This window comes from Protopterus annectens, chromosome 2.part1, assembly GCF_019279795.1.
Source record: "Protopterus annectens isolate FY-2018-M chromosome 2.part1, PAN1.0, whole genome shotgun sequence".
NCBI classification, from domain to species: domain Eukaryota; kingdom Metazoa; phylum Chordata; order Ceratodontiformes; family Protopteridae; genus Protopterus; species Protopterus annectens.
The window spans coordinates 1897805075-1897877163 of NC_056729.1; positions in this window are offsets into that span (position 1 = coordinate 1897805075).

The following is a 72089-nucleotide window of genomic DNA, read 5'->3' on the forward strand; positions in this document are numbered from 1 at the left end:
AAAGGGGCACAATTACCTCTCTTGATCTAGATGTGAAACCCTTCGTGATGAGGTGGGCTATGTAGAAGGTCTTTCTAACCACTTTGGCAATGTGGTTTTCAAAGGAGAGATTGCTATCAACTTGGGTCCTCAGGTCCCTCATAACTTTCTCTGTACTTAATGGGTTTCCGCCTATGTGGTAATTTGTGGGCACATTGTTTTTGCCAAAGGGTATGACTATACATTTTTTGGCATTTAGCTTTAAACCATGGCGCTGACACCAGTTATCTGTCTCTGTGAGATCTTTTTGAAGGATGTTTGTGTCAGCTGGAGAGTTGATTATGGCGCCCAGTTTGCAGTCATTTGCGAACTTGGTGAGCCATAGTCCTCCCACATGTGCCTGTACCTCGGAAAAGTATATACCGAACAAGAGTGGTCCCAGAACAGAACCCTGTGGGACGCCACTTGTGACCGGTTTTGAGTCTGACATGGCTCCAGCAACTCTCACTCTGTGGGTTCTGTCTTTGAGCCAGTTTGCAACCCATCTTGTGACATAGGGGTTTATATTTAAGCTGGATAGCTTATCTATGATGCCCGAGTGGGGTATTGTGTCAAATGCCTTTGCAAGGTCCAGATAGGCTGTGTGGACTACCTTCCCTTCATCTATGGCTTTGGTGACTGTTTCAAAGAAGTCAACCAGGTTCAAAAGGCAGGATCTGCCCTTGACAAAGCCGAACTGGGTAGGATCTAGTGTTTGTAGGTCCCCGATGTCTTTGTTTATGAGCTCCATGATGATCCTCTTCATAGCCTTGTAGACTAAGCTTGTCAGGCTTATGGGGCAATAGTTTCCAGGGTCTGTAGAGACTCCACCTTTGTGGAGTGGGACCAGTGTTGCTGTACGCCATTCTGTGGGCACATATCCTGTAGTGAGGCTGAGATTGTATAGCTGTTTTATTTGAGGGATTAGTTCCTCTTGGAGTTCATGTAGGACGCAACCTGGGATGCCATCTGGACCCATGGAAGCAGTGTTTTTTGCTTTGGAGAGGGCAGCCTTCACCTGAGCATCAGAGATGTTTGGGAGGCAGCCCTCTGCTGGGATAGATACTTGCTCTTTTGGGGGGGGGGGGGTTTGCACTGAACCTGTCTGCCAGGATATTGGCGATGTCTGTGGGTTCAGTGTATTTTTTGTCATTTAGAATCAACTCAGAACAAGTCTGGGAGTTGCATCCCAGGTTTCTAACATAACTGAAAAAGCCTTATGATTGTCTTTGGTGTCCTGTGCAATTTTTCTCTCGAAGCTGGCCTTGAAGGATTTTATGAGGGATCGTAATTTTTTGCTAGTACTGATCAGAGATGCCTTCCCTATTAGGGATTTTGCTCTATCATGTAGTAGCTTCCTCCTTCTGTTGTACAGTTTATTTATGGCAGGGGTCCACCAGACTGGACGCCTGCCTTTGGATGATTGGGTCTTGGTTTTGTTTGGGATAGCATGATCCATGCATTCCTGGAGATGTCCGTAGAATGTGTTTATACAGGATTCTGCAGTTTGGGCCGTAGTTTCCACTGGCCCTGGGGCCTTGAAGGATTCCACTTCGGTTTTGAGAAGTGAGAAGTTCGCTTTTGAGAAGTTTTTCAGTGTGGTTTTCTGGGCTGGGGGTGGGGTCGGGATGTGGACATCCAGTGAAATTAATTTATGGTCTGATCTTACCAATGAGGGATATACTTCTGGTGTGGAGCATAGAGTCCCCATGTTGGTAATGATCAGGTCTAGTATGTTGTCCCCTCTTGTGGGAGTGGTGACTAGTTGTTCCATAGCATTTCAGTTTATAATTTCCAGGAACCTTTGGGCTAAGGTGCTGGAGCTTGAGTAGTGCTCCCAGTCAATGTTTGGGTAGTTGAAGTCACCCAATATAATGGTGTTCGGAGAGATCTTCATGTTCTCCAATGTTTTCAGGAAAGCCGAGTGGGATTCCTGACTTTGAGAGGGTGGTCTGTAGGATGCTATAAACTGAAAAGCAGTCTTGCCCACTGTTAGTTGCACATGGATGGTCTCCGATACTTCGTGCAATGCCACTAACCTGGAGGTGTGGATATCCTTGATAAATATGGAAACTCCCCCTCCTTTTGTGGTTCGGTCCGGGTTTTGTGGTCGAAAAGCATGATATGAGGTATAGCCTGGTAGTGCTGGGGTGCTCTCTGGAGCCTTGAACCAGGTTGCTGTCACTGCACAGATATCGATGTTCTCCATACTGAGGAGAGCTTCAAGTGCGTGCATCTTGAGGTTAAGACTTCTGGCGTTTAGCAGCATTACCCTTAGTTTCTTGTTCCTTGTGCTGTCTATGGGGGTGGGTTTGACTTTTGAGCCTTGTCTAAAAAAGGCACTATGGGGGTGGCAAGAGCCTTTGCCAATATCCGAAAGCCCAGTGGTGACAGGTGCAAGCCGTCCCTAGCGAAGCAACGTGGCTTGTCGAGCATGTCATCCAAGGCTGACAGACACTGGATCCCCTTTGAATGACACCAACATTTTAGCCAATTGTTAAAATCAATCATTTTGTCTTTGTACTGTGGCATCATTCTAGGTGAGGGTAAGATGCTGCTCAAGGTCAGGGTCATACCAGCCTGGGCTACATGATCAGAGAGCTCCTCTATGTCTCTTTTCATGTAGTCAAGGGAGGTACGTCTCAGGTCATTCACACCAGCATGTACAATGACTGAGTCATATTTGTATTTGCTTTGGAGTGACCTGAGTGCTTGCGTTATGTGGTGGATCCTAGCACCCGACAGGCAGCTCACTGTGACCTTCTCTTTATTCAGCCTGGTAAGCAGGAAGTCAGTGTGTCTGACAATAGAGTCACCTATTACAAGAGTATCAGGTGTGTTATCCAGCCTTAAGGGCTGTGGCTGCTTGGCACATTGACTTTGTGGGCTATGTGTTGTGCGTGTTTTGTTTTGAGGTAGCGTTTGCTTGGATGTCTGCTTTGGAGGTCTCTGTTGCTTAGGTAGATTTTTATTTAGAGCCTCCAAGTATGTTTTTGTGTATTTATGTGTTTGGTTCACTGATGTGGTGGGACTATGTGATACTGGAATTGTGTTGTGTGAGGTTACCTTCTCCTCCTGACTGGTTACACCAGTTTTGAGATGAGAGAGCTCAGCCTCCAGTTTGGCTAAATAATTGCATCTCTCACATATATTTGAACCTGTTTGGAGGAGGAGAGGGTTGTTCGTGTACATGAGACAGCTGTAACATTGCCTCAAAATTCCAAGATTCACCAGCTGGACTGGAGAGGAAACCATTGACTGACCTTTGGACATGCTAGAGTAATATAGGGAAAATGAATTTAAGACGGACCAATAGAGGACAGGGCAATCGTAGAGAGTATAAGAGTAAGTAGTGCTTATGGTTTAATAGTGCTAACTTGTAGGATTACTTAATTGGACCAGTGAAGGGCCTTAGAATGAGAATATGGTGTTTAAATTGAGATATAGAGCAGTTCTAAGGGAAAAAGTGAAGAGCAGACTTTGTGGAGCCAGGAATAGTTTAAACCCAATTAGGCGAGCTGCCTGCTGTTGCGCTATGCACAAAAACGCGCAAAAACGCGCAAAAGAGGGTTTTAAGAGAAGAAGATGAAGGAGTTTTAGAATTGACCCAAAATGGCCAATAAAACTACAGTTTCAAGTCAGTAACCACTCCCACAGGGGCAGGCAGGCTGCTCAATGTTTTTCACTGCCACTGATCAACAGGGAGACTTCCCTTTAGCCCAAGCAAAAAATGGCCTCACAGAAACTTACAAACAGTTCAAGAACAGCAAGCCTGTAACTGAACTTTTTTAAATCTCAGAAAAGTGGAAAAAAAGCAAGATTTTTTTGTTTTTTTTTTGTTTTTTGCAGAGATAGCAGAGGTTCACAAGTATCAACAAGTTATAACAGTGCAGTAAATGACCCCACACAAGAGTGCTAGGCCAAAGACAGATAAAATTAAAGTTTTGAGAAAAAAACTATTTTAAAAATAAGTGCAAACAGGAAATTCAGTAAACAGCTCTAGGTTGTGCTCTAAATACAGTTACTAATGCAGAAATCAAGTTTAACAAGCCAGAAAATGCTCAAAATAGGCGGCTATGCAGAAAAACTTAGCAAATAAACAGAGGAAAAATACTTAAAATCTCAAAAGTGGCTCCTTTCTTCTCTCAGCGTTTTCTCCTCTTGGTGGGTGCTTCACCAACAGCCAACAAGCCTGAAAAGACACCAAAACCACGAGGCAACCAGGTTTTAAGAGAGGAAGATGAAGGAGTTTTGGAATTGACCCAAAATGGCCAATAAAACTACAGTTTCAAGTCAGTAACCACTCCCACAGGGGCAGGCAGGCTGCTCAATGTTTTCACTGCCACTGATCAACAGAGTGACTTCCCTTTAGCCCAAGCAAAAAATGGCCTCACAGAAACTTACAAACAGTTCAAGAACAGCAAGCCTGTAACTGAACTTTTTTAAATCTCAGAAAAGTGGGAAAAAAGCAAGATTTTTTTTGTTTTTGTTTTTTCAGAGATAGCAGAGGTTCACAAGTATCAACAAGTTATAACAGTGCAGTAAATGACCCCACACAAGAGTGCTAGGCCAAAGACAGATAAAATGCAAGTTTTGAGAAAAAAACAATTTTAAAAATAAGTGCAAACAGGAAATTCAGTAAACAGCTGCAGGTTGTGCTCTAAATACAGTTACTAATGCAGAAATCAAGTTTAACAAGCCAGAAAATGCTCAAAATAGGTGGCTATGCAGAAAAACTTAGCAAATAAACAGAGGAAAAATACTTAAAATCTCAAAAGTGGCTCCTTTCTTCTCTCAGCATTTTTTCCTCTTGGTGGGTGCTTTACCAACAGCCAACAAGCCTGAAAAGATGCCAAAACCACGGACAAAATTACGTACTCCAGGACAGACACTAAATTGTTTCACTAACTTTGAAAGCACTTGCATATAACAAGGAGAAAAGTGTTGCCCAGATGACAATGGTGTGTAATTCATCTGGATATGATATCACTCCTAACAATATGGTACCTAACAAGGACTTTCCATTGAGCCTTTTGGGATCTGAGACTGTACCCTTAATATTATCCTTTCAAAACTCTGGAAACCAACTAGTGGTTAGTGCTGTCAGGAAGGCTAAAGAATCTTGCCAAGTGCCAGAAGGGGGATACAGATTGTGGTAAGAGCTTTATTTATAAGCCATTCTTAAAGTAAAATGTGGCTGGCAGTTGAAATGGACTAATGTCTGTCTGGGACAGTTAGGCTAAGGTAGGATATCTTAAAGAAATGCAGGATGCATAGTAGGATTTCCTGGTGCTTGATGCCCCAGAGCTGGATAATTGGTTGAACAACAGTCCTCTCCAGTTAACCAAATCTCTGGTGGAACCAGTGGTACTGGTGCTGCTAAATGTTGTGTTTCCAGAGCCAGTTCCCAAAATCTGGAAGTCTGAAAACATGACAGAATATCATCACCAATGTTGAATTTACCTAACATGTACCTAGCAAGTAAAAATGACAATAATTTGCAAACTTAACAAACCAAACACCTCAAAAGTGACTAGAATGGGAAGAACTTTTCAACAAAGTTTTAACCACAGCCGGATTGTCCAATAACCTTAATATTACTGAAGTGTTCTCTCTTATCCAAGGTAGCAATCAAAGCAGGCAAGTTCTATAGGATTATTATAATTTGTTTCCTGTCCTCTGATCAAGAGGAAAGGAAGGCTGCAGAAATCAACCTGCCATGTAAATGTGTGCCCATATATGATCCTGGAGCTGAATGTATAAACAACTGCAGATTCAAAGGTCACCCAGGGACTTTGCCAGATGGCCACCATCTTGGATTTTGCTAGAAAAATGTTCCATAAATGGAAGTATTTGATTCTGGATGTAACCTGTAGCCAGTGATGCCTGGCTCTACCTCTCTTCAACAAGTTTGAAATGTCCTAATGAATGTCCTCTCCTGTGAGACTGTGCAACATGCAAATTTGAGGAGCCCATGTAATTGCATAACTTACTCACCCTGACTTTTTTACATTCAGAAAACCTCCAGCTGAAGCCTTCAGACATTGTAACTTGTCCCAAGGCAGCCTGAAAGCTGAGGCCAAAACATCAGTATCCAGTCTCAAAAATGTGATGATCTGGAGAGCTCCTCTACCTTATTAGAAGCCAAAGGGATGCCCAGGTCTTGAAATAAACTGGTGAAGATTTCCATTCCTTCTCTGGTTCCCTATGCCCTTTTCTCCTGTGTAGGAGAATCATCCAGCTAATGAAAGCTTGCTTGGTTGGGGGCTCTGTGCACTAATGGAGAGCTTTGTTGAAAGTTTCAAAAATGGCTCAGGCAGTGGAGTACTCCATTGGCATCACCTTGTCACAGTAGTATTTCTCCTGAAAATAAAATCCTAAGAGGTCAGTCTTGTTTCCAAACTGGAATGAAGTCTAAATGCTTCCTGAATATCTACCTTTTCAACAAAGCCAATCATCAGATAATTCCCTAATAACGTGTTGCCTCTTCCATATTTCCTCCTTATTAATATTATCACTGACTGATGACCTCACTAGAAAGGATGAATGATGATGAAGGTGATATTCATCGTCCCTCTTTTTCAGGTCCAACCCAATTTGAAGAATTCTGAAGGATGCCTAGGAAGGATAATTTAGAGGGGCTACTAACTTCCCATCAGCTTGGTCAGCAAAAATGAGCTGGTTTATTGCTTCCTCCATCTCTTGCATAGAATGTAAATTCCTAACACACTTAGAATCAGTATGGGCAGTTGGCCCAACATGGAATCCCATCACAAATCACTGTAATCGAAATGATGCTGCTTGCATATTAGGGTAAGCTCTGAGTTCCCATTTCAAAAGTGACCCTAATCAAGGAAAGAGAGCAAATACGTTTGTGGTTTCCTACAAAAGGTACTACGTATTTTGCAACTCTTCCTTTATTAGAAAATCTTCTGTTTTTGAGAGGAAGCTCTCACAGAAATGGCCTGATTAGGGCAAAAGGATTGCTGTTCATTCTTATCCCAACATTTATAGCTGAATAATTCTTGCTATGATATGAAAAAAAAATATGAGTGGAAGGGAAAACTTGTCAAGTTTACTTGCTGCTGTTAAAGGCCTAGCAAAATGATTTTTTAATTGGTTCCCTTCAGCTAGGGTATCACTGTCTGACCTAAGTTTATCTAACATAATGCTGAGCCAAGTATCTGACTGGCATTCTTCCCAGCACAAAGACTTATCCATTGCTCTTAATTTCTGAAAGAGCTGGTCATACCAAGCCCATGCTATTTGTCCTAGAATGTCGTATGCTTCTTGGATGGTTAAAAAGTATGACAAAGCAGGCAGGGCTTGTTTTCTTTATTCACCACTAATACAGCTATATACACTGCAAACCCTGCCACCCAATTATCCAAGTTCTTGATGTTTGTTTTTTAAGAAGACTTTTTCCCCAGTGCAGTCAGGGCAGCTGACGAGTCTTTGAACCCAGTGTTATCTGCCTCCCCGAGTCCTGCAACAAATCAAAGAGCTCATTGTAATCACCTGAAATAATCTCATCTGTAATGGTAGAAGGAACACGAGCTATGAAGTCTGATACCCAGAGTGATGACACCCTTGGGTCCAGGAATATTGCTATTAGCACCTGTGCCAGTGGGGGTTAAAAATTACACCAACCTTGGCTTGAGTTGTTGGCCTACTGTCCCTTGAGAAGAATGCCTATTACCTGTAAGTGGCTTGGCTTATTGATTGCTCATTAGAATAATTTGCCCTAAATCCTTTCTCAAGAACAAGGTGAAAAATGTTTACACTGCCTTCATTGGGGCGTGATTCTAAAAATTCTTCTAAGTACTCCTCAGCTGATCAACTCACTAAGTTACTGACCCCCCATTAGATCCACGATCTCATTGCATTTCTCTTCAGACCCCCACTGTATGAATATTAAAAAAATCTTTATGTTAAACTATATTCCAATAAAATTAATATTCTACACATTACATCTAATTAGCTATCCTTGTATTTCTTCAATAAAAGTGTTCATTAAATATATGGTATAAGATCATACCAGTAAACTGTAATTTAAAATTGTTCCTACTCTACCTAATACAAAAATCCAAACTTAGGATTGTAATGAGTTCAAGTATTTAGAGCAATCCCTTCAACTAGATTATGTTATTTCTAAAAAAAATAAATAAATCCAGTTTCAAATCCTCCTCCTTCAAAAGAGAAACTGACTACAGATCATTCCTTTCATAGATTTTATTGAGATAAGTGCTTTTGTTCGTGTAGACTTGGATACAGTTTTAAATGCATATTTATCATGAAGAAGCGTGTAATAATTCTATTCTTGTTTGTCTCCTGTTCATCTTTATGACATTAAGTAAAAGGCACCCATCAGTGGTCAGGATGGCCTATCTTAGAGGAAAATCCTGAAATGCTAAATTAGGTACTGCAGGTAAATGGGAAAATCTGTTGTTGTTCAGCTTGTGCTGTACTAGGGGATCTCTTACAATAACTTGTGTAAACTATATTGTCCAGTATTTATTGATATAGTCTACTGTGTTGTCTGATAAATTAAATAAAAAGGATACGGTTTGCTATTAGTTCACTTTCAGTGTTACTGTGAATTCATTAATGGATATATTTCAGTGCTTATAATATTATGCTTCTTGTTCATCATTTTTTTCATGTTACATGTTTTATGTCACTAATTATAGATTTCTGAATTGTTGCAGATGGCTTAATTTTCTTTCATAAAACATACCTCATATGGTGTTATACAGTGCTTTTTTTTAATTACAGTAATCTTGTTATGCCTCAAATATATATTTGTGTAATTGGTAAATAAGAATGCTGTGCATTTGCTTCGCTGTATTAAAATGTAATTCCTGATTATGCAATATTTTTTCTTAGCTTGCCTGTGATAACTTTATATATATTACAAATGTTATACCATTATTTGGTCTTTATATACCATGTACTGACAAGTTTTGTCTTAATTCTATATGCTTCTTCATGCTTTCTGTTTTTCACAAATTAATATAATATTGTCACCCCATTTATTCTATTTTTATGAATTATACAGTCTGGTATGTTAATGCCAGCAACTGAAATGCTTTCCTTTAGGTTCCTGTTGGGGTATATTGTATATATGTTGTGATACTGTTTTGCACAGTTCTAGAGTCATTTTGAAAACTTCTGTACATTGCATGTCTGTTTGTTCCTACCTTTATAAAGTCCTAAATCAAATGATAGCCAGAAAGACATTGATGTGTAACAGTTGTGTCGCACTCCTGTTATGTAGGTATTTTTAGTTCCTCAAAAGACTCTGACATAACTGGTTATATAGGTGTTACATCTGATGTTACCACAAATTACACCTTTATTCACATATAGATTAAAGGCTATCAGTATAAGTAGATGACATTCAACCTGCCAAGACCTGATACTTGTCCTCCTGTACCCCTTTATATGCCCCCACACCCTCCAAACTTATATACACTTACTCCATGGTCACACCACCTCAAAGAATGGAGAAACTACCCCCAAAAAGGGCATCTCTACTAGTATAATTCACCAATGATGATTTGAAATGGAGACTCCGATCCTTGATGTGATGAACCTCAGGCAAACAATGCTCTAGAATTCAATACATGTCCACCAGCAGAGTAATGAGATTAAAGTCTCGCTGCATGCATTTAAAAGAAAGTGTTGCTGCATGGACCAGAGGTTGTAACATTTTGGATTTAATGCTTTTATACAAATTTTTTCAAGTTTTCTCTAAGAGTGCTGTATGTGTTAAAGTGACATAAGTTCCATTAAGTAAGCAGATGCAATGGCTGGATTCATAAATACGAATAGTGTAGCAGTGCAGCATGACAAGTGAAATCACACCTGTAATAGAGAAGTGGAGTGCAATGCTGAGCGACCTTTGTTATGATCTACAGAGTAGGGCTCCTACCACATTATCCCATAGGGCAGCGCAAGTCTCCCATTATTCCAAATGGCAAAGAAACATGAACTGCTTGTCAAGGTGTGGTAGCATACTGCCAGCTGAGATGTCACTGTACATCGTGTACAGAGATATCAGCGACCGAAAGATAGGAACAGTGAGGCAGTGTACCTGGGTCTACAAACTATATTACATCATCGAACGCACAAGAGTTCGAACGCAGTAATGTCGACCCAGGAAGTTAGAAATGCAAGAAGTATGACAACACAGAACAGCGATTTTTTTCTCAGGTACAAAAACAAAAAAAAAAACACGCACACTTTAAACTTATACTAATGTGGGTGGCTTCTCCCCCCCACACCCCCCTACTTAAATATACCAACTCAGAGATCACACAACAGTGCAAGAAATAGCAAAGCTGCAAAAACGTCCCACCGCTTTTTTTTCACTGGGAAAAAATCAGTGTTCTGCGGCTTCGTTATTTTCACATTTCAAACATATGGGTTTGATATTACAATGTTCAGACTCCTGTGCACTTGACATAGTAATATAGACCCATGTACCTGGTAGAGCAGACCTCATAGCATTCTGTGTGACATAGTGGCATGTAACACTTATGAAGAGCAGTGCAAGAGAGACAACATATTCCACTTATGAAGAGTGTAAGAAAAAGCAGCACATACCACTTATGAAGAGGAGTATATGACAGAGCAGCATGTACCACTTATGAAGGGGAATATTTGAAAGAGTGATGACCATTTGACATAACGGTTCAGGCCTTTGCTTTCAATGCACAAGTTACAAGGTTCTGTCCTAACTTCTGACCAGTAACTGTTTGTCGTTTGCATGTTTTCTCTGTAGAGTTCCTCCCATTATGAAAAACATTCTTAGTTTTCCAACAGAACAGACTATAGATGGTGCTCTGTAGGGGAAACAGTTTTATAGACCTACCACTTTGGGTATCTGTTGTGGTGCACAATATCCTTAAGACAGGAGAACATGGATCACAGACTGCATACAGTGACAGGGCTAACCCCCCAATGGTGTAAACATACCGCTCCAGGCAACTCAATCATACTGAGCAATTTTGTCAAACAGGCATGGGAATGGTTATTTGTTGGTTAAGGACCCAACATAATCTGACCTATGCCACTGACCCATGCTAACAGTGGGAGGAGTGTAAGTGCCTCTTTTGGCCAGTGTGTGCCCACCATAAATCCCAGCATCCTTGGGTCAGTAAGGTACTGGCCAGCTGGTGACCAGTTACCCAAGTTGGGTTACCTGGGATAGCTCATCTGAGTGAAAGTTGGACATAAAGCCAATCCACCTGCCACCCGATGTAGGTTAACTGGCAGGATGGAGCATGGAAGTGGATGGCATTAGGGTAAGAATGAGGATGGACATCCTATGCATCCAGGAGACAAGATGGAAAGGCAGTGCAGCAAAGCCACTTGCCTTGGGAACCAGAGTCTACTATTCAGCAGGCAGCCAGGCTAGAAATGGTGCGGGAATTGTGGTGAGGGAGTGGCTTCAAAGGACAACAGAGGATGTCATTATAATCGGAGACAGACACATGGCAATCAGACTCCAGTGTAAGGATAGTGCAGTATTCATAATATCAGCCAATAACCCACGGTAAGGTTGTGATAGTGAGGAAAAGAGTGCATTCAGGCAGCAGTTACAAGAACTACTGTTTAAAGCAGGACAACATGATTTGGTGTTGATAATGAGGGACCAGAATGCACATATTGGGACAAACAGAACTAGATATGAGGACTGCCTGGGTCCTCATGGGTGGGGCCATAGGAACAAAGGAAGAGAGGCCATTGTGAACTTCTGTCTGGCAAATGGCCTGATGGTGGTCAACACATGTCTCAGAAAAAGAGACAGCCACAAGATCGCATACAAGAGAGGCCAGCATGCAGGAGCGGCCTTTGGTCAACTGGTGCCCTAGGCAAAAGGGCTCCAAAGCACCCCCTACTACAACATCTGGTGCCCCCATCCTGGTCTACCTACACCAAATAAGCACCCCTGCTGCAGCGGTGCCGTAGGCCGCCTAGTTGGCCTATGCCTAAGGCCGGCTATGCCAGCATGTAAATCAGGTAGACTTCCTCCTTGTAAGGAAAGGGCACTGGGGTAGAGCCAGCAATTGCAAAGTCATCCCCAGTGAAACAATCAGCCTACAGCATAAGCCACTGGTTCATAGGTTCATAGGTGTTCACTAGGCTAATGACCACAGGGGTCATTTTAAGCCTAGCCACTCATCCCAAATTTCATACAAGTTCTGATACCCTTGATAATTGCAAGCAGTGGCTTGGAAGATGAAACATTTACAAGCAGGGTCCTGGGAGATGAATCACTAGCAGGCTGCATGTGTCCATTAGAGAGCTAGGGTGCCAAACCAGAGATATATTTCCTGTTCCCCATTCAATTGTCCAAGTTACATTTGAATTGGGCTAGGGAGGAACTCTGCTTCACATGGATGGGAAGCCTGTTCCATAGCAGGGGTAGACTATGGGATACATACCTGTCTCTCCAGCAGGTTTTATTTATTTCACAGGCAAGCTATAAGTCTTTTGAATTTCTTGGCATTTATTTTTATTCCATGGCTCTGACAGCAGTTGTTTGTCTGTGTCAGCCCTTCCTGGAGAACATTTGTTTCAGTGGAGAATTCAGTGACAGCTCCTAATTTGTAATCATCTGCAACTTTAGTCAGCCAAAGGTCATTGACATTGGCCTTGATTTCTGGGAAATAAATGCCAAAAATGAACGGTCCCAGGACTGATCCCTGAGGGACTCCGCTTGTGACTAGCCTCTTTGTAGAGGTGGACTCCTCAATTCTAACTTCCTGGCTCTTGTTCGTGTGCCTGTTGGCTATGAACCAGGTGACATAAGGGTTTGTAACTAAGCTCATGAGTTTGTCAACAATACCCAGGTGGGGTATTCTGTCAAATCCCGTGGTCAGGTCAAAGTAGGCAGTATGAACAATTTTGCCTTCATTGTTTGCTTTGGTGCCCTTTTCAAGAACTCCATCAGGTTGAGAAGGCATGACCTGCCCTTAACAAAACCTAAATGGGCTGTGTCCAGAGTCTGGAGGGTTTTTTATGTCATTATTGATCAATTCCATGGTAATTTTTTTCCTAGCTTTGCATATGAAACTAGTGAAATGTATGGGTCTGTAGTTTCCAGGGTCTGCATTTGGGTAACCTTTGTGCAGAGGGATGACTGTTACGTTTCTCCATTCATGAGGCACAAAACCTGTTTGGAAGCTACAGTTAAACAGCAATTCTAGAGAGCCTGATAGGTCATGCTTGATGCTATTTAGAAGGCATCCTGGAATATTGTCTTGGCCCATTGATGCAGTCTTCTTGGTCTTAGAGAGTGGATTAAGGACCTGTTCCCTAGTGAAGGCAGGGGAGTTATACTTGATATTTCCTGAGGGAAGGTTGAGGGGGGAGGGGGTAAAGGTGGAGCTGAATTTGCAGCTAGTAGGTTTTCTGTATCTTCAGGCTCAGTATAGGTGGATTCATTTACAGTGAGATTTGCACACAATTGTATATAGCCTTTGAGGTTGCTGACATAGCTAAAGAATGCCTTGTGGTTGGCCTTGGCCTGGGAGGCCAAATGTACCTCAAATTTGGCTATGGTAGACATTATTTGTTATCTAAGTTGTTTGTTAGTTTGATGAGAATGATTTTATCCTGCTGAGTTCTGCACCTACTAATTCTTGCCATGATGTTCTTCCTTCCATTATACAGCCTATTGATGCTGTGATTCCACTAGGCTGACTTGTGTTTTGAGTAAGGTCTGCATTATTGGGTACAGCTCCCTCTACACAGCTATTAGCATGCTTGTGGAGCATTTCTGTTAACAGATCTGCACAGGCAGCAGTGTTCTCAGGGTATATGGGAGCTTGAAATCAGCCAGGTCATCAAGTTAGCCTTAGAGAGGTTGCTGAATATCCCAAGATTAGCTGGGGTTCCAGGTTTTATTTTTACTTCAAAGGACACAGTTTTGTAGTCTGACCTTACCAGAGAATACATTTTATTTTTAACTCAGAAATATTCACTATTGTCTATTAACTGGAACTTTCCAAATATCCTCCCCTTACAAGATGCTGTAAATGAATTCAGTACAACTTTTTTCTGAATATCCTAAATAGCCTTCCAATTCCTTGAAGGAAGACACTAAAAACAGCAAATGCATTTTGTCTCTCCAAAAAGAGTAACATGCTAGTGCAGCACACAGAAAAAGCAGGGGAAGAACGGCAAAAATATAAAATATCGCAATATCTTGAAAACTTTAGAATGCATTGCAATCGTACTAAATAAATGAAGACAAAAATCTATACTATAACAACTTCCAGAATAATACTAAACACAATCCTAAAAAATGTTGCATGCCCATTAAAGAAATCTTACATCCTGGCCACAAACTCAACCCAAACCCTTCCCAATAACTCACCATTTGAAAGTTTATTACAGCTCAACTCTTACTTAACAGATTGTATAGCATCTCTAACCAAAAGTTTCCTCAACATCTAATCCTAATCCTTCCTAACAGCCACATATCACCACATCCACTTTCACCTTCAGACCTGTGCCCACATCCTTAATAAAACTACTCTTAAACAAACTTAAACTGTGCTTCTCTTCAGCTGATGATGTTCCAAGCAAGTACTTAAAATTACCACCCAATAACATTTCTTATCCTGTCTCAATCCTTATATATAGGTCAATCCATGAGTCTCACATGATGTCTCTGTGGAAAAAGTCATACATTATCCCTCTGCACCAAGAAGGAAATTCAACAGAAATTAATAACTTTACACCTATAGTAATTGTATCGTCTCTCAACAAAATACTTGAAAACTTTATTCAAAACAATTGCTACACTATCTCCTGTGGGAAGAGCTGCTATCCCCTACACAATATGGCTTCCATCCTTCCTGTAGTACTAGCATTGCCCTTCTAACCTATATAGATACTGTCAATAAAGATAAGAGATAAAGGCAAACTAGTCTCTTCTTTATTTCTAGACTTGTCAGCCTTCAACACAGATTGTCACAGCAAACCTCTACTTCAAATGTCCTCACTAGGTCTCGCCCAGCCCACCCTTCTGTGTTTCAAAAGCTACCTGTCCAATAGGTATTGGTCAGTAAAATGGCACTCCACACCCGAAATTCCACAAGGCTCTATCCTTGGTCCCCTCCTTTTTAACAATTTCACCAACACCCTCTATATGTTCATAGAACAGGCCACCCTAATACAATACACAGATGATTCAACTCTTATTTGCACATCTGGCAACATGGTATATCTCCAAAAATTACTCGGGAAACTTTAACAGCCAGTCAAACATGGCTTCATAAATCACAGTTCATGCTCAACCCAAAAAAGACCAAACTACAGATCTGTTTTCCCAAATCACTCTCTTATGGAAAAAAAATAAAGTCCTCTTTCTTGATAATACAATCATTGAAGTCACCTCTCATAGCAAATTATTAGGGGTGATAGTGGATGATTAGCTTACTTTCAATGTGCATATAGAAATTTGGATCGGAAAAATCATCAAAAACTAGGGATGCCTTGCAGAACCAAAAACTTTCTCACCAATGCAACTAAAACTACACTTGCCACTACTTGTCTCCTCCTCACACATTTTAAAGGTGCTCCCATCCTTACTAACCTCCAGGCTTCACAAAAATTACAACTTGAACAATTCTATAACAGAGTTGCTAAATTTGCAGCAAATACCCCTTTCAGAACCCACCACTGTATACCACTGAAAAGCCGAAACTAGTTAGAAATAACCCATCATCTAACATATACACAGCTTTTTACCACTTATAAAATTATTCAACATCCATCTACCTGTCCAGCACTAAAAAACATTCGCCACAACTATTTTTCCAGTTGGTCATTGTGATCCAGTGACCAAAAACTCCTGTCTGTCTACAAACTATCAAATCTGCTGAGCATTGTCTGTACTTGTACAAGATTATTGCTAAGGCCTGGAGCTCTTTACCTGTATCCATCAGGTCAATACCCTTCCTCCCATCTTTCAAAACAATTCTGAAAGACTTCCTAGCTAATATTTGGCTCTGTTCTTGCTCAAAACCAGGATAAATAATATAACTGTTAACAAGTACTTTTTCATTCATTATGCCTGCTTACTCTCCCTTCTTCATGTACTTCCTTACTTCTATCAAATTCTCTTCCCTGACTATCTCTGTAAATATAGCATGTCTGTGTTTTCCCTCATTACATTTTGTAATTCCTGTTTGCATTAGACTAACTTAACTTTAATTTCTCTACAAACTGTCTAAACTTTCTCTAAATATTAAATGATTGTCATATAACTTGTATCGATTCTTGACCAATATTTATTATCACTGATTTGTTTTAATTACAGCATTTAAACTGCAGATGTTTTTGTTTTATCTTTGAAAATTGTATAATTATTGTTCTTAGAGTGCTCTGTAATAATATGGAACTTTTCTCTCCAGGCCTACGCTGAAAATGGGCTTCTACACAGTTGGACTTTCCCGGTAATCAAATGTTAATAAATAAATAAATATGATTGTCCGTTAACAGTGGAGTAATTAAAGTTGCTCATGAATATGGTATTGGGTTGGATGGTGAGCATTTACTATAAGTTAAAACACATGGGATGTGTTTCCTGGGTCATAGAGGGGGACCTATAGCTTGCAAGGAAGTGGAATTGGATTTTGCCTATGGAGATTTGAATATGGAGAAGCTCGAGTGCATTGTCCTGTTTGACCAGCCATGAGGTATATTTATTTTTGATGTAAACTGAGACACCTCAGCCTTTCTCCCCTGTCTGTTTAGTAGCTGGTCTAAATGTGTGGAAAGCATTACAATCAAGTAATGTCAGTGTGCTATCTAGAGCTTTAACCCATGTCTCAGTGTCCGTAGACACATCAGTATTCTTTAGACTATAGACATCTTTTAGGGAGCTGAGTTTTTTTTTTGTTTGTTTGTTTAGACTGCTAGCATTGAGCAGTAACACCTTTAGATTTTCTTGGTTTTGATTTGCTGTGTTACAAGTACTTTAAGTTTGGCATTGCCTAAAAAAAGCACTATGGGGGAGGACAATGCTTTTAACTATTATTCAAAAACCTAGAAGGGAAGAGGTGCAGACCATCCCTGGCAAAGCAGCATGGTCTGTTGACCATCGTTTTCCATGCTCACTAATATTGCACCCCTTATAATGACACCAGAGACTAAGACAATTATTAAAGTCAATCATCATTAGTTCAAATTATGACATCATCCTTGGAAAAGGTAAAATGCTGCTCATTGCTAGGCTCATACCAGCCTGGGACACATATTCCAAGAGCTCCATGATGTCTCCCTTCATATAGTGCAGGGAGGTACATCTCAAGTCATTTACACCCACATGGACTACCAATAAGTCATACCAGTCCTTGTGGTCCAATGACCTGAGTGCATGTGTAATGTGGAAGAACCTAGCCCCTGATAAGTAACTGACCATGACTGTTTCCTTACTTAGCCTAGTAAGAGGGACATCAGTGTGTCCTACAATGGAGTCTCCAATGAGTGCTGGATCGTGTGGTGTATTGCCTTATGGGCTTAGAAGTAGAAGCTGGATGAGTTGTGAGTTTTGGTTTGAGGGAGTGCTTTCGAGGATGCTGAGGGTTTTGGTTATGTTTACTTCATCTAGGAGGTCTTTGGTGTTTAGGAAGGTTACATTTAAGTGCCTCAGTATATGTGGGTCTGTACCCTTATGAAGAGGGGTATATGTGAGAGCAGCATATACTACTTCTAAAGGCAAAATAGCATGTACCACTGATGAAGAGGAGGGTAAGACAGAGCAGTATGTACCACTTATGAAGAGGAGGGTAAGACAGAGCAGCATGTACCACTTATGAAGAGGAGGGTAAGACAGAGCAGCATGTACCACTTATGAAGAGGAGGGTAAGGCACAGCAGCATGTACCACTGATGAAGAAGAGGGTAAAGCAAGCAGCATGTACCACTGATGAAGAGGAGGGTAAGGCAGAGCAGCATGTACCACTTATGAAGAGGAGGATAAGGCAGAGCAGCATGTACCACTAATGAAGAAGAGGGTAAGACAGAACAGCATGTACCACTGATGAAGAGAAGGGTAAGACAGAGCAGCGTGTACCAATGATGAAGAGTAGGGTAAGGCAGAGATGCATGTACCGCTTATGAAGAGTAGGGTAAGGTAGAGCAGCATGTACCACTGATGAAGAGAAGGGTGAGACAGAGCAGCATGTACCACTGATGAAGAGGAGGGTAAGACAGAGCAGCATGTACCAATGATGAAGAGGAGGGTAAGGCAGAGCTGCATGTACCACTGATGAAGAGGAGGGTAAGTCAGAACAGCATGTACCACTTATGAAGAGGAGGGTAAGGCAGAGCAGCATGTACCACTTATGAAGAGGAGGGTAAGGCAGAGCTGCATGTACCACTGATGAAGAGGAGGGTAAGTCTCAGAACAGCATGTACCTATAATGAAAAGAAGAGTATGGAAAAGCAGCATGTGCCCCTCTGTTCATAGAAAGCTGCTGCTTGCCCAGTGATTATTTTAATTCAGTCATGAAAATAGTTTTCATCTACATTTAGCTGTTGACTCAAATAGATTCCGTTCTCACAGCTGTCTGCAATAACTGTATCTTCTTTCTAAACAGAACAGCAATTTGATTTGTACATATTACACTCAGTTTAATATCACTCTGGTTTTCTTACCTTAAATTCTGCTGACCTATGCAGGTTTGCCAGAACTGCACACATGCAGGCTGACTCATATAGGGAAACAAAAGTGTGAATAGTGTTTTCCTTCTAGCCTGTAATAATAAGACCAAAGCAGTGTATGTACATTTCCGCAGCTAGGCAATTATCCTGTTGTTCACTTAGAGGTAGCTCAACAGTTTTAATTTGGTGACATTTCTCATCTGTAACATTAAGCATTATTCTACATCACTGTTAATGCAGTAGAGTACATAAATTTTAGTTCTGAAAGTATGTGTCTACTTTCTTGGATAACACCATCAAAGATAAAGATAGTGATAACTTGGTTTCTTCCCTGTTTTTAGATGTCCTTTCTTTAAGTCGGTCTTCTCTCACTCCAAACTACTCTCTAAAATGCCTGCATTTTGTTTGTCTAAGGCAATACTGTGCTGATTCTCTAGCTACATTTCTCATCACAAATAGTCTGTAAAATGGCACTCTCCATGATCCTCTTTTCTCCCAGTTAATACTTGTGTGCCCTAAATCTCTGTCTTTGGACCTCTTCTCTTTAACACTTTATTAACAACCTACATACATCCAACAGGCTTTCCTCATCCAGTAACCTGATGACTCCAGTCTCATCTGATCATCAAGCATTCTTCCCCGTTTATACTCCATTGCTCAAAATGCCTTCAGCTCTATTTAACACTGACTCTGTGAAAAGCAACTCTTCCTATACTCCAATAAAACCAAGCTATTGCTATTTCTCACCAACTTTCTAGCACCTCTCAAAAATAGCTTCAAAATAACTTCTTTCAATTACACAGATATAGAATTCATATGTCATACCAAGTTGCAAGGCATCGCAATGGATGATCAAATGAAATTTGAACCTTATATACAAAATTGTATAAAAAACAAATCAAAAACTCTGTATGCTTTACAGATCCATAACATTCCGAATCGACCCCACCGGAGTCATACTGACAAACATACCTTCTAACATCTCTACTGTATGCTTCACCAACTCTTTTCTATATTCAAATGTCCCTCATCACAAAACTAGAACTATGTTATAACAAGACAGCTGGATTTGCAACCAGTCTGTCATATTAAAGTCATCCCTGCTCTGCTTTGAAATCCTTAAATTAGCTTGAGTTGCCTAATTACCTCAAGCGCATTCGACTTCTTTTTGCCTGCAAAATGATATCTAACCCTTCCCAAAGTCCATCCATCACTGTTCACTTTGATCACCTGAGAATCATCTTCTTGAAACCCATAAACCTAAAAAATAATATAAAAAAATAGGACATAGTTTACATCCAGCATAGCATATGGAACAAGATTGTTATGGACATTAGATGAACACCTACAAGTCCCATTTTTAAGCTTAACTTAAAAGCGTACCTTCTTAACTCCAAGCTCTGCACTTGTCTTTCTCCAGGTTAAATGGACCCTTTTGTTTTTTCCTTCATAAATTCTTTCTCTTGCACACACACTCTGTCATCCCTTCCTCTTTCATACTTCTTCCTCCTTGTAATCTATGATACACCCACTATCTCTCTTACTGCTCATAGTGCCTATCATTACTTCTCTTATTTCTTTCTATCACTATCCTTAAATCTTCTTTTACCCTCTTCTAATCCATCAACCTTTGACCTTTTAAAACATATAATATTTTCCTTATTGTCGTGGCAAAAGGGCTACTGCCAGCACAGCTAGCTGGAATTTTGTAAATCATTGCATGCCATTTGTGAATATCAAACTAATTTATATAAGATGCTTGTGATACAAATGTATTAGAACTGCATGTCATGCAATATGTCAAACTGCTTTGTACAGATGTTTGTGTTGAAAAGGTATTTGGAAAGTGCTTGTTTAAAATGTGTCCACAGTGTGCCCTACCGAAAGAGAACAGAAATGTGCTTGCACTATTGTAATTGTTTAAATATTTATGTTAACAGAGGAAACTGGATGATTAACCTCAGTCCAGCAAACCGTAGAAAAATATCTAAAATTAAATTACTTTATAGGCTAGGCCATAAAGATGCTTCAATCAAGCCAGACAAAAAGTCTGTACTAGGAAGCTTTCTGTATTGTATTTGGGCTGAACTAATTGCTACTTTGGAAGCATGAAGGAATGTAATTGTTCTGTGAATTCCAGCACCTGCCAAAGATCTAAGTAAAAATCCCTTGTCCGGGTATTTTTGTAGGTAAATGCTAAATGCTGCCAGCTTCTAGCAGTGGGGGTTTTGCCTGAGAACTAGAAGTCAGATGACAATAAGTGATGTAATTCTGCAAGCTATCCCAGCAGTAATGTTTTAGGTATTATTTTGAGAAGTCTTTTAGTGAGACAGAGCATTCTACATTCTGTCTTTGGACCTGACAACAAGAAGAAGAACCATTCACTACATCTGCCTTGCTCTACATAAGTTATTAGGATATAGTAACTCTCTTAGATACAGTCAGGAATATAGCAAAGCTTAGTTTAGATTTTGTTTTTCTTTATTTGTGTGAGCCTGTCTGCAATGTTATTTTAAATATTTCCTCTGGTTTTGAACTCTGATGTCACTGTGAATATATGTTTAGTATTGTCTTGTTCTTTTATTATTTATTATTAAATATATTTAAACCGTTCATTGTGGCTGATCTGTGTAGAAATATTTAAGTTCAGAGAGTACTTGCATATTTATTTGGTGATACTGTGTGGGCCACTCCTAATTTCCTTGCTCTTGGTCAAGCTGCCATTTGTATTAGTATTAATATTATACAGTAAGATTGGACACCCTTTAAGGGACTTAAAGTAGCTGATAAGGAGTGACTGGTTGCAGTGGTAACTATGTTATGGTCTGGGAAGAAGGGGGCATAGCTAGTAAACCTGTGGCAGCCTTTCCCAAGTGTGTGTGTATGAAAATCAAACCTCAGAGTGTGTGCCAGCTAATTGGGCAGGCACTTGAAGTACTGTTTGGACAGAAAGGGTGCTGAAGGTCTTGGCTTGGTCACTCATCTGAGATGCCAACTCTATAGCTGTGCCAGTGGGGAGTCTTATTGGGGATCTGGAGAAAGAGTGAGAAACCAGCCCCGGACTGACTGTGGTCTCTGTGTGCTCTTAAGGGAAATTGCATTTGATGCAGAGAGCTGCATCTGGAAATGCTGCTAGTGTGTATGTGTGTGTACCTGTTATCCTCCCAGTGAAGGTCCCCCCACAGGTGCCAGTGGTGAGGATTGAGTCTCCATGATTACTGGTCCAGTGGAAGGTCATCAAACTTATTACTTCTTTTTTCTCCATTAAATTCAAGCATACTTAGATAATTATATATGCATATATATGTTTTTGGCTGTCTCTGATGTAATCTTGTTTTTTTTTCCTCTGTTGATCTCATTTGTATAATTTTATTGTAATTTCTTTTACTACTTGCAAGTTTCCAAGATCATATGTATGCAATTTGTCTTATGGAGCTTTTCTCCCCACGCTTCTGCTGAAAATGGGATTTATGCCCAGTCAGACTTTCACGGTAATCAAATAAAAAATAATTAAGTAAATAAATAATGAAATGTATGGTCTTACAATTTGCTATTATACCTCACAAGAATAGGTTATGAACACATTGTCTACATCTATATTTCAGTCTATATTACATATACTGCTAAACTTACCCTTTTCAACACAGAAATGCACGTCTGAACTATTTATAACCTATGACAGCCCTGCTGACTTGTAGCTGGGAAAGACTGTTAATGGTGGAAATATTTGGCCATTTAGCACAGAGGCGAGACTATGGGTGACATAAGTATATCATATAGCAGTTCTGGATTTGATTTACATAACTTTCATTTATTACTGTGCGGCAATAAACAAGTTCCTGAAAGTGCATTGGTCAGTTTCTGAATCATTGTTATTTTACAATTAATTTCATTTGCAGTTATACTCAATGTGTATAGATTGCAGATGATTTTGCAAAAGCAAAAATTACACGTAGTTGTTTGATTTTGTAGTCTCACTGTATACCCAGTTTTTCTGTATAACTGCAACCACATAATGATGCCATGCTAGGGACTGGACAATGATATACAAACAATTGCAAATCATTCTTATTAAGCAAAATGAACAAAATTTTTAAAAGGGCAGCTTCTTACTTTGCGGTTTCACTACTACACCATCACATGTTTATTTGCAATGTATGATGTTTCACCTGCAAGGCCTAGTTGACAACTTGTCCTCCTAGGAAGAAGAAACTCCTGCTGATGCATTTAATATGAAAATAAAGAAGTCTGTACATTAACTAGGTAATGAAGCATTGTGGGTTTAGTTTTCATGTTTGGATGGCTAGGATTTTCAGCTCTTAGGGCCATGCTTACTGATAAACTAAAATGCAAAAGCATCACACTTTTTTTGCAACAAAACTGCATAATTTGTTATGGTATATGATAAGGAGTTTATATATTCAGCTTCAAGGATTTGTTAATAACGCTTCAGAACATAACTAGTACACTTTAAATATAGAGTGTTTCTGAGCTGAGCCTAAATGTGTTCATGAGGCTCAATACTTTACCCCAGTTAGCATCTACCTTAACCATTGCCTTAACCATTAGCAGTAGTGGACAAAGAGGTAAAAGGTATAACTGCTAGCTCTTTCTGTCAACTCTGGAAGCCAAAGTAGCTCATTATTATCATATCTGTAATATGAACAACTTTCTAGATGTGGTATCTTCTGTGGTCACATTACAGAGGTATTCGGCCATGGCTACCATATGAGGAGATGTTTCTGTGCTAGTGTCGCATTCAGCCAACTGCCTGGCTACAATCCCCTTCACTTTTGACAGCTCTGACATTCATATCCAATCATATCAGTCATAAACACCTTCATTCTTTTCAAACCATTACTAAAATACTTCCTGTCTGCCTCCTGGCTTTGTCCCTGCTCCTCATACAGGACATAGCTTCTCCTAAAACCCCTCATTCCCTTCTTATAGCAATGAATCCCTTAATATTCTTATCTTCTTCTCATATTTCACTTTACTGTGCTTTGTATACTGCTGTACCTACTTCTAATTATTTTTATGTTTTTATCATTTTGTTGACTGGGAAAGTCCGACTAGGACAAAGCCTATTTTCAGCAGAGGCCCAGGGAGAAACACTCCAGAGACATGTTTTTGGATTGTGGGATGTAACCCATACGAATGCAGGGAGAACATGCAAACTCTGCACAGAAGGCACCCCAGCTGAAAATCAAACCAGAGAACCTCTTGCTGTGAGGCAGCAACATTAACCGCTGCACCACTGTGCCACCCGTTCTTAATTAGCACAACAAAATTACTATTCTATCATTATTTGTCTGTTAAAACATATACTTGTTTATACCCTCTAATACCTGCTTGTATTGTATTTCTTAAACTACACCTGCCTATGTTATACACCAATCTTCTTAAAAAATAAAGAAAAAGGAAAAAAGATGGGAATGACATTAGTGAGGCTGCATACAGAAACATTCATAAGGAGGAAGTCAAGTATGTTGTCACATATGGTAGGAACTTGGACAACTTGCCCTAAAAAGTTAGCATGGATAAAAACAAGGAACTGATGGGCACATTTATTATTTGTTGCATAAGATGTACAGTTAATGGTTAGGTAGCTTAATCACCAAAGATTAGTATATTGAGATTAATATAGAATGCAACATCTGAAGGCAGTTATCATGTTCAGGAGACATTGGGGGTGGCTATAGCAAGCAATAATACAAAAACTAGCTCTGTTTAGTGGGATTAAAATATGCTGGAGATCCAAATCAGTATCATGATGAATTTGGAGTGAGATAATGGAGGAGTGAATAAATATAGATACTCCCCACTGCTCCCAAGTTGTCTGAGTGAATGATAGTCATAGCATTCTGGTATGTGTTAATGTAAAAAGAAGTCTGTATACAAAGTCATGATGCAGTGAGCATATTTATTCATGAACAGGATACAGCAGCATCTTAAGAAACACAAAAATGCAAACCAAAACATATCTAATTTTTAAGTGTCATTTAAAAAATGACTAGTTAGCCAGAAATTAAACCTAGAATTTTTTGCTAAGCATAATCTTAATATTTTACTTCACAATTACTGCAAGCATTAAAAAACATTACACCCTTTGCTGTCTGAGCCATACAACAGCTCAAAATCATATACCTGTTCTGATCTTAAATTTAGCCAGAAAATTCTTATTATTGTGACCTTCTGTTTCCCCAGCCACTGTTGACTTTTCTGAAGTAAAACACAACAGCAGATGGAATCTGGAATGATGGCAACTTCCTAGCCTAATGTCTGCATTATGTGTCAGACTAACCCTTAGTTAACCTTTTGTTACACAGAGATGAGAGAATCTTTTCTTGAGCACTGCACGTAGTTACCTTTTGTATGGTTCTGGAGATATGCATGTCTCCTCTTCTTATTATCCCTCAACTTTATGAAAGTATATTGAAAAAATGGTTGTGCCTATTACCATATATGCATGCACTCAAGTCACTACACCACAGGTACCAGTATGATTCTATCATAGTCCATGTGGACATTAACATCCTGAGACATCCTTCCCTGAACCATATGAAGACAGACATTTGCAGTCTCTGAATATGTATCTCAGGCAGGTATGTGTCTTGTATTGTGCAGCTTTCTACCTTCAACAAAGATAACACCACCCCCTTCACGCCTTTTTAGGAAAAGCCACACTGACAAACCTACAGGCATAGCAAATAAAACCCAAAGGAACCTAAAACTGTTACTGCTCAATGCCAGGAGACTAAACAAGAAACTCCACACCATAAAAGCTTTCCTCGCTGTGGAGACTATAAATATCTGTGCCATTACCAAGATGTAGTTTAAATTTGCAGAAAGTATTCCAGCAGTACAAGGCTTCAGTGATCTCCACACATTTAAGCTATCACCTGCACAAGAGAGGGACAAAAGGTGGAGGACTCTCATCTTATATTAGCAACAAGCATAACTCTATGTTGTTTAAACAGGATGATGCCCTGAAATTTATGCATGTGCAAATCACCATAGGCAAATTCCCATGACATATCACAGCAAGCTATAGGTTACCCTCTATGTGCCTAGAATCACATAGCTCATACCTAGAACTACTAGAGATGCACATCATTAAAGCAAATACCCTGATCATGGGAGACTTTAACTACCCCTCTATAACGTACGAAATATACGCTGCCTCATATTCACAGGCACAACAATTCCTAAATTTTATAACACAAATACCTATGACCAGATAGTACATAGTTCCACCAGAGGTTCAAACATACTAAACCTGGTTTTCACCAATATGGGTGAGCAATGCACCAACCTCCCCACCCCCACTGTTGAGGCTAGATCACCAAGACGTCTCCTTTAAAATAAATTCAACTTGGTAATCCATCATACCTTGCAAGAGTTAAGAACTAGTATAAAGCAAATTACATCATATTATTCAATAGTTTATCAAATGTTAATGCCCCTCCCATCCCCATGTTCACAGCAACCTACGTACAATTCTTCACAAAGAAGTGAACAACCATGTGAGTGGCTATATAGAGTCTGCTGTATGTACTAAAAGTACACCCAAAACAAACTTTAAAAACAAACCAACCGGTGGAATCCTAACCTTTATTGTGTCATAGGGTATATAACAAAATGAAAAACTCAGTGTTAAAATCAGGATAAACAACTTGTATATTGATATAATGATAGGAGTTCTATAATTAAACAGGAAACTAAGAGGACCAATTAAGTCCAGCAAGGCCAATTATGAGGTCAAGATAGCATCACCGGCTAAAAACAACTGCAAGGCCTTCTACAGCTGTATATGAGACCTCAAAGGCAGCAAACATCAGTGTGCCGAACTGATGGTCAATGACGGCACCTTCAGTGATCAGCTTGACATAGTGAATTTGCTGGCTGACAAATTCAGTTCAAACATGACACCCACCCCACCCCCCGCCTCTCCATGTAATACCTACTAGTATAACCCCCCAACTATTAACAGGGAGCAGGTCCTAATTGGTGCTCACTAAGGTCAAAAACACAGCCTCAATGGTCCCTAAAAATATCCTGTGGTGCATTCTAAATAACTTGAAACATGACTACCAGGACCACTTGAGACACGTTTCAACAATAGCTTCAAAACAGGCTTTATAACATGAGAATGAATGACTGTAACAATTATCCCATTTCACAAGTGGACTGTCAACCAACCCCAGAAATATGAGACCCTATTAAGCTAAGCCATGGAATGAATTATCATGGAAATGATAAGGAAAGACATGGGCAACATTCAGACACTGAGCTCAGCCCAGTCTGGTTTTGTCAAGGGAAGGTCATGCCTACTAAACAGGGTAGACTTCCTTTAGAAGGTCAGCAAGACAATCCATGAGGGGAAAAGTATGCATAATGACTACCTGGACTTCACTAAGGTATTTGATTCAATATCCCACTCAGGTATAGTTGGCAAACACAGCAAACTTGGCATAAACTGCTATATAACTCATTGGATTGACAGCTGACTCACAGACTGGAGGCAAGAAGTTGGGACTGGTGATACCACCTCCACTAAGGCAATGGTCATCATTGGGATACCTCAGGGATCCATGCTGGGACTGCTCCTATTTAGAATCTACTTCTTGAAGGTAAAGTCTAATGTCAAGGGCCTTTGACTGACCAAGATCACAGATGACTGAAAATTAAAAGATAGCATAGATTCCCCCCATGACACGGACATCTTACAACAGTGTTTAACAGCAACAAATGACTAGTGTCAATGTCACAGACTAAAACTCAATGCCAAGTAATACATTGCAGTGCTTTTTTGGGAAAAATGACATTCAGGCTAATTACTCCATTGATAAGACAGCACTAAAAGTTGAACCAGCGGCTAGGTGTCTGGGAATATATGTAGACAACAATCTAACCAACATGTGGCCAAGGTAGTAAGAAAATAATTCTATGCTGCCCAACTTATAAGTAAGAGCATGGCATCCAGGTGCAAGAAAGCTATACTGCCACTTTATTTGGCCCTTAGCAGATTTATTATTGAGTATAATACCCCTTCAGCATGTACCTGACCAGAAATATGCAGCAGTTGGAACACAAACAACGGGTCCTTACCAGGAGTATCCAGGGTATAAACACATTGTCCTGTTTGCAATACTTTAAAGCCCTATTTCTGTAATCTGTTTCCTATGAGTTACTGAGAGGTATTCTATGCCTGGCATACAAGGCATCCCTGGATCCAGCTCTGATCGACCTTTTGGCCATCTACAAAATGAACAGCATCAGAACCACTATATCCAAAGATTTAAATTTTACCTGTGACATAAATAAGATGTTGGCAAAACAGATATGTGTCTCAGAGAATCTCCATGCTCTGAAATAGGCTCCCTATCCATGTGAAGCAGACTCCATCCCTGATCTCATTTAAGCGTAACCTTGACCAATGGATAGAAAACCAGAAATTCACCCCGTCTGGTCCTCATGTCTCTGATAGACAGAGGCAGACAATAATGCCCAAACTAACATATCCCCCCACACACACACATGACCTCTAGAACTTTCCAAACATGGGTCCTCCTAATAAATGCCCAGGATACACAGGGACACAACTAGGCTGGATTGCATGGCTAGGCTTATAAAGGACCTGGTGGCAATTAGCCTAATATATATCTATGAACCTATATGCAGACCTGCCTTTCCCAAAATTCTGATTAATTAAATAGACTACTACTTAATTCACCTATGATAGCCACCTTCACAGTAATAGGAAAACTGTGGGTTCATTCAAATTAGATATTGTGAAAATTAAACTCATTTGAATTTGGGGACTTATTTGTATAACTTGCTGATTCCAGTTGAAGACTAATCTTTTAAAATCTAGTCTGATAAATTGATACACAGGATGTATTCATCACTCAAAGTAAACATTAGTGTACTTTGCACCTACATGTATCTCTACAGCTAATGACGTTTTCAAGTAGCTTCATATTAAGCATTCTGTATCTATCTCAGTTAAACTGTCTTACAAAATCTCAGTTTACTCATAAGCAACCCATAACTTAATAAATTCATTTCCATAGTAAAAAATGCAGTATGTGAGAATCATACCTTTATAAAAAATGAAAATATTAGAACGCTCTCAATTTTACCTTTGGTGGATATGCAGTAAATAACTTGAAAATAATGTTCACACACACACACACACACACACACACACACACACACATATATATATATATATATATATATATATATATATATATATATATATATATATATGGGTTACCATTAGTACATTGAAAGCCCACTACATCGACTTCCATTTCTCCGACACGGCAGAACATCGACAAATGAAGAGCCGACGTTTGCCTCACTTTGTTACCATTTGGCCATCCACCTGAACTTTGCCCCGTACCCTCGCGGTAGTGCCTTCTTGGAGTTGGAATATTAAGTTGGGGGGTATGGGGGGTGTAGTCCCCCACATTTGTGTAGTCAGTTTAATGTCAGTTTTTTCATTTCTGGATGGCGAAACGGTAACTTACCGTGCAGGAAAGTCCGGCTCTTCATTTGTCAATGTTCTGCCATGTCGGTGTAGTGGAATTCGATGTAATGGGCTGTTGATGGACTGAAGGTAACCCATATATATATATATATATATAGAGAGAGAGAGAGAGAGAGAGAGAGAGTCTTTAGATGCACAAAAAATGCAATTAAGTCCTGGGTTCAAACTCTATAAAAGAACACATTTGTGCAGGGTACTGTGTAATTACAAATGCACATTTTTTTCATGAACCATCATAAAGAATTGCCATATGAAATTTGCATTAAGAGGTGCTGTCTGAAACTTGCATTATTCATTGCAGTAAATGCCTGTATCAAGTTGTAAACTTCAGATGTCACTTGTGAAACAAGCCTAATCACCCCTTACAGGACAACATTCAATAGTTTCATGACTGTGAGTATGGTGGTTTGTGAGGGAGGAGTATGCACTAATGTGCAACTTCTAATTTCTAATACTTTTTTATCTTAAATTTTATTTATTGTAGCCATGGAAAAAGAACAATTTACAATGGCAAAATGAAAACTTGTGTGCAAAGAACAAAATGTAAAACACCCCAGCAATTAACAACCCCCCAGTAGCTATATATATTATTTACATGCTCATCTTAGTAGACTCAATGTCGTCTGCCTCGTGGCACTTGAAAAGCATAAGATATCAATCAATCAGTGAAGTTTCATTCAGACAGTGAACTTAAAAAAGAAAGCAATGAAGTAATTGTTACCATTCTGTAGGGATCACACTATTAAAGAGGGCATCTTTAAAAGCATAATACTCTATGATTGGTGTGAAAATGAATTACATCCTATACCTCTGCCATGATAAGGATAGTCCTAGACCTCCACTGTTTAGTGCACAGCAATTTAATCACAATAGACAGTGCCTAATATACTTTTAAAACGTTTGCCTATGTTGTATCCCCCTGGGTGCAACCCCAAATATCCAAAACATCAATCTGAGGAAATTAAAAATAGCCCTGATGCTCCTAGCTACACACTCCCAATACAGTTTAACAATATTGTAATGCCAGAACATATGTAAATTATCAGCTTCCAGTTGATTACAATTTCAACATAACCCTAAAAAGCTCCTAATTAGGCTAGTACATCTGAGTTGTATAAGATACCACCAAAAATTGATCATATATGCTGACTCTATACTTGTGCCAGCTTTTCAAGTATTTCAGCTCTTCCCAAACATTTTCCTATAGCTCAAGCATTAATCTCACCTTCTCCTGAAGATGCCAACATCTTATCAGAAGCTTCAACCTGGTCCTTGCTTGACCTTTCCAGAGGTCTTTGTAAAGGAAGAGTGACCTTCTGTTCTCTGTTCTTTTCCATTTCCACCAGGGCAGTACTTTTTATCTATTATTTCTGGGTAAATATTACTAGACCAAATGTAACCAATCTGCGCATAATTTAGACAGTCCTGTTCTTTGAGATTATATCTCACCCGTAAGCCTTGGGTCTGGATAACTGATGCCTCTTCCCATTTCCCTAACCGTACCCCAATTCTCAGTCCCCATAGTGAAATGCCTGCACTTCACTGGTCCATTGATACTCTTCAGAATCACTGGGTGTTCTCAGAACATTTCCTCAGGTCCTCTACAAAGTGAATCTATCCACTCCTCTGGTAAAACTGTGTGGGGATGGTCAAACTTATCTTCATACCATACCCTTACCCCTCACTCAAATTCATCTTTCCTTCTTATTTTAAAAGCTTTAAATACATAGCCAAATATGACCCCCCCCCATAACATTTAGGTATGTATTCCATCTGGGCTCCAGATCTCCATCCTGAGGTTCCCAAAGCATGCAAGTTCAATAGTTCCTAAAACTTCATTATGGCCAGGTGCTTAGCAGGAAATGGGACATTATGTATAATGCATACATTTGTTGATCGGGAAAGTCCACTTGGTCAGGAACCCATTTTTAGTGGAGGCCCGGGGTGAAAAGCTCTACTACTAAAAGCTATACATAGTTAAGGCATTAAACAATTTTAACAAAAGTAAGTTGATAAAATTGACAGAGTTGTTATATACATATACATATGTCAACAATTGAAGGCATTGCATATACATATAATACATAGGCACAAGGTGTCAAAATTACATGATTTAACAAGGTATGTTCAAAAGAAAGTTTTGAATTGATAGTGGAGATAGGAGCAGTTGAATTGTAAATGTTTGAGAGAAGGAGGAGGGAGGTAGTACTGCAATAGTAAACAAGAAAAGAAAAATTAAGGGGATATTAAGGAATAAAGGTATTAGATGTTAAAGGTAATAGAAGGTAAAATATAAAAAGGAAAAGTGGTATGGAAAAAAGTTATAATAGCTAAGTGGCTGAAGAGTGAAGAGAGAAGGAGAGGAAGTATATTATTTAGTGATGAGGTTGGTAAGAGGGCAGAGAGCAAGAAACATGGGGGGAATAGGAAGAAAAAAAAACATATATGATAATTTATGGTGGTCTATAGTTTTTGGTCCAGAAACAGATCTGATTGCTGAGGAGGTATTTCTTCAGACATAGTCTGAATGCTTTTAATGAGCCTAGGAGGGTGATTTCTGGGGGAAGGGCATTCCATATCTGAGCTGTAACATCAGAGTAAATGTTCTGACCGGTTCTTTTGTTAGGTTTGATAGTGGTTAAAAGTTGTTTATTAGTGGGTCGCATATTATGGGATGGGGATTATGGTTGTAGAATGTGCTTTAGGGCATGTCAGCTATCTGGCTTGTAAATTACTTTATGAGCTAGAGTTAGTTGAGTGGAATTGAGGTAGTGTTGGAATTCAAGCCATTTTAATTCCTTAAGGGCTTGACAGTGGTGTGATTAGTAAGTTAAGACAGTTGCAATTTTGGCAGTTTTATGGTAGCATGATTGTAGTTTATTTTTAAGAGACTGGTGGAGGTTGGTAAAAATAAGGGCCCCGTATAACAGAGATGGGAGCAGGAGGGTATTAGCAAGTGTCTTTTTGGTGGGCTTATCCATGTAAAGTTTGTGTCTTTAGAGTCTGCCAAGTTTAACATCTGCTTGTTTTTTTTATTGTATTAAGTATGTGTTTCAAAGGTACATTTGTTGTCTATAGCAATGCCTAATAGTTTGGTATGTGTTACTGTTTCAATTCTTGTGTTGTCTTGTGAATATATGTTGACGTATTGTAAGACTGGTTTAGTTGAGAATAGCAATAGCTTAGATTTTGTAGGATTAAATAAAAGTTGTGCTTCATTTAACCAGTTTTCTATGGATGTAAAGGCATTTTGTGCTATACTTAGTAGGTTCTGGAGATTATTGGAAGAGGAAATGATGGTGGAATCGTCTGCATACTGGATGATTGTACTGTGAAGGGAGGCAGTATGCAGATTGTTTATGAAAATATTAAAAAGGAAAGGCTCGAGAATTGCCCCTTGAGGAACTCCTTTTTTATTAACCAGATAGTCAGACCAGCTACCTTGCCATCTGATACACTGCTGTGTATCAGCCAAGTAGTTAGAGAACCATTTCAGGACATATTGATAGCATCCTGCTATGGATAGTTGCTGATGTAACTTAAGATGTGACACTGTGTCAAAAGCCTTAGGTAGGACTAGTAGAATTACTGATGTTAGCAGGCCAGAATCCAAGGCTTTGTTCACAGTGTCTGTGAATGAGAGAAGAGCAGTGGTGGTACTATGTGCCAGATGGAAACCATGTTGTGTTGGTGCAAGGAGGTTGTTTTCAGTGAGATATTTTAATAGTTTAGTGTGTGACATTTCTCCTATAGTTTAGATAGAGGAGAGAGGTCAGAGATGGATCGGTAGCTGGTTAGGCAATTTGTTTTGCCACCATTAAGTAACAGAGTTATTAGGGATTTTTTCCAGCATTTGGAAATATCGGATTCTATGATGAATCTATGAATGTTGATGCTGACAGTGTAGGCTATTGCATCAGCAGCAAGTTTGAGATATTCCGAGTGAAGACTATTGGGGGATAAGGAGCAAGGTTTTCATTTTTTAAGACGTTTATGCACTAGTAAGGTGAGCACTACATGTAGAGAGAAAGAGGAGTCTGCAGGATTGTTTATTGAAATTACTTTAGGAGTGGAGTTGTTTGTATGGACTTGAGCTACTTCTATAGGATGTAGATTACCTGCGATGTTGGAGACGGTATTAGGTGGAGAGCAATTTTTGAGATTTAGAATACTGTTGATAAAGTGGGACAAACATTTGAACTATTTCATGTGGTTCTTTGTCTTGGGCTGGTGATGGTTTGTTGGCTTTGTTTCTATTTTTGAGCCATTCTTTCCAGGCTCGGTCTGTGGTGTTTATATTTGAGTTTGTCGGTTTTATTTTTATTTTTGAGCCATTCTTTCCAGGCTCGGTCTGTGGTGTTTATATTTGAGTTTGTCGGCTTTATTTTTATTTTTGAGCCATTCTTTCCAGGCTCGGTCTGTGGAGAGTAGTAGTTGTTTGGTGGCATTAGTTAACCAAGGGTCATGGTTTAGCTTAGTCCTTTTGATTCAGATGGGGTCAAGGCTGTTAAGGGTATCTAGGAAGACTATTAAACTGATTAACTGCTTCTTCCAAAGGTAATGTTTTTAGTGGGGTACAGTTTAAGGATTTTATTATATTATTAAATATTTGTTGGTCAAAGTTAGCTAGATTTCTGTATGTTTTGTAAGTATGAGGTCATAATGAAAGGAGGCTCTAGAGTTATATATTGGTGAATGATCACTTAGGATGTTAGGGAGGGTACCACTGTTTGAATATTTATGGGGGTCTGAAACTAGGATCCAGTGTATGGTTGAGCAACATTGGTTATTTTGCATTCGTGTAGGGCAGGATATAATTTGTGTGTAACTGTGCAGATTTATGCTATTAATAGGGGAGTCAGAGATCAGATCTAACCAGTTAATGTTAGTATCACCTAGAATGATAATTTCATTTGTTAGATTTTGGGTTGTCCAATAAAGAAAGTCTTCCAATATAAGGATGTTTTGGCCTGGTGGAACATACAGAGTTACAATGCTTAATTGTTTGGAGTTATTTATTTGTAAGTTTGCTATGATTAGTTCAGTGTTTTGAAAAGATGGGACAGATTTAAGAGTAAAGTTTATTGTTAAATGGTTATGGTAGATTAAGGCTATGCCATTGCCTTTTCTAGGTGTTCTTTTCATATTACTATTGTACCTTTTACCTTGGGGGATGAATGTTGGTATCTAGTATATAAGGTTTTAAACAGGTTTCAATTACAGCTATTATATCAGGGGAGTATTGTGAAAGCCATGCATGAAATTCAGCAACTTTGTTGCAGATACTACATATGTTTAATGCCATAAATAGTATTTTTTGTTGACGTTGATTGGAGGGATGTCCTTATATATAGCTGATATGCAGAAAAATCATTGTCCTAGCAGCCTGCACTTTCACTGACAACATTCCAGATATATTAAGGGTGAGTCCTAATGATTTAATCATCTCAGTTATCCTCTCCAAGTTACCGAAAATAATTGGTTCCCAAGTATTCTTAATCATCAGCCCTGGCACACAAGAATTAGACATATGAGGAATTGCATCAGTACCCCCCCTCCCAAGTGATCTCACTATATCTAATGATAACTTCCAATAGCTGCATTTCACTCCCAATACCTCAACAAATATGCTGAACATATTTAGTACCCCTCAGGACCCTAAGAATATCTATGTGTAAAAGAGCACAATTATCATCAAACATCAAAAGCATGAATATATCCTCTTGCACCAACTTGTTCCTGAAAACAGCTGTATCACTAGTTCTTCCATAACCAAAATAAAGACCTAGGTGGGAAGGAAAAAAAGCAATACAAAATTAGTACATTTTGAATTATTAAGTACATATGGATATTGTTATTTTCATAATTATTAACAAACAACTAATATCTCAAGTATAGTGTGATATAAATGGGCATTGACAATTAAATTTCCTACTGTAGTATTAAATATCATGCTCCTCGATAGCATATTGATTTCTCAGCTGTGAAAATATGAATGATAAGTGGCTATCCATGATTCATTTCTCTACGGCAAGACATTTTGTGACTAATTCACTTCCCTTTCTAATACAGCTTGTTATTAGCTGGTAAGTCTCTTAGTTGAAGAAGCTAAACCCATAAAAGATTTGGACACCATTAAGGGCTATAGTAGTTAATTGCAAGTATATAAAAAAGTGCTATAGGTTTGAATGAGGTAAAATAACTTTCACTCAATGTGTTTCAGCTTGGTTTCACACAAATACATAGTTGCTCACCTGCTCCTCAGCACATCCACTGCAAAGGCACCTACTGTCCATATATGGATGCTGCCAGGAAAAAAATAAAAAACACACAATGTATTTGTACTCCATTTTACAGAAATGCAGTTTCTAGCCCACCTCATAAGTACTTCTCCTATAACATCATTCAGTGCTCACATTTGTTTGATTGCCAGGATAAAATAATTGCACATAATATATTTCAACTCTGCTTTGCACAAATAAACACACAAGTATTTGTCAGCTCTCTGCAGTATAACTGTCCTCCTCTCTGCTCAAAAATCAGGGACACAGCCAAAAATAATGTGGATCAAATTCCCAAAATCAGGGAGAATCTTAAATATTGTTTTTTTTTTTTTTTTTTAACATTAAAAAGTTAATAGAATTTTGGGTATTGCGTTAGCATGAATTTTCATTCTGAAAGATACAAAGTTTAACATTATTTAGAAACTACAGTTCTTGTCAATTTATTAGAAAAAAACACACATTTAATGAGGACTCAAAATATAAGCCAAAATCAGGGACAGTTGATAGGAATGCCCTATAGTGCTCATCCTGCAAAGCTGTTCACTGTTAATAGCTGTTTGCCTGTGATGACAGAATTTAGGAAAAAAAGAAAATGAAAAATGTCTCATGGTACTATGTTCACCGTAGCTTCTCTTTTGCACTCATCTAAGAACTCCCTTTACCATTTAATATTTGCAGATTTCTGCAAACTCCACAGGAAACTAAGCATACTGACTTGTCTTTTCCTTGCTTATACAGCACTACAGCTACAGCCACTTTGAGAACAGGTATTGTAATTTCTTCACTTTTTATATATTTACTGGTTGCCGTTGTCACTCCCCTGTCTGCTGCATGATAGAGCATGACTGTTATCAGCAAGGAGGAGGGACTACTAATGAATGAACTGAGAAAAGTGTTATTTTAAGCTCCGTCCATGTTTGAGAGTCAGTGAGCGAGACGCTTAGCAGAGGAAACAAATTACTCATGCTTTACCTCCTTGCTTGAATAAAGGATTCCTTTCTAGCTTCTACCCTTGAAAACGGATTATTGATCTCATATTGTGTGATTGTGACTGATTCATTTACTTCAGGCCACATTAAATTGTTAAAAGAAGAAGAGATGGAACTAATGAATGGACTGGTCTTCAAATCAGGGATAGGCAAGCCAAGGGAAGGCACTCTGACAACAACAATGTAGACATCCTGCTTTGTTTGCATCAACAGCAGCAGGCACCAAAGATTATTAGTGTATTAAAAGTTAAAAAAAATGTTCTTGTGGTGGGAAGCCCCAGTGTCCTTTGAGATGAGTACAAGCCTGCAAAACACCAAACTATGCATGTGTATATTAATTCCAAAAATCGCACAAATTCAGCACAAAATTTTAATGAGAATGAGTGAACTTTCAAAATGTCAGCTATCAAATAGCTGACACCAAAACAGTGAATAGTGAAGGGTTGAACATTTTCAGTGTGCAGTCATTCCAAGTATAGTAATATACATATACAAATATGGAAGACCATACCTCTAGCCACATGCGTAAGTAAGAGACACCAACCATGCGATCACACAGCTGCATATTAAATGCACTAATCTTTAGAAAAAAACTTAAGCAAACTAGCAGTGCTGAAAAGACTCTCCTTGCATGGAACAATTTGTAACTAAAGAGTTCTACTATGAAACATCAGCTTCTTGAAAGTCTGTGTTAAAAGAGAATAAAAAAAATTCAAAGGGTAAAAAACTCCTTTTTTTCTTTTGCAAGGGGCAAGCCTCCCTGCACCCACAATGTGATGGCAACCCCCCCCCCCTACATTCCCAGAAATTATATATACCAACTCCACAGGTGAATTAACGCAAAGAAGGGAGAAATCTCCCTAAAGAAGTGAATCAGTCCTGGAACAGAATTAGAAATCAGACCAGCAATGGTTTCCAATGCGGAAAAGCATTTGGTTTTGTCTTTTTTTTCCCTGCAGCCTACTGATGCGGTTGCATTGTTGGGGTGGGGAAATGGCAGGATGGCCACGGTGGTGCAGCGGTTAGCATTGTCACCTGACAGTAAGAGGTTCACTGGTTCAATTCTCAGCTGGGATGCCTTTTGTGCAGAGTCTGCATGTTCTCCCTGTGGTCACATGGGTTTCTGCTGGGTGCTCTGGTTTCCCCCTACATTCCAAAGACATGCAGCAGGTGGATTGGACACTATAAATTAGCCATAGTTGAGTGTGTGTGCAAAATAATTAACACAGCAGGGCTAGCCACCTGGTGGTGTAAACCTTGGCTTGGGATGATTGTCACTGCAGAAGTGACACCCCGACCCCATGTGCAAAATGGGAAAAGGGGTTGAGGATGGACTGATGTTGTTGCAATTTTACCTTGAGCATGTGTAGGGAAACCATGACTAAAGTACATATGCATATATATATATATATATATATATATATATATATATATATATATATATATATATACACACACACACACACACACACACACACATATATATATATAGATATATATATATATATATATATATATATATATATATATATATATATATATATATATATATATATATATATATATATATGGGTCTAGGACATTTTACTGAATGCACATTTCACTGAAAGTTAAATTAGTGTGCACTTTTCACTGAAAGCTCAATTCACTGAAAAGTCAATTCACTGAAACACATTTCACTGAAAATTATATATGGCCTTTTCCCCTCTGTAGTGTGACTCTGGAGTTAGTATATATAGTAAGGGGTGTATGGGGGGCACTGGCCCCCACATTGTGGGGTGTGGGGGGGCATAGTTCCCCACATATTTTAAATATTTTGAACTATATACATGGATACTTGCAATTCCAATATATTACTCTTTTCCAAAAATAATATATACTTACTTTACTACATATACTAACTCCAGGGTCGCACTACAGTGGGGAAAAGGCCATATATAACTTTCAGCGAAATGTGTTTCAGGCCAGTCAGAAACAGTAGAGATGACTAGCAAGTCTTTCCTCAGCTTAGAATTTCCACATACTGGCTAACACCTTTCTGCCCTCAGAGCTCTTTTTTAAAGAAAATTCCATTTTTTAGTTATTCCAATGTATTAAACTCTTAGCCAACTTACATTAAGGTGGCAAAGCTCAATGCTAAGCGTTTGAAAAAAGATTACCTGAGCTTGAGGATTTCCTAATACTCCAACTCATGCATATATAGATGTGTAGTTATCAAAACTGGCTTTTGGTGTACTGACAACACTCCCTCCATACTGTAAAAGGAATTTCTTAGAATTCTTAAAATGGGTTTCTTGGACAGAATTATATTAGACGTTATACTGCTTACACCTCTGTGCAAGTAAAGACAGGAAAGACCAACTGTCTTCTGCAACTCAACATATTGTTTGACAGTGAGAGTCATGTGATATTATGCAGCACAGAAAAATACGCAGCTAAGAGATGAGGAATTTTTCCGAATAGCAAAAAAACCTTCAACATGAGTAATGTGCTTCACGCACTAATTGGCTGACAAGAAACAATTTATATTCATCACGGGTGAGGAACCTTTGTTAACTAATATAAGAAGAATAGTTTTCATTCATCGTAGATGAAGAGCTTTTATCCACTGGATATGAATTAGATAATTTATATTGATTACAGATGCAGACATTGTAATAACTGATCATATTGAAAGACAAAAGATAACAACTTAGAAAAGTATAGGACACTGTTCCAAAACATCTACCAGCCCTAATAGATACGTTGCCGATATGTGTTTTTTTTGTTATTTATGTATGTATAAAAAAAGTCATAGCCTACTGCTGTTTATATTTGCTTTTCTGGTGTTTCTCAAGATACTATTGTATCATCTTCATGAATAAATATGGTTAGTCCAATACGACATTGTGTCCAAAAGCCTTAATTCATTTTGATATCTTTTACCTTTATCCTTTAACATCTTAACACCTCCGCTGAAAAGAGTTTCTTGCTAGACTATCCCAGTAAACAAAGGCAAAATAAATGAATAAAGCATTAGGGAGCCATTATGATCACATGACCTGGTGGATAGCATGGCTGGATGGAAATGGATAGGGAGATTTTGTTGGAGCATGGAACAGCTAAAACTGATGATTTAAAAGTTACATCCATACTCACCAAGACAGAACAAAATGTTCAAAGATACCCCTCTACACAACACCAATGACAGAGCCATGTAAGAGGGTAACTTGAAGCAGCTGACTTTTACTTATGACAGCTGTTTTATTTTTCTTCAGGAAGAAGAAATATGAGAAAATGTTATCCTTCACAGTTTTTTCTTTCTGGCTGTAATTTTAATTTGTTCTTATAATGCATATTTGCAATGGAATATATTGCATTTATGCAAAATGTTTAAACATGGGGCTTCCCTGAATTCAAGGTAATGTTATTGCTTTTCAGGGTTAGGCAGCATTAATAACATAAACAGTGAAGTCAGCATATGCATAGTTAAGTTATTGAAGCAATGATAAAAGTGAATGTATAAGAGAGGTATACTATTCAAAGCAAGATGTTTTTTACTTGAACATATCCTTTGAGAAGAGACAACATGTATACCTTTCTTTAGGATGCTGATTTCAGTGTTTACAAGACTTATGGCGTAGATAATTTAGATGTTTTCTTCTAACAAGTTATATGTTTTTGTAACATTAGACATTCCACTTTCACCTTGTTGTTTGAGACAAGACAATATGGTGTCTGAAAAATTCCAACTATATATGTGTTTTTTTCTTTGATAAGAAATAAAATAACAGGAAGCTAAAAGGTGACAAAATTAAGTGTTTTCTATCATAAGAAAGTTAATACTGACTTGACATATATAATGAAAATGACAGTGGGTTTGCCACCACAAGTTATTGGGTCTATATCAGCATTTCGAAAATGTAATAGGTCGAATCACTAAATGTCGAACTGACATGATCGACCTATTACTTTTTCAAATGCCAATAAAAAAATACCCCCTAAAAAAAAATTCTAAAGGGTGTAGGCAGGAGGACAAGCACCCCTCCACCCCCCATGTGTGGGGCTGCACCCCCCACATCCCCCGCTACTTAAATATACCAAGTCCGAGACTGCTCTACATTGAGGTAAATGAAAATCTCCCCATACGGAGATTGCCATTTACCAATTCGATGTTCTGCCCTTTTGGCATTCTCAATGTGACAATATCAGATTCGATATTGTCAGCATTCGAGATGCTGATATAGACCCCAAGGTAGTATATCACAAATATTAGACTTATATTCTGTGTTTCAACGGGAAAATGACACTATAAAAAGTTATTTAAATTATTATATTTTATGCATATATGCATGATGCCTTTAAATTAATTAATGTGTTTTAGAGTAACAAACTGAATAACTTCTACTTAGCTTTAAAATTTACAGGACATTGTACTTCTGTGAGGGCAGGTATAGATTTGAGTAAGTATTAGACACTAGCGAAAAAGCTGCAGTCTGTGTTGCTACACTTTGTAAATGAGAGGCAAAATAGTTTGTAAAAAGGAGGGTTATATAGTCAATAACTGGTTGGGGGTAGGATCATTTTTTGCAACAAAGGGATGATTTACATCAATGAGAAGATATAGGGCAGGATTCACGATGGCTTGCATGGAGTCTAAGAGTAGTGTAAGACTCCATGCAGCCATCGCGATCTAGGAACAGCCTGAATGTGCGTGGAAGAGAGCACCTAAAACGGCTCTTATATGGGCAGAGCGTGGATATGCTAATTACCTCACTTGCAGCTGAAAGACATGCAAATGAGGTAATTTTATAATCCAGGAAGCAGAAACCTGCCTGTGTAAGAGCCGTGTTATCCGCAGAAATGTACTCAGTTGATAACTGAGTACCATTCTGCAAATAACACAATGGAGCCTTGTCAGCTCCAAACAAAGGTTGCAAATGTCCCAGGCAGCATGCCAGTGGCCAAATATGTGGCCACTGGCAATGTACCCTGATGCAAACATGAAATACATTTTTTTTCGCCGATGTTTAAACTTAGCGCAGCGCTGCGCAAATGGGCTGCGCTATAAAAAAACAGAAAAATAAAAATATTAAACCCACAAATGTGGGTTTATGCAAAGCATGAGTTTACAATGGAAGGGAATAGCAGGCTAAAACAACATGGCCACCGAGTAGGGGTTGCTAAGGGGGGAAGTGGAGTGTAAGACATGTAACTAAGCATTAGTAGGCAATCCTATGTGAATGAGTGGTAGGATAGTGAATTGTACTGTTACATAGAAAATGAGCACATTCCGTGCAGTGTAGGAGTAGGATAAGGGGGAGTAACAGAGTAGGAGATAGGTGACATCACAGGGGGAATGTAGGAAAGGAATGCAGCTCATTGGAGCACAGTGGCATGTGAAAGCTGTCAGTCACACATCATGGAAAGAGGAGTGTCAACAAGTAGGCATGGGAAAGCCAAGAAATGGAAGGTGTACACTATGGATAACACCAAAATTTCTTGCTGGGCGTGCATGCGCACGTGTGCACGCTGAGAGGCACGAGTAAGCTAGACTGTGCTCATGTAAGCATGAGTGCACGTGTTTAAGGCAGAGTAAGCATGTAGGAGACTGTTTAAACACATGTAAGCTTGTTTACGCTGGTGTGCGTGCATTTTAACCCGAATAAGCAGATTCTAGTCCATCTAAGCATGTGTGCGCGCATGTTAGCCACTGTGAGCATGATTTTGCTGGTATGCGTGTGCTCCCCCCTGAGGAAACAGAAGGGAAAAAGGAAGCATGGGAAATAGTAGGAAGCTAGCAGGGATTACTGGCAGAGTTAGCAGTTGAAAACAATCAGAAGCAGGCAATTACACAGGCAGAACAGTAGCCCAGCCCAGCACTTAAAACTCTGCAAACAACAGTGCAGAATGTTTCTCTCAAGAGACACTGCAACAGAGGAGTAAGCTATTAGAAGTGAAAACTGAAAAAGCTTCACTCAGACCAAAAATGCTAGGGGCTGCCATAGCTGTTATAAGGAGACATATACAATTTGCTGAGGGTGGTGACTATGCAAATGCTGCCAGACAACCCACAGTGAGGAGATGGAGAAGAGTGTACAGGCCCAGGGTCACCTACCAGGAGTTACATGAGCTGGAGATAGTGGAGCACTATAGAGTGGACAGAGACCTCCTGCAGCAAATTGTTGAGCTGTGCAGGCCATGCCTCACACACAGAACCAACAGAGGGGAACCCATCCCAGTGGAAACCAAGGTATGTGTTGGCCTAAGAATACTAGCAACAGGTACCTTCCAGAGACCAACTGGTGATATGATGGGGATATCACAGGCATCAGCATCCAGGGTACTGCACCAGTTCCTGGATGCCATGTCAGCACATGTTGGTGAGCATGTATATTTCCCCAATTCCCGTGAGATATTGGCTAGCAATATGCACCTCTTCCAGCAAATCGCGGAATACCCTGAGGTAGTGGGTGCAATAGACTGCATGCATATATGCATCAAAGCACCAGCCGGTGAGCGGGATAGGGCCTACATAAACCGCAAGAGCTTCCCCTCCATCAACTGCCAGGTCATCTGTGATGCCCAGGGCATAATAATGAATGTGTTTGCTGGCTGCCCTGGAAGCTGCCATGATTCCCATATCTGGCATCTGACGCAGCTGTACCAGACATTTGCCAATGGGGACATCCCACATGGTCACTTAGTGGGGGATGCTGGCTACGCACTGGAGCCGTGGATGATGACACCCATCAGAAATGCACACACACCTGAACAAGAACGCCATAATGAGGCACACGCACAAACACAAAATGTAATCGAGCATGTGTTTGGGCTGCTCAAGTCACGGTTCTGGTGCCTGGACACATCTGGTGGAGCCTTGCAGTACTCACCAACTACATGTACCCAAATTGTCATGGTATGTGCTATGCTACATAATATGATTCTGCGAAAACTGCTGCAGCAGGACCAGCATAGGGCTGGGCCAAACAGCCCCCCACCATTGCCAAGCCAATCACAGGCAGAGCGTGACTCGGGGGAGGAACAACCTGAGCCTGCCCCAGTAGGCAGAAGGAGGCGTGCCCAGTATGCCTTGGCCAAGCGGCAACGCATAGCACATACACTGGCTCAGTAGGAACCCAGGAAATGATACCTCTCTCTGACTCACATATATAGTAAAAGGGATGCCTAAGTTGACTCAACCTGCTATCAAACATGTACAGGGAGTGTAGTATGTGGATCCAACATAGACATCCCTGCAGCACCACCTGAGGCATGATTGCTATGTGTTAAGCAATGTAACACCATGTAGTATATGCAAACTTGATGACCCTGACTAACATCCTACCCTCACCCAAGCATGATGCCACAATATGAAGACGAGATGATCAGTTACAATAATTGGCTTACGTATTGCTGTTAGTCAAAGGGGATACAAAGCATGCCAGCCTGGGATGACATGCTGAGCAAGACACGATTCTCCACCTGCTAGGGATGGTGTGCACCTATCAGTCCTGGCCTTTAGGATACTGGCAAAGGCTGTTGTCACCCCCACTGTGCCTTGAATAGGTTAGGCTCAAAACACAAACCCACCTCCATAGGTATCACAAGGGATAAGAACCTAGATGTAATGCTACCCAATGCCAAATGTCTAAACTGCAAGATGCATGCAGTCTAAACTCCCCTCAGCATGGAGAATGTTGATATCTGTCCTGTAACAGAAAACTGGGTTAAGGCTCAGAAGAGTACCCTAACACTACCAGGTGACACCTCATACTGTGCTTTAAAGCCCCAAAACATGGAACAAACTACAAAAGGAGGGTGAGTAGCAATAATTGTCAAGGATAACCACACCCCCATGTTGGTACCACAACAAGAAGCAGCATGGATTATCCATGGTCAAGTAACAGTGGCTAAGACTGCCTGCCAGTTTGTAGCCTGCTACAGACTACCCTCCTAATTGCAGGAACTGCACTTGGCCTACGTTGGAACACATGGAAATATCAAGCTCTCCAAACATTATATTGGGTGACTGAAAATACTGAAACATAGACTGGGAGCATTATTCCAGCTCCAACACCCTAGGCCAAAGGTTCCTAGAATCCATAAACCATAATGCTCAGGAACAACGTACCACTCCCACAAGAGGGGTAAGCATACTGGATGTGATAATCAGCAACATGGGTACTCTATGGCCAGATGAGAAGTGTATCCCTCACTGGTAAGATCAGACCATAGAGTAATCACACTGGATATGTACATCCTGACCACAGTCCCTGGCCAGAAAACCACAGTGAAAAACATGTGTAAAGGAAATGTTGCACTCCTCCAAACTGATGTGGAATCCATTAAAGGCCCTGTGCCTGTGGAAAATATGGGCCACACCTCAGAACCCTTTATAAATGCATTCTATGAACACAGTCAGGAATGCATGGATTATGCAATCCCAAATAAAACCAAGGCCCAATACCATACACGCAGGCATCTGGCATGGTGGACCCCAGCCATTACCAAACCATGCAAGAGAATGAGGAAGCCACTACATGATAGAGCAAAACAAAAAGGGAAGTAATCTCTGATCAGTATTATGGCAATAAAATATGGCCACTCATAAAATCCACTAAGGCCAGCTACAACAAGTTGAATCTGTGAATCTTGGGCAATGTTACACCTGCCCCATGTACACAGACAACCCCCTCCTCCCCCCAAGAAATACAAATATATGTGAGAGATGCAACCACGTCTCTAAACTGGAGGCTGAGCTCTCCCAACTCATTACTGTCTAAACTAGTCAGGAGGAGAAGGTAACCACACACACCACAAACCCAGTCTCACATAGACCTATTACAACTGCAAACCAAAGACATAAACACACAAAAACATTCCTGGAGGCTCTAATTAAAAACCACCAAATCAACAGAGGCCTCCAAAGCAGACACCCAAGCAACCACTACACCCAAACATAGCACATGCAACACATAGTACACAAAGTCGGTGTGCCAAACAGTCACAGCCCGTAAGGACAAACAACATGCCTGATACACTTGTAATAGGTGACTCCAAAGTCAGACACACTGATGTCCCACTCACCAGACTGAACAAGGAAAAGAGTACAGTGAGCTGCCTGTAGGTTGCTACAATCCGCCACATAACACAAACATGCAGGTCACTCCAAAGCAAGTACAAATATGACTCAGTCATTGTCCATGCTGGTGTGAATGACCTGAGACGTACCTCCCTGGACTACATGTAAAGAGACATAGAGGAGCTCTCCCATTATGTAGGCCAGGCCAGTATGACTCTGACCCTGAGCAGCATCCTACCCAAGAATGATGCCACAGTACAAACACAGAATGATCAGCTTTAACAATTGGCTCAATTACTGGTGTCATTCCAAGGGGATCCAATGTGTGTCTGCTTGGAATGTCATGTTTGACAAGCCACGCTGCTTTGCCAGGGATGGCTTGCACCTGTCACCCCTGGGTGCCTGGATATTGGCTAAGGCTCTTGCCACCTCCATAGTGCCTTTTGTAGGCAAGGCTGAAAAGACAAACCCACCTCCCTAGAAAACATAATTGGAAAAAACATAAGGGTAATGCTGCTCAATGCCAGAAGTCTAAACATCAAGATGCACACTCTCGAGGCCCTCCCCAGTATGGAGAACATCAATGTCTGTGCAGTGATGGAAACCTGCATCAAGGCTCTTGAGAGCACCCCAGCACTACCAGGTTATACCTCATATCATGCTTTTCGGCCCCAAAACCTGGACCAAACCACAAAAGGAGGGGGAGTATCCATATTCAGCAAAGATACCCACACTTTCAGGTTACTGACAATGCACAAAGCATCAGAGACCATCCATGTGCAACTAACTGTAGGCAAAATCGCTGTACAGTTTGTAGCATGCTACAGACCACCCTCAGAGAGTATGAATGTCTCCCCAAATACCAAATAAGGTACTCACAAATCACCACATAGGTGGTAATCCATTACATATGGAAGAAGTAATCAGGGACCTAGGGACACAAGTGGACAGTAACCCCACATGTGACACTCACATTGCCAACCTGGCTAGGAAGACCACCTATATTGGCCACCTTATCATGAAAGGATTCACATCTACATCAAGAGAGGTCATTGTGCCCCTATACTCTTCTCTTATCAGGCCCATAATTGAGTACAATGCCCCATTTGGGATGTACCGTACCCGACACCTGCAGCAGTCAGAAAGACCTCAAAAGTACCTCACCAAGAGGATAAAGGGTCTCATACATTTGTCATATGCTGCCTGGCTGACAACACCCCAGCTGTATGCAATCACATACTGCATATTCAGAGGAGATGTATGCCCAATGTACAAGGTCATGTCCAATACAGAATTGATGGACATGCTCCACCTCAGAAAATCCAAATCCATCAGAGCTGCAAGAGCGACAGATGTCAACCTCAACACATAAATAAATAGGATGTGCTGGAGGGACAGATTCATAACCCAGTGGCTCCCTACACTCTGGAACAGAATCCCACTCCATGTTAGGCAGAGCCCCTCACTGACTCTCTTCAACAGGAATCTTGCCAAGTGGATGGAGATCATAGATTTACACTGGGGGTCTTCACTGTGTCACGTCTAGAGAGAGGCACAGTAAAGTAAACCGTAAATGGGCATAATATTCACATAGCAAGGGGTGGCGAAAGCCACACACACTCTGTCTAGGCTTATAAATGCCCTAGGGCAGATAGCCTAGTATGAACCTATGAACCTATGAAGATACAAATTGTGCAGGACACTAAGGATAATCACAAGGCTTTCTTAACTGATGGTAGGAACCTTGTTGGGAATTCACAAATATGCTCTGAATTACCAAATATTACAAACAATACACCAAACCCACACACATTGCCAACATCCAACCTGACAGGTTCAGTGCAAACTCGCCCCCCAAAAAAATGCCAAATATCTATCCCAGAAGAGTGCTGGCCCCCCTGACATTGCAGATGCTGAGGTTACAGCCAGCATCTTCAAAGCAAAACACACAGCATCACTGGTACGAGATTGTGTCCTGGGCTGTGTCCAACCTGAACTCCAAGAAGAATGGAACGCCAAATAACACTACTGCTCAATTTCAGCCTTACCATAGGATATGTACCCAGTATGCAGCAACAGTGGTCCCTCTCCACAAAGTTGGTGCCTGAATGGATACTGCAAACTATCACCCCAGAATCCTGACAAGCTTGGTCTGCAAAGCTATGAAAAGGATCATCATGAACCTCTGAAATAAAGATATTGGGGACCTACAGACACTGGACCCTACCCAGCATGGCTTTCTTAAGGGCAGATCCTGCCCCTTAAACATGTTTGACTCATTTGAAACAGTGATGAGGGGAATGTGGTCCACACAGCCTATCTTGACCTTGCAAAAGCCTTCCATACAATAACCCACGTGTTCATTATAGATAAGCTCACCAGCTTAAATATAAACCCCTATGTCAGTAGATGGGTTGCAAACCAGCCCAAGGACAGAACAGCCAAGTCAGACTACAAACCAGCTACAACTGGCATCCCACAAGGCTCGGTCCTGGGACCTACCTTGTTTGTATATATTTCCCATAGGTACAGGCCAACATGGAAGGACTGTGTCTGAACAAGTTTGCAGAGGACTACAAACTGGGCACCATATCCGAATGCCAGTGAGCTATGCACATGAGAGACCTGAACCCCAGCACTGACATACATAGGACATGCTGTAGTGATTGATCCATAACCCAGAAGCTCCCTCCACTCTTGAGTAAACTCCCAGTACAGGTTAGCCAGAGAGTCCCTCATTGATTCTCCTCAACAGGAATCTTGATGAGTGGATGGGAGATGGTAGGTTTACCCTGGATATCACTGTTATGTCATGGGTAGACAGAGGCACAGTATACTAACCTTGAAATATGTCATGTCAAAATCCAGTTACAATGTGTTTTGAAGGACAAGCACACTCTCTGAATAGCAGTAGAAATGGCCTAGGGCACATCGCTAGTGTTTGCCAATGTCCCCCCAAGTTGTGGAATACACTACCAATGTTGGACAAGCCTGGTTTAAGTAGTCCATATCCGAACAAAATGCAACATGGTCATATGTGCACAACTGGCCCTTAACCAGTCTGGTGTGCTCACTATGAATATTTAAAGCAATGATAGGACTGAAACCCAGGATACTGTCCACCACAGTGAAAGTACTGAACCAGTACACTATACGATATTACAGTGTTTGGTCAATATGAAAGGATGTTGACAACTATATGCAAACTATCCCATGGAAACCCTGCAGGCACAGTATAATCCCTGTTGGGTTCAGACACAAAGCAGTTGGGCAGTAAGTACACAACATGACTCCCAACACACAACTATAAATGTGAAATATTGTTGAAGTTCACACACAACCACAAATGTGGTGGACTGCAGATTTCAACATATGGAAAGCACACACTGGGCATGCTTGCACACTTTGATAAATGAGACATACGTCAGGCAACAATCCATGGAAAGCTTGAACTGGGCATGCTCACACACTTAGGCCATGGCTCAGTCTAGCATTTGGCCACACATATCTGGTATTTGTATGTGTTAATCCAGGAACCAACCACAATAAAGCAATCTGCCCAGTGCACACAGTTAAATGACTACAGAGACATAAGTTAAATAGTGGCTCCCTCTCATATTCAAACATCTTCCACAGATACACAAGTTGTTCATAGAAAAAGGGAAAGCTATGGCAATAAAGACCTGCAAACAGTTTATCAGCAACAAATATTGTGCATCTGAAAATTAAACATATGGGTGTAGAGGTCAATACTAGCCTGTTTGCCCTAGGGAATACAAACTTAGCCAGAGTGTGCTTGGCATCTGCCTCCCCGGTACAGTAGGCTACTGTGCCTCTGTAAAGTAGGTCAAAGAAGGCACCATTTAAGGCTAGTGTGCTGTGCCTCCGTCAAGCAGGGACACAGTGGAGATCCCAGGGGTTGAATTTGCAATGTCACATCCATGTGGCTGGTGTTTGCTGGAAGATGGTTGGCAAGGACTTATAACAGTAATTGGGCGTCAATTACAGACTGAGGGGAGCCTTATCTGCAGTGTCTGGACAATGTCACTGTCAACACCTTGACGCAATGAGTTTGAGGGATTGAAGTGTCATGCCAATACTGTCCAGAGGCATCCTCCCTCTGTGGGATATTGCTCTGTAATGTATTAGCTCCCTCCTTCTGTTGTACAGCTTATATATGTCTGGTGTACACCAGACAGGTCTCCTGTTGTGGAGGAGTCATGGGTTTATTTGGGATAGCATGATCAATGCAAACCTTCCAGATGCTCATAGAATGCTATTGTCAAGGATTATGCAGAGTGGCCTGTAAAATCCCCCAGCATGGGTCCTTTGAAGTCTTCCACCCCAGTCTTCACAGGTGCAAAGTCTGCTTTTGATAAATACTTTGATTGCAGTGACTTCCTTGCCTGGGGGTGGGGATGGGATATGGATGTCCAGGGAAAGTTGGGTATGGTCAGATATTAACAATGGTGGTCTACCTCTGGTGTGGAACATACAGTCCCCATGTTGCAGATGGTCAGGTCCAATATGTATTCCCCCTTGTGGCTGTGGTGAGTGGTCCTGCCATAGCACATGGATTCAAAAATTGTAGTGGCTGTAGGGTGATGTTGTTGAGGCCTGAGTAGTTCCCCCACACAATATACCTGTACCTGACGTTAACCACTATAATGGTGTATGTGAACACCTTCATATCCTACACTGTTCCCAGGGAAGCAAAGTGTGTGTCCTGGATATGGGAGGGGTGGTCTGAACTGGTTGTGTTGTGCGCTACAGGTCCTGTGGTCATGAAGCATGGTATAAAACATAACCTGGCAGTGCTGATGTGCATATCTGACCCTGAAGTAGGCGGCTGTTACTGCATATATATGCTATCCCCCTAACTGACAGATAGTAATAGATGTACATACTTCTATATGAATAATGATGTCAGCAGCCTATAAATACTGCAGGAGGAAAGCAGACTCCCAGTAATTCGAATAGTGCGCTCCGCTAATGTGCCTCTTTCAAGTGTCATAATATAGTTAGGTAGGGGTTTGAATCCTTCAAATGCTCAGTATGTGTGTTTGGGTGAGGGGGGTTAGTGTGTGGGCAATTCTGTGTGAAAGAAATGTCCCTTTTGGCAACTAGAAGAACACACTGCATGATGCACATTCCCCTTTCTAAACACTGATGATGTCAGCACCCTATAAGTACAGCAGGAGAAGGGAAACCTCCCAGTAACGTGACTAGCGCGCTCTGCTAATGCATCTTTCTCAAGTGCCATAACATATTTAGGTAGGGGTTTAAATCCTGCAAATGCTCAGTGTGTGATTGGGTGAGGGGGGGGGGGTTAGTGTGTGTGTAATTCTGTGTGAAAGAAATGTTTCCTTTGGCAACTAGAAAAACACACTGCATGATGCACATTCCTCTTTCTAAACACTGATGATGTCAGCACCCTATAAGTACAGCAGGAGAAGAGAAACCTCCCAGTAATGCTAATAACGCACTCTGCTAATGCATCTCTTTCAAGTGTCATCACATTGGTAGGTAGGGGTTTGAATCCTGCAAATGCTCAGTGTGTGTTTGGGTGAAGAGGGTTAGTGTGTGTGCAGCTCTGTGTAAGATAAATGTCCCTTTTGGCAACTAGAAGAACACACTGCATGATGCACATTCCTCTTTCTAGACACTGATGATGTCAGCACCCTATAAGTACAGCAGGAGAAGGGAAACCTCCCATTAATGTGAATAGCATGCTCCGCTAATGCGTCTCTCTCAAGTGTCATAACATAGTTAGGTAGGGGTTTGAATCTTACAAATACCATGTGTGTTTTTGTCAGACAGTTTGTCCATGTGTGTGGGGTGTTGCTCTTAATATTGTATGACATGGATCATATCAGTAATCTCAATGCACACATGAGGTATGTGTGTGCCACATAGACATATGTACCTGTGACCTTAAATAGTGTGTGTGTAATTCTGTGTGAAAGAAATGTTTCCTTTGGCAACTAGAACAGCACACTGCATGATGCACATTCCTCTTTCTAAACACTGATGATGTCAGCACCCTATAAGTACAGCAGGAGAAGAGAAACCTCCCAGTAATGCTAATAACGCACTCTGCTAATGCATCTCTTTCAAGTGTCATCACATCGGTAGGTAGGGGTTTGAATCCTGCAAATGCTCAGTGTGTGTTTGGGTGAAGAGGGTTAGTGTGTGTGCAGCTCTGTGTAAGATAAATGTCCCTTTTGGCAACTAGAAGAACACACTGCATGATGCACATTCCTCTTTCTAGACACTGATGATGTCAGCACCCTATAAGTACAGCAGGAGAAGGGAAACCTCCCATTAATGTGAATAGCATGCTCCGCTAATGCGTCTCTCTCAAGTGTCATAACATAGTTAGGTAGGGGTTTGAATCTTACAAATACCATGTGTGTTTTTGTCAGACAGTTTGTCCATGTGTGTGGGGTGTTGCTCTTAATATTGTATGACATGGATCATATCAGTAATCTCAATGCACAAATGAGGTATGTGTGTGCCACATAGACATATGTACCTGTGACCTTAAATAGTCCCCATGTGTAAAGCCTACCTCATGTGAATACATGTAATTTGCATTACACAACTTTATGACTGTGGTTTTCTGTGCAGGGGCTGCATTTGGTATGTGAATATACAGTGAGAGTAGTCTATGGTGTCATCTTACCAGCGAGGGATACACTTCTGGTCTGGAGCATATAGTCCACATGTTGGTGATGAACAGGTGCAGCATGTTTTCCCCTCTTGTGGGAGTGGTAACACGTTGTTCCATAGCAATTGAGTGTATGGATTCTAGGAACCTTACACCTAGGGTGTTGGAACTACAGTAATGCTCCCAGTCTATGTGTGGGTAAATGAAGCTACCTAATATATTGTTGTTTGGAGACACCTGCAGATATTCATGTATTCTTAAGTAGGCCAAGTGGGTCACCTGGGTGTGGGAGTGTGGTGTGTACCAGGCTATGACCTGGAAGGCAGTCTTACCCACTGTTAGTTGCACATGGATAGTCTCTGATGCTTTGTGCTGTGCCACCAACCTGGATGTTTGTGTATCTTTGATGAATATTGATACTCCCCCTCCTGTTCTGTTTCGGTGCAAGTTTTGGGGCCAACAAGCATGGTATGAGGTATAACCTGCCAGTGCTGGGGTGCTTTTGGGGGCCTTGAACCAGGATTCTGTTACTGCACAGATATTGATGTTCTCAATGCTAAGGACAGTGTCCAGTGCATGCATCTTGAGGTTTACACTGTTGGCGTTGAGTAGCATTACTATGTTTCCTATCCCTTGTGATACCTATGGAGGTGGTCTTGTCTTTTGAGCCTTGCCTAAAAAAGGCACTATGGGGGTAGCAAGAGCCTTTGCCAATATCCAAAAGCCCATGAGTGACAGGTGCAAGCTGTCCCTAGCAAAGCAGTGTGGCTTGTCGAGCATGTCATCCCAGGCTGACAGGCATTGGATCCCCTTTGAATGACACTGAAACATAAGCCAATTGTTGAAATTGATCATCTTGTCTACATATTGTGGCATCACTCTTGGTGAGGGTAAGATGCTACTCAAGGTCAGGATCATACCAGTCTGGGCCACATGCTCAGAGAGCTCGTCTATGTCTCTTATCATGTAGTCCATGGAGGTACATCTCAGGTCATTCACACTGGCATGGACACTGACTGAGTCATATTTGTACATGCCTTGGAGTGACCTGTGTGCTTGTGTTATGTGGCAGATCATAGCGCCTGACAGGCATCTCACCGTGACCTTCTCCTTGTTCAGCCTGGTGAGCAGGACGTCAGTGTACCTGACGATAGAGGCACCTATCACAAGTGTAGCAGGTGTGTTGTTTAGCCTTACGTGCTGTGACTGTTTGGCACACTGGCTTTGTGAGCTATGTGTTGCACACATTCTATTCTGGGGTAGTGGTTGCTTGTGTGTCTGCTTTGGAGGTGTCTGCTGCTTAGGCAGACTTTTATTTAGAGACTCTGAGTATGTTTTTGTGTGTTTATTTGTTTGGATTGCTGTCGTGGTAGGTCTGTGTGAGAATGGAATTGCAGTGACTGTGGTTTCCTTCTCCTCCTGACAGGTTTTGCCAGTACTGAGTTGAGAGATCTTAGCCTGCAGTTTGGCTATATGGTTGTATTTCTCACATGTGTTGGAATTTGTTGGGAGGAGGAGAGGGTTGTCTGTGTACATGAGGCAGTTGTAACATTGCCTCTAGATTCCCAGATTCACCAGCTGGACTGGAGATGAGATTGACAACTGACCTTTGGACATGCTAGAATAGTATTGGGAATTCCTTAATAATTAACAACAAAAAGGGCCAATGGGGAACAAGGTACTCAAGGTGAGTTTGTGAGGGTGTAGTGCTATTAATTTGTGAGTGCTGGCATATATAAATGCTTTAGTGAGCAAGTGCCAGGTAACTCAAATGCAATGTGTTACAGGTAACTTAATTGCATAAATGACAAACACTAACTTTCTGTCAAGTGAAACAAGGACATACGTACAGTAAGCAATGCAGATGTCACTAGGGATCCACAGAGGTGCTGTAAAGCTGCGTTTCAGGTGGAATTAGTGTTTCAGGGAAATAACAAGCAAACAAGCATACAAACAAAGCTACATTCAGCAGGCATGGATCTAGGCTATGCTACAGCAAACAAGGTGTACCAATTTCAGTAAGAAACAGTTCAAATATGCAGGCACTATAAGCCTTTAGCCAGAAATTCCCAGCTCAGACGGGCAGAGTCCAGCCTCTCCTCCCACAAGAGTGCAGACCATGAACCTTCGTAATGTCAAATAACTGGCCTGAATCCCAAGTGCTTAAACCAGAACTAATACACATTTATAAAAACAGACACTGAGCCCTCAATCAGCAGTTCCCAACTTAGTAGGCTGTATGCTACCTGTCCAGCCACCACAGTATCCCTGACATTTAATGAGACTCACCTCCTGTCATAGTTAGTTGTGTGTTTTGGGGCTGTCAAGCATGGTATGAGGTGTAACCTGGTAGTGCTAGGGTGTTCTTGGGAGTCTTGAACCTGTTGTCTATTACTGCACAGATATCAACATTCTCCATGCAGAGTAGAGGTTGTACTGCATGCATCTTGCGGTTTACATGTCCGGCATTGAGTATCATTACTTCCATTTTCTTATCCCCTGTGCTACCTATGTAGGTGGCCTTCTGTTTACAGCCTTACCACCAGAATGCAAAGATGTGCAGTCATTACACTATGGTAATTAATAGGGGTGTACCAAACAATACAATGACAATCATACTGTTAATGCATCAGGCATGCTGGGATATACCCACAATGATATCATTACACTGTACAGTTGACTACATGATAATATTACTACACATCTATGTAGTCACCCTGTGCATCAGCACCATGTTAACCGATCCTGCATCGATGTTACAGATTGTAGGAGGTGGCACACTTTCATCATATGCACAGGGTGTGTACTTGGTATGCCTGAGTCTGCCACTGATACAACCAATCGACATGTATGTGTGTGTGTGTTAGTGAGGGACAACTGTAGAAGATGGGGCAATGTTGATGCAGTGTGTGCGTGTATGTGTTAGCCCTAGGTGTTAGTATTATGCATGTATGTATGCATGCACACCGTTCCACCTCATGGCTGCCATATACGGGTGTTTGTGGACAGCCACAGACTGTACCTGCCAGGTCATACAGATCACTGTCTCTGGCCATGGACGCGGTACCTGTGCCTAGCAGGGGTGCTACGGACAGTTTCAGGTACTAAGCCAGACTGGGTACTGTCATCAGAAGCAGGTGTTTGATGATTGGAGACATGTCCCTGCTGGGACTGTCCAGAGCCATGTGCACGTGGTCTCCTAGGGCAGTCTGATGACAGCACAGACCCAGCATTGCTGGGGCTGGTACTGGCACTATGGGAGCACCCGTGGGTTTGTTGTCGTCCGCGACGACTGCCAGCTGCTGCTGTTGCTGGCATTCGTCCACGTCAACGCCTCAACCGTCCTGTGTTGCCCTGGCTCATGGACATGTAGTTGTGGAACAGATCTAATGTGTCCCCCCAACGTCTGTCAATGACCTCGGTGAAATTACGGATGGCAGCCGCAACGTCACGCATAGTGTCATTCATAGCAGTGCGATGTGCTCTCAGCTCCCTCAGACCCTGTCTGGTGTACTGTTCCATACGTGACTGTGCCTGCATTACAGCCCGGGACATAGCTGAGGTTGAAAGTCCTCTGTGGGCACGTCTGACAGGGGCAGTACGACCATGGATGCTCCCACGAGAACCCTGGACATTTGCTGTGTGGTACCATGTCAGGACTCTGGCCATGGCTGCTGTGAGGGGATGCATGTGCCACTGATACCACATTACCCTGGTCAATGCCCACTGTATGCTGTCCATCACCTAGGGATATTGGTGACAATGGATGTATTGGCAGGATGACTGTGCGCATTGATGGGGTTGACAGCTGTGTTCTGTCGATTGGCTGACCAACAACAGACTCTGGCACACCTCCCTGTGCCATTACACATGTATCATCATTATCACTATCCCCAGCAGCAGATTCAGGTTCCCTTCTGCACACCACCAGAGCAGCACCAGAACCTGTGAGAGGAAGGCAGGAAACACAGTTTACAATGTGTACACAATGTTACCACACATGCACACATGCACACATGCGCACATGCGCACATGGGCACATGCACACATGCACACATGCGCACATGCACACATGCACACATGAGCACATGCACACATGCACACATGGGCACATGCACACATGCACAGATGGGCACATGCACACATGGGCACATGCACACATGCACACATGGGCACATACACACATGCACACTCCTTAGTACATGAGATACAAACACACAGACACAAACACACCTGCTGTACCTCAGCAATAGCAACAGGCTGTGCTCTGGGAGAATAAACTATCATCCCACCTTCCAGTCTCACTCGGTGTCCCTCAGGGCTCCATCCTAGGCCCTCTCTTATTCTCTATATTTATCAATGATCTCTACCTAGCTATTCCTCAGGCAACATGCATAGAATATGCAGATGATTCTACTTTAATCTGTGTAGCTGAATATTCAACAGAACTACAATCCCTAACTCAGAAAACATTTAACATAGTTGAAACCTGGTTCTTAAAATGTTGCCTTCTCTTGAATCCCAAAAAAACAAAGCTCCTTCTCTTTACACCTACCCGCAAATCCATGCCCTTAGATTTCTCTGTCATTTCTAACAATGGCACCCTCATACCCCCTGATTCTACCACCAAACTCCTAGGAATATCTATAGACAATCACCTCAGCTTTGATAACCATATTAACAATACTATAAAAACAGTCAACAGAAAAATGGGCTCCCTATACAGGATTAAATATTTTCTCACTCCAACCACCAGAACTACTATTGCCCACTCTCATCTAATATCAACACTCCTCTATGCCTCACCTATTTACACCAACCTATCCAAGAAGAATCTTCTTAAACTCACTACATCTTACAACAACATTGCCAGATTTGCTACTGGTAATCACTTTAAAACTCATCACTGCCAGAATCTAAAACAACTAGGATGGCTTGAACTGCAAAATCAGCTTTATTTTAACCAACTAACCATTGTTCATAAGATCCTCAACCAGCCCAACAACACTCCTATACTCTCAAACCTCATTACTCCGTATAAAAATCTGAATACCTTACGCTCTGCTAACAAACCTCTACTTAGTATTAGTAAGTCTAACAACATGGCAGGAAACTCTCTATTTTCTTACACAACTGGGAAATACTGGAATCTTCTACCTAGTGATCTTATTTCACTTCCTTCCCTACCCCATTTCAAACAAAAACTCAAAATACACCTTAGAACACACTGGTTGTGCCCTTGCACTAACCCTGACTAACATATTACCTCAGTGACCAAGTTTCTCCTAACTCCTCTTTAATTATAATTTAATGCTCTTTCTGCAAACTTTAGAAAAATAGCAAACCCACTTTAGTGACGTACTACCTCACATGGTTATCTTGTGCAACATGTTATCAATACTCTTCTGCAGCCACTCTCATGAAATTGTAAACCTTAAGTTTAATCTACCTCATATGAATATTTTCTCCCAAATTATTGTAAATATTTGTCTTGTAATATACTATAAAATGTTTGCATCTACTGCTATGTTAACTTGATTGTAACCTGACAAACACTGTTTGTATTTGTAACCTTATACATTTTGTTATGATGTATCTGTCTTTGGAGCTTTTCTCCCCGGGCCTCTACTGAAAATGGACATATATCCAGTTGGACTAGCCCGGTCAACAAATGTAAAATAAATAAATAAATCACACACACATAGCAATACCATTTGAGGGTATTATTACTATTATTATCATTAGTATTAAAGGATTGTTATTACACACTCACCAGCATGGATTGGCTGCCTTGGTGTTACACCATAGGGACCTGCACAAATAAGACATTTATTGCCAGTGGGCACAACTGTGCCATTGATACTGTGAGTATGATAGAGTTCAGTAGTACAACAGTTGGCTTTCACAGGTCTACTGCCGATATTGAGAAAATCACTCTTGCACAATAATTACCAGGATAACACCTACAAACACAGTACACACCTCACACATGCATAAACTACCAGTGTAGAGAACAGTCAACTATAGATATGGCATGTTACCTGCACGCTCCATGTCCACATGCTGGGTGGCTCCAGCCTCCATCATTACACATGTGTGTGGATGTTGTTGTTGTTGGGCTGGAGCCACAACACTTAGGAGGTGCCCCTCCAGTCTGGTGAGGGGGGGTGTATAGCCACCCCACCACCTGTGGCAAGCTGTTGCCTGTGGATATCAGATGCACGCTGACGGACATTTCTAATTAAATCACTGCAGTGATGGTGTACCTGCTCATATGTCTGGTTATGCATGCCTATGTCATTTACCCGATGGAAAAGGTCTTGACACAGTGCAGCCCTCTCATGCTGGTTCTGGCTGGTGCGGGAAAAGAGTGTGGTAAAATCCCACACCAGGCTCTGGTGTATCTCCTCTTCCTCTGCAACAGAGTATGTGGGGTTGCGCTGGTGCACCATTGCCCTGGAAGGAAAAGAAAAATATGTGAGCAAGTGATATGGCGCACATAATACTCTACTGTAGTGATATCACTGAACTGCCATATATAACATCTGTCTGTCTATTGGGGGTTACAATTGTAAATGACCACATGTCAGTGCACAGCCAACAACTCTGTGACAGTGCCTGGAACACTCCAAACAACAAACAAGTATACTCCAGCAGTCAGCACACTGTTTGAGGTCCAATGCACAACCTCATGCTGGGGGTTTGTATCAAGGTAATATATGGGGAACATTGTCAACCCATGCAATGCATACAATGCGCAGTACAAATGTCACTGGTAATGCACCATAGTCTTTGTTGCCATAACCATACCTACACCACAGTCACATACAGGGAACCACGGCACAACATATGGCAATGTAGTATGTTTGTATCCCAATACTTGACACATCCTTCTCTGGCCTCACACCAAGGACACACGCTACCATGACAGACACAAAGTCATGCTGAGCAATCACACCATTACAGACCTTGCACACAGTCAGTGGCACACTCATTCCACCTCACATAGTTGGTATTGCAATGAGTACATGTGTGTGTGCATTGTCATAGGCAGGTAGTATGCTATTGGGCCTGGGCCTACAGCAGCATACTGTTATGCTACCCTGCCCCTTGGGACACATGTACTGTGATTGTACTTGCTCCTGTCAAACAGTTACACAGGGTGACTCATATGGCATACTACCTATCTGCATAACATTCAACAGGGGTATGTCTGACATCTACTAATGGGGAGCCTTGCTTCTTAATGCTGGGTGGTTTACTCCAGGGGATGGCTTATTTGTGGGTAGGAACCTGTACCTCCACCATGTGTTCTTTACTGCGGTGCCAAGGATGACAGACATAGGTCATTTATGCTGGGGATATTGTGAGGTGTTACCATGATTGTTGGACAACTGTTATGGGTGTGACTTAACTATGTATATCCAGCAGTGGTAACCTCTGTGTAGGTAGTTTGAGAGGCACTCTATCTGTGGTTTTGTCAGTCACTCTGCATAGGTAATGTGTTTGAGGGCATTATCACTGTTTGTTAGGTATGACCGTGTCCTTCTGTCTTTCTGTAGTTGTCATGGGAGGTACATACTATGTAGGACAATGTGAGGTGTAGAGGGGTACAGTGACCTACATTTCACTAGCTGACACACCATTTCTGCTGACATGTACCATGTACAGGTATTACAAGACTGGTGTGCCACTGTGAATATCAAATGGGAGGCTATTGTACACTTGTTTCCCATGTTCCCTCCTGACACATCCAGTAGTAGGCAGGCAACCACGTATGTGGTGGTTATTGGTGTAAGTGTTTTGGAATGGGGTATGGTACTCCTGTATCCACACTGGTGTTCATTCCATGCCTTTGTCACCAGGCACCTGTTGCAATACATCTGCACACATGTGCCTCTCTCAGTATGTATATATATATATATATATATATATATATATATATATATATATATATATATATATATATGTATATATATATATAAATAGAGAGAGAGAGAGAGAGATATTCATATACATACATATCTGTAGACATTCATATCTGTCTGTATATGTGTATGTATCTATATATATATCTATATATGTATGTGTCTATTACATAATATATGTATATACATATTCTATCCATCTATCTATATATGTTCATAGGTCCATAGGTTCATAGCTAGGTACTAGGCTATCGGCACTAGGGCCCATACAAGCCTAGCCAATAAATGTAGCCTGGCTTTCACCACCCAAGAAAAGTATTTTCCTATGCCCCTATCAAGCAGAGCCACAGAAGTGATCCCTGGGGGTGAATTTCCCATTTCCCATCCAATCATCAAGATCTTTCTTGAAGAGTGCTAATGAGGAGCTCTGTTTGACATAGATAGGTAGTCTGTTCCAGAGTATGGGAAGTCTCTGGGACATGAATCTATCCCTCCAGCATGTTCTGTTTATTGTGGTGACAAGGTTAAGGTCCCTAGAGTGTGTAGCTCAGAGGGATTGGGATTTCTTTAAGTGGAGCATGTCCAACAGCTCTGGGTTTGACATAGCTTTGTATGTTAGGCAGAGATCACCCCTGAGTAGGCGATATGCCATGGAGTCAAGCTGTAGTTTTTTGAGACAGTCTGCTTAGGGCATCTGTTTGAGGCCAGTAATCCTCTTTGTGAGGTATTTCTGGAGTCTTTCCAGTTGTTGTAGTTGTCTTGTGAGGTACATACCAAAAGGGGCATTGTACTCTATAATGGGTCTAATAAGTGATGAGTAGAGGGGAACAATGACCTATTTTTTCTGGATGGGAATCCTTTTGTGATGAGATGAGCCACGTAGAAGGATTTCCCAACCACTGTGGCGATGTGATTATCAAAGGAGAGACTACTGTCCACCTGTGTCCCAAGGTCTCTTATCACATTTCTGGCATTAAGTAGACTACCAGCTATGTGGTAGTTCATGGGTACAGAGTTTTTACCAAAGGGGATGACAATGCACTTTTTGGCATTGAGCTTCAGGCCATGGCTTTGACACCAGGTATCTGTCTCAGTGAGGCCCTTTTGTAGTTTGCCCACATCGTTAGGAGTTGCGATTATGGCTGCTAGTTTGCAGTCATCTGCAAACTTTGTTAGCCAAAGACCTTCTGTGTTGGCCTGCACTTCAGAGAAGTAGATAACAAACAGGAGAGGTCCCAGGACTGAACCCTGTGGTACTCCACTTGTCACTGGTCTGATGTCAGATTTGGAATACGCTACTTTCACAGTGTGGGTTCTGTCCGTGAGCCAGTTGGCAACCCATCTTATGACATAGGGATTTATACCTAGCTTAGTGAGCTTATCTATAATTCCAGAGTGGGGGATGGTGTTGAAAGCCTTGGCGAGATCTACATTAGCTGTGTAAACCATTATACCATCATCTATGGCTTTGGTGACTGCTTCAAAGAAGTCAATCAGGTTTAGGAGACATGATCTGCCTTTTACAAATCCAAACTGAGTAGGGTCCAGAGTTTGGAGATTACCAATGTCTTTGTTTATGAGTTCCATGATGATACGTTCCATGGCCTTGCAGACCAGGCTCGTCAGGCTAATGGGGTGGTAGTTACCGGGGTCCATTGTGGCTCCCCCTTTGTGGAGTGTGATAAGTGTTGCGGTTCACCATTCAGTGGGTACAAAGCCTGAGGTGAGGCTATGATTAAACATGGTACTTAGGTAGGATGCCAGTTCATTCAGTAGTTCATAGGTTCATAGGTTGGTACTAAGCTATCAGCCCCAGGGCCTATACAAGCCTAGCCATAACAATTCCCTGGCTACTTCTTCCCACATTATTTACTTTCCTGGACCCCTGTCTAGCAGGGCGACTGATGTGATCCCTGGGGTGAATTTCCTTTCTCCCATCCAATTGTCAAGGTTCCTCTTGAAGAGGTCCAAAGAGGTACTCTGCTTGACATGTATGGGCAATCTATTCCAGAGTCTGGGGAGTCTCTGGGTCAGGAACCTATCCCTCCAGCATGTTTTGTTTATTGTGATGACAAGGTTTAGATCCCTGGAGCGTGTAGCTCTGAGGGATTGGGATTTCTTTAAGTGTAGCATGTCCAACAGGTCTGGGTTTGACATGGCCTTGTATGTTAAGCAGAGATCGCCTCTGAGTAGACGATATGTGACAGAGTATAGCTGGAGTTTTTTAAGGCGGTCAGCGTAGGGCATCTGCTTTAGGCCTGTGATTCTTTTAGTGAGGTATTTCTGAGGCATTTCCAGTTGTTGCAGATGTCTTGAGAGGTACATACCAAATGGGGTGTTGTATTCTATAATGGGTCTAATGAGGGATGAGTACAGTGGGACAATGACCTCCTTCTTTCTGGATGAAAAGCCCTTCGTGATGAGGTGTGCCACATAGAAGGATTTCCTGACTGTTGTGGCGATGTGGTTATCGAAGGTGAGACCACTGTCCACCTGTGTCCCTAAGTCTCTTATCACACTTTCTGTGTTTAGTGTACTGCCACCTATATGGTAATTCATGGATACATGTTTTTCCCAAAGGGATAACAATACATTTCTTGGCATTGAGCTTGAGCCCATGGCTCTGGCACCAAGCATCTGTTTCTGTAAGACCCTTTGTAGAGTATCCACATCATTTGGGATTCAATAATGGCTCCCAGTTTGCAGTCATCTGCAAACTTTGTTAGCCAGAGTCCCTTAGTGTTGACCTGTACTTCAGAGAAGTAGATGCCAAACAAGAGCGCCCCAGGACTGAACCCTGAGGTACTCCACTTGTCACTTGTCTGGAGCTGGATTTGGAGTCGGCTACTTTTACAGTGTGGGTTCTATCAGTAAGCCATTTAGCAACCCATTGGGTGACATAGGGATTAATGCCCAACTTAGTAAGTTTATCTATGATTCCAGAGTGGGGATGGTGTCAAAGGCCTTGGCAAGGTCTAGATAGGCTGTGTGGACCACCTTACCCTTGTCCATGGCTCTGGAGACTGATTCAAAGAAGTCAATCAGGCTCAGGAGACAAGATCGCCTTCACAAACCCAAACTGGGTGGGGTCCAGTGTTTGAAGGTTGCCAATGTCTTTGTTTATAAGTTCCATGATAACACGCTCCATGGCCTTGCAGATAAGGCTTGTCAGACTGATGGGACGGTAGTTTCCGGGATCCAAGGTGGATCCCCCCTTGTGGATTGGGATAACTGTAGCTCTGCGCCACTCAGTGGGCACGAAACCTGAGGTGAGGCTATGATTAAACATGACACTTAGGTGAGGTGCCAATTCATATTGTAGTTCATGTAGTACACAGCCTGGGATGTCATCTGGTCCCATGGATGCTGTATTCTTGGCTTTAGAGAGTGTTTTGTACCTGTGTGGCTGTTATTACTGGAATTTGGCAATCTTTCGGTATTGAGATGGGCCATTTAGGGGGTGAGAGGGGGGTGAAGTTGGCACTGAATCGATCTGCCAGGATATTGGCAATATCCTTTGGATCAGTATATTTAATGCCATTCTGTTTTAGCTCAGAGCAGATCTGAGCATTGCCATTTAGATTCTTGACATAGTTATAGAATGCTTTGTGATTGTCTTTGGAATCTTTGGCAATTTTATTTTCGTAACTAGCTTTGGAGGATTTTATGAGGCATCTCAGTTTCTTACTGAGGCTAGTAAGGGAGTTTTTTGCATCCTGGGATTTTCCTCTTTTCTGCTAAAGTTTCTTCCTTTTGTTGTAAAGTTTGTTTATGGCAGGGGACCACCAGATTGGCTTCCTTTTTTTGGATGAGAGCATTTTGGTTCTATTTGGGATGGCACGATTCATGCATGAGTGGATGTGCTCATACAGTGCCTTAGCATAGGATTCAGCAGTTGAACTTTCAGTTCCCGTCTGCATGGGTGTTATGAAGTTTGTCACTTCTGACTTGAGTAGCATGAAGTTGGCTTTGGAGAAGTTTTTTATGGTGGTTTCTTTACTGGGGGCTGGGGGTGGGATGTGGATGTTAAGGGTGATTAGCTTATGGTCAGACCTGACTAACGAGGGGGTGACCATAGGTATGGAGCATTGATTTCCCATGTTGGTAATGACCAGGTCTAGGATATTGGAGCCCCTGGTGGGACTATGGATTAGTTGATCCAGGGCATTGGAATTTATGAATTCCAAGAACCATTGCGCAAAGGTGTTGGGACATGAGTAGTTTTCCCAGTTAATGGCAGGGTAGTTAAAATCACCCAGTATTAGTTTGTGTAGAACGCAGCCTGGGATATTGTCAGGTCCCATGGATGCTGTGTTCTTGGCTTTGGAGAGTGTGTTTTTTACCTGTGCAGCCGTGATTATAGGAACTTTGCATTCTTCCAGTATAGAGATGGGCCCTCTAGGGGGTGAGAGGGGGGTAAAATTAGCACTGAACCTATCTGCCAGGATGTTGGCAATATCAGTTGGTCCTGTATATTTAGTGTCATTATTCTGTAACTCAGAGCAGATCTGAGTGTTTCCATTTAGATTTTTGACATAGCTATACAATGCTTTGTGGTTGTCTTTAGAGTCAGTGGCAATTTTGTTTTCATAACTAGCCTTGAGGGATTTTATGAGGGATCTCATCTTCTTAATGAGGTTGACCAGGGAGTTCCACCAGTCATGGGATTTTACTTATTTTTGCAACAGTTTCTTTCTTCTGTTGTAGAGTTTGTTTATGGCAGAGGACCACCAGACTGGCTTCCTTTGTCTGGAGGATAACATCTTGGATCTATTAGGGATAGCATGATCCATGCACTTGTGTAAGTGCTTATACAGTGCATTTGTATAGGATTCGGCACTCATACCTCTATTGTCCGTCTGCATGGGTGTCATGAAGTTTGCCACTTCTTTCTTAAGAAGTGTGAAGTTGGCTTTTGAGAGGTTTGTTACGATGGTTTCCCTAATTGGGGCTGGGGGTGGGATGTGGATGTCTAGGCTGATTACCTTGTGGTCGGATCTGACCAACGAGGAATTGACCTCTGGTGTGGAACACCGGTTTCCCATGTTGGTGATGACCAAGTCTAGGATATTGCTGCCCTGGTGGGGGTGTGAATAAGTTGATCCAAGGCGTTGGTATTTATGAATTCTAGAAAACGTTGAGCAAAAGAGTTGGTACATGAGTAGTTTTCCCAGTTAATGGTGGGGTAGTTGAAATCGTTCATTATTAGGGTGTTGGGTTGTACCCTAATACTTTCCAGTGTATCAAGAAATGAGGGGTGTGAATCCAGGGGCATGGTGGGGGATCTTCAGCAAGCTACAATTTGGATTGGGGTCTTGTCCAGAGTTAGTTGTACTTGGATAATCTCAGATGCATTATGCTGTGCAACTAGCCTGGAGGTGTGGATATCCTTAATGAATATGGACACGCCTCCACCTTTACTGCTTCTTTCTGGGTTAGGTGGCCAAAAGGTGTGGTATGCATTGAAGCCTGGTAATGCAGGGGTGCTCTCTGGAGCTTTGAACCAGGTCTCTGTCACTGCACAGATGTCAAAGATGTCACCGTTTACAGTGGTGAATTTGTCATTTGAACTTTGCCTGACAAAGGCACTATAGGGGTGGCAAGAGTCTTAGCCAGTATCCGGAATCCTAAGGGCGACAGGTGCAGGCCATCTCTGGCAAAGCATCGTGGACTGTCGATCATGTCATCCCAGGCAGACAAATACTGGATCCCCTTAGAATGACACCAGAAGCTTAGCCAATTGTTGAAGTCAATCATTTTGTCCTTGTACTGTGGTATCATTCTGGGTCTATCTATTTCTACATCCCTCTCTATCTATGTATACATATATGCATATTATATATAGATACATATATAAATATACATACATATACATATAATATATATATATATATATATATATATATATATATATATATATATATATATATATATATATACCTTTTTATTTACACATATGAATACACACACTAACATACTGCTAAACATCCATTACTGTACAACCTACATTGTACTTTGCACTACAACCTACACTGATATGTGCACATAGCATCCTTCACATACATATGTATGTCCAGCCTTCACTAACTGTTGCAGTATGTCCCCTGCCCTATGCACATCTATATATATATATATATATATATATATATATATATATATATATATATATATATATATATATATACAGACTGCTAACACATATGGAGGGCTCACAGTACGTAGACTATTACATTATTAGTTTACATTACCTTTGTTTGACACTGCTGTTTGTGATGGCTTGCTGCTGGTTAGCTTGCTGTTCTGTATTGTTTTATTTTCGGCTGTCTGTCTCTTTTTTGGTTTTTTGGTATTTTTTTTTTTTTTTTTTTTTGCCTCTCTCTCTCTCTCTCTCTCTGTCTTTCCCTCCAGATGTTGCAATGAAAGTATTGCACGTGTGGACTGGGAGTACAGGCTGCTTTTGTAGGTATATGCACATGTGCATGTGATGGCCTCTGCACCAATTGTTAGCCAGCATTTGCTAATTGCATGCAGCCTGCTGTGTGGTAATTGAAGTTCTCACTGTGATTTCAGGACAGTGCTATAAAATGTTAGGTAGGCGTAGCCCTTTCAGATTTTCAAGGTGGGGACCATGCTGGTATGCTGTGGACACTGTTGTGTGAGTGCAAAGGTTGGTATGTCTCTCATATTTCAGGCTGTGTTGTAGGCACTGACATGCATGTTGTACTGACACCTGACTATTGCTTCCTCCAGTTTATTCTTCTCAGTGTGTATGTTAACTGACACCTAATAATACTAATACTGTTTAAATGGGATTATGTGCTTTCCTGTGGGACTTGTGGAGTAACTGGTTTACAGCAGTGGCTCTTGCAATTTGTTGCTATGGCTTCACTATTTGACCTTTACATTCACTCATTGAATGCCTGCTAGGTGTCTTTACTGGAATGTGTTGCTATGGCTTTCCTATTTTCCATTCACATTCACTCCTTGTAATGCTTGCTATATTTCTTTCAGCAGCAATTCCTTATATGTTTGTTGTGGTTTGATGGTACTGCATGTAGTCTGGTCTGGCCAAGGTGTGGGGCTTGACACCTACAACAGTATTTTATTTTGCTGCTGCTGAGCAGTAGTGGCGCCTTGTACTTTGTACTAACAGTTATGGATAGCAGGCACATGCAGTGCTTGTAAACTGCTATACTGTCCTTCTGTTATTAGTTGGATACCTGCTTTGATATTTGTGGGTTGTACACCTACATGTGGGTGTGCTTGTGGAAGCTATTCTACAGCTATTCACAGAGTGTGTGACAGCAGACAGAATGATATGCCTGTGAGTTTGTGACACGTGCAGGCCTCAGATACTCTCAGGTGTATCTTTTACCAGCCTCAGGGAATGGTTCATATCAGTGGGATACACCCGTGATATAATTCAGATATTCTGCAGTTGTGACTGTGGGGCATTTTGAGCATATGTATTAATACACCATTTCTGACATGCAAGTAGTGCATACTTTTAGTAGTTGACAGTTACCATTACGTGGGATAAAACACCTTTCTGCCTACTGTTAGTACATTTCACAGGGAGTCAGTGGTGCACAGTTAACATTTGTTTTCAAATCAGGAACATCCCTATAAATCAGTCACAGTTGCGAGGTCTGGCCTCTTACCTGTTCAAATATGGCAGCGTTTATCCTGCTCTGATAGTGTGTGTGGTTTGCAAGATGCTACTGTCACATTAATACCTACTAGCTACCGACTAGCATGGCTGTTTCTCTACTCACAAGAATTGCCAGTAAAGATACAAGAAAAGCTTTGTGTGATAGCCTTCCTATATTCCCTTTACATGCAGTCCTACTATTTCATGATATATTGCTTTCAGCACAAAGTTCTTGTATATCAGTTATGGCTTAGTGGTAAGCCATGCAGACTAGTGTTTCCAAGGTCCTGGGTTCGAGACTGACAGAGGAATTTGATTTTGCTGCTGAGCAGACTACAGACCTTGTCATTCAGAGTGACTAAGGCACTTTTAAGCAGTTGTAAGTGGGTTAGCACTGGTTTGTGCAGAGCTCACGCATGCGCAGTGCTGCTTAGCTTCACGCACACGCTAGCACAAGCGCACACCCGCTTACAACTGCTTAAAAGTGCTTACTGTCGCACACACCCGCGCTAATTTCTTTGAAAGAAAAGAAAATGGGGAGATAGGAAAGTGGTGAAAAAGGGGACACAAAGAGGGTAGGACAGTAGGAAAACTAGCTCAGGATTTGCAGGAAGGATGTAGGAAAGGCCCATAGCTGCCTATTTCTTTATCAGTAACAGCTGTGCATATGTCTGTAATTTGGTGTGAAATTTGAAAGCTTCCACCCTTGAGAGAGGGGTGAGGACAACAAAATATGTTGTACAGCCAATTGTAATTACCACTTCACATGTCCAGCAGACATGTCTGAAAAATGGGCAGCTATATATGGGGCATAATTTTTTTGTGGGAACAGAGTGCCCTTTTTTATTTTTTTTTTCAGGTGAGAGTGGAATGTGAGGTACAGGAAGTAGGTATATTTGGGGAGGTAGGTAGGGGAGGTTAACAGACAAGACAAACAAGATGCATACAGGGGCGGAGTATGACACATGTGGGGGGGGAACACAATTGACGGGGATGGATGTTGGGATATCATGAGCCCATGAGCCCACAGATGGCAACAGTGGAACTGAGATCCCCATCCATGGGCAGTTGCCACTGTGCCTTCACATCCCAGGACGGGGCTGTGCTGGGGGCTGTGTAGGATGGGCAGCAGGGACACCCATGAGTTGTGCCACCCAAGCCTCAAGCTGGCATAGGGGTTCAAGCACAGAATGCCTGATCTCTCTACACACCACAGACCGGACACTTTGGAGGGTGAGTGGACGCTCTCCTCCGGCCATGCTTGCAGAGGGGGGATGAGCCCCATCCCCTACAGCGCTTCCACCTGAAGGAGGTGGCCACCAGAGGAGGTTCCGGCCTGGGCACTAGTGCCAGGTGCACTCGCCAGCTGAGGTGGGAGAGGTGGGTCCGCTGCAACCCGCCTTTCCTGTTGTCCTATGTTTAGAAATATTTTATGACATTTTGGGTTAGTAACAAACAATACCATTCAAAATTAGTTGTAACAGCATGCATCAGTATTCCCATTAACCAAATACCCATGAATTCCAAACATTGAACAGCAAGCATAACACATGCATATTTTTAACAACAGTATACAATCCAACATCATGCAGAGTCGATTGATGGCAACAGGCCATCAGGTTTGGATATGTGAACAGGGCACATGCAGCAATGTACGTGCAAATATGTTTGAACCAACATGACAAATGTCCATAGGAATTAATTGTGAATACACAAACCCAGTTTGTTGTGGAATGGCATTATTTGTGAATATAGGGTAGGGTGAAGAAATATTTCATTAACAACTTCAACTACCTATACATATGCTGTACATCTCTAGTAGCTGCAGATATATATACCCTACTGGTCTTAGTACAGTTTCCTATATGTAACCTTAGGAATGTTGGTGATGGGACTGTTACTGCTACATTAATATACATTCTATCTTTATTCATACACCTTCATATCTGGCTATGTTCAGCTACAGCATCCTGCTACATTTCATTTATATGGCTCTAGACAACTGTGGATCTTCATTATTTCATACAACCATACTATCTCCATATTGCAAGGGTACAGCAACATATCCAAATTGTGGGACAGACACATTCCAGCTTCAGTACTTTATTTCAAACATTTCACTTCTTGGTTGTGGCTGTCTCATTCATTTCATTATGTACTGACTGCAGTATACTTTATTCAGAAGTTATAACAGCTTTCTTGGTCGATTCATACCTCTTTCTCACACTCTCACTTGTTTTATTTTTACAGTTCAAGATGGTACTTTATTCTAGGCATTATTAACATGTCATACTTGATTACAACAATCCTTTCCAACAGACTCACTTGTTTCATATGGCAGATTTTCTAAGGGGATGTATTTGACACATGTCTATTGTCTTTAGCTTGTTTACCACTGATTTTCAGGCTGCAGCAGGTTATCTGTTATTACACTTCAGGTGGGTAATCACTATTTCAGACTTGTTTAATTTTTATTTCTGGATTACAGGCTGCATCACTTATCTAATCATACAGTACTAGCAGAATCTTTCTTCTAGTGTTATTTGAACTTTATTAATATGTAACTACAGTGAACTCATTTACAAGCTGTCTCACTTATATTGTATAACAATTACAGTAATATAATTACTAACCTGCCTGGTGGTGCAACCACTCCAGCCTATCACCATAGGCTCGCCAATTCGCGGAACGCACACCTGCAGCTGTAATATAAATGAAGTAATATTGGAGCATACATCACCATAATATCAGCTAGGATAATTCCTTAAATACATAATTACATGGATACTTTCTCAGTAGTGGGACTTGGGCATTTGCCGGGCCTCCTGGATCCAACGGTTCAGTTGGTCCTGCTTCCATCTCTTCAGGTCCACATGGTGGTGACGGACCTGTTCACCAGTCCTTGGTATGCCTGTGGCACTGGTGAGATCATGTGCCAACCGGTTCCACGCCTCTGCCTTATATGCATGCCACAGAACCTGGCCCTGCATGAGTTGAGCCTCATGATCGTGGACTAGGAGCCAAACCATGTATTTGGACTCCTCAACACCCCACCTCTGTGCTCGGAAGCGACTACCCTCTCCTACACCTGCCATCCTGACTGCAAATAGGTTCCACAATCAGTTATGCTGTGTATTCCCGCCTATGGGGCTTATATATGCCATTTTTCCCGCACTTATCTGTGATTGGCCATTTTCGAATTGTATCAGCTTAAAAAAACTGCTTTGTCATGCTTCTATTTCCATTCATTCCTATATATATGCTAATACTGCATTTTTTCAGTACAGCTGTCATGGCTTAGGGGTTCAGTACTTTGACTATGATGCACAGTATCCAGAGTTCAAGCCTGGGCTTTGCTTTTTTTTATTTTACTACTGTCTAGACAGGCTGGGAGGTGTGTCTGTTTAAAGGCGGCTTTGATAAAGGTTGTTCAACGTTGCCCGCTGGTAAGCTGGTTGGCATGCTGCGCAGCTCCGCTCAAACGGGTTACGCTGGTTAACGCGTTATTTGGCTATGAGCATGCATATTACTCTGTGAGAAATGTTGCGCAACTATGGGCACACAGTTTCAGCGTGTTAAAGCACTGCCCAACTCCGAGCACTCATATTACACCTGTTAAACCACTGGTCACCTACGGGCAAACATACTCAGCTTGCTAGAGTGCTGCTCAGCTATGGGCACGTATAAACTATTTTATTTTTTTGTGTCAGATTTCTTCATAATCGGGAAGGGATTCTAGATCAGATCAGGAGGTCATTGTGTACCTTTACTCATCCCCTCATCAGGCCCATAATGAGTACAAATGCCCCTTTGGTGACATGCTGGAGGACAGATTCATAACCCAGCTCCCTTCACTCTGGAATAAAATCCCAGTCCAGAAAACATGGCCCATTTCATTGCATTTTATTTAAATTATAATTGTGTATATATACATATATGTCAGGGGATTGTTTCGTGCTTATTTCACTAAAAATAAAAAATGATGTTGTTGGGGCTCGAACTGTGACTACCTCCTCTTTGGCCGACGTCTCTACCGCTACACTATTGCTACTTGGCTTATTTTGCATATTTAGATCTTATATGCTTTTTCAATGGCTTCTAACTGTGGCTGAGTGAAGGGCACACCCGCGCAAACGAGCGCAATTACAGGCAAACATTTTTGAAATTAAAAAAAAATTAAACTGTTTATTTTTACGTTTTACATTTCAGTTGGGTTAATAGTCTGTGGGGGCATGTGTGCT